Source organism: Homo sapiens, chromosome 6, assembly GCF_000001405.40.
Source record: "Homo sapiens chromosome 6, GRCh38.p14 Primary Assembly".
NCBI lineage: Eukaryota > Metazoa > Chordata > Mammalia > Primates > Hominidae > Homo > Homo sapiens.
This window is the reverse complement of record NC_000006.12, coordinates 113,066,982-113,120,255: the sequence shown is the minus strand read 5'-3', so window position 1 is coordinate 113,120,255 and position 53,274 is coordinate 113,066,982. Positions and strand designations below refer to the sequence as shown.

Here is a 53,274-nt window from a genome sequence, read left to right as displayed (position 1 = left end):
TATGGGCAATTAAGTCATAGTTAACAATAATTAAATGCTTAATATGTGAGGGCACTATTTTGAGTCTTTTACTTGCATTAATGCATTTAATTCTCACAATACTACTTTGTGGTTGCTATTTGCATTATGCCTATTATATCGATAAATACTAGCCTAGAAAAGTTAAATAACTTGCCCAAGATCTCATAGCTAGAAGGTAGAAGGACCAGAATTTATCTTTGATGTTATAATTTAAGCAATAGATGGAAGGTCATGTTTTCTACTGTGGAACTTACTGTGTCTTTTGGCTTCTCCTCCAAAATGTGTAGGGGGCTACCTACACAATAGGTGTCTGCCTATGAAATAATAGTACGATTGGATTTTTGGTGATGTGGCTTCTTCCATTAGTACAGTTTGTCACTTTTAGTAAGTCAAGTGCAGTGTTGATACTCTGGGTCAGTGTTTTCTTTGGACCACTGGGGTAGGAATTAGAAGCCCTCAGTAACAGATTCACCTCTGCCATCAACAAACTCTATATCCTTAACTAGTCTTTTAACCATTTTGAGCCTCTGTGTCTCCTCTCTACCTGAAGGTAATAAGTCTTGCCCTGTCCCGGCCAAAGAACAGAATCCCGGACATATCAGTGACAAGAAGTTTGTTAAAGTAATATGTCCATAAAAATATTATATGGATATATGTTGTTATTAATTTTTTATTAAATAAACACCAAGCAACCTTAAAGCCATGGGAGTGAGTTAAACAAAAAGTTTAAGTAGCTATTTCTTATACGGCAGGAAATTTTGCCAAATGTCATTGTGTTTAATTTTGTTGAAGTACTACTTATCTATTTTTGCTTTAGTGCTTTTGGTGCTGTATCTAAAAACTCATTACCAAACAAAAAGTAACCTAGATTTTCTCCTAGATTTTCTCCTAGAATTTTATAGTTTTGAATTGTACATTTAGGTCTATGATTTAGTTAGAGTAAATTTTTTTGAAAGGTGTACAATGTGTGTTTATTTACTTATTTTTTTTTTTTTGTTTAACTTTTATTGTAAGTTCAAAGGTACAGATGCAGGTTGGTTATATAGGTAAATTGTTTGTCCAGGTGTTTGGTGTACAGAAGGTTTCATTCCCCGGGTAATAAGCCTAGTACCTGATAGGTAATTTTTCAATCCTCTCCATCCTCTCATCCTCCACCCTCAAGTAGGGCCCAGTGTCTGTTGTTCCTTTCTTTGTGTCCATGTATACTCAATGTTCAGCTCCCACCTACAAGTGAGAACATTTGGAATTTGGTTTTCTGTTTCTGTGTTAGTTCACTTAAGATAATGGCCTCCAGCTTCATTCATGCTGCCGCAAAATACATGATTTCATTCTTTTTTATGGTTGTGTAGTATTTCATGGTGGATATGTACCACATTTTCTTTATCCAGTTCACTGTTGATGAGCATGTAGGTTAATTCCATGACTTTGCTATTGTGAATAGTGCTGTGATGAGCATATGCATACATGTGTTTCTGTGGTAGTACAATTTATATTCCTTTGAGTCTATACCCAATAAAAGTATTGCTAGGTCAAACGGTACTTGGTTTAAGTTCTTTGAGAAATCATCACACTGGTTTTACACTAGCTGAACAAATTAACATTCACATCAGCAGTGTGTAAGCATTGTCTTTTCTCCATAACCTTGCCAGAATCTCTTATTTTTTGAATTTTTGATAATAGCCATTCTGACTGGTGTGAGATAGTATCTCATTGCAGTTTTGATTTGCATTTCTCTACTGATCAATGATGTTGAGCTTTTCTTTATTTGCTTGTTGGCCATGTGTGTGTCTTCTTTTCAAAAGTATCTGTCATGTTCTTTGCCCACTTTTTATTGGGGTTCCTTATAAATTTGTTTAAGTCCTTTACAGACTCTGGATATTATTTTTTTGTTGGCAGGATAGTTTGAAAATATTTTCTCCCATTCTGTGGCTTGTCTGTTTACTCTGCTGATAGTTTCTTTTGCTGTGCAGAAGCTCTTGAATTTAAGTAGGTCTCATTTGTCAGTTTTTGTTTTTGTTGCAATTACTTTTGGCATCATCGTCATGAAATCTTTGTCAGGGCCAATGTCGAGAATGATATTTCCTAAATTATCTTCCTGTGTTTTTATAGTTTTAGGTTTTCCATTCAAGTCTTTCATCCATCTAGATATGACATTTGTATATGGTATAAGGAAGGGGTCCAGCTCTAATCTTCTGTATGTGGCCAATACATATAGTACCCCGGGACTATTTATTGAATAGGGAGTCCTTCTCCCATTGCTTGTTCTTGTTTACTTTGTCAAATATCAGATGGTTGTAAGTGTATGGCTTAATTTATGGGCTCTCTATTCTTTTCTATTGATATATCTGTCTATTTTGTACCACTACCATACTGTTTTGTTTGTTGCAGCCTTGTAGTATAGTCTGACATCATATAACATGATGCCCTCCAGCTTTGTTATTTTGCTTAGAATTGCCTTGCCTATTTGAGCTCTTTTTTGGTTCCATATGAATTTTAAAATAGGTTTTCCTAATTCTGTGAAGAATGTCATTGGTAGTTTGGTAGGAATAGCATTGAATCTGTAAATTGCTTTGGGCAGTATGGCCATTAAAATGATATTGACTCTTCCTATCCATGAGCATGGAATGTTTTTCCATTGTATGTGTCATCTCTTGATTTCTTTTAAAAGTGTTTTGTAACTCTCTTTGTAGAGATCTTTCATCTCTCTGGTTAGCTGCATTCCTAAGTATTTTATTCTTTTTGTGGCTATTGTGAATGGAATTGCTTTCTTGATTTGGCTCTCAGTTTGGATGTTCTTGGTATATAGAAATGCTACTGATTTTTATGCATTGATTTTGTATCCTCAAACTGCTGAGGATATTCATCTGCTTAAGGAGCTTTTGGGTAGAGGCTATGGGATTTTCTAGGTATAGAATTGTATCATCTGTGAAGAAATAAAATTTGACTTCCTCTCTTCCCATCTGGATGCCTTTTCTTTCTTTCTCTTGCCTGATTGCTCTGTCTATAACTTCCAGTATTATGTCGGAAGTGGTGTCATTGTGGTGTAGGAGTGGTGAGAGTGGGCATTCTCATCTTGTTCTGGTTCTCAAAGGGAATGTTTCCAACTTTTGCCCACTCATTTTGATGTTAGCTGTGGGTTTGTCATAATAGCTTTTATTATTTTGAGGTATGCTCCTTTAATGCCTAGTTTGTTGAGGGTTTTTCACATGAAGGAATGTTGAATTTTATTAAAAGTCTTTTCTGCATTTATTGAGATATAATGTGGTTTTTGTTTTTAGTTCTGTTTACATAGTGAATCACATTTATTGACTTGTGTATGTTGAACCAACCTTGCATCCCAGTAATAAAGCCTCCTTGATCATGGTGGATTAGCTTTTTGATGTGCTGCTGGATATGATTTGCTCATATTTTGTGGAGGATTTTTGCATCTATGTTCATCAATAATATTGGCCTAGAGTTTTCTTTTTTGTTGTTGTTGTGCCTCTGTCAAGCTTTGGTTTCAGGACAATACTGGCCTCACAGAATGAGTTAGGAAGAACTTTTTCCCCCTCATTTTTTTTTTTTGGAATAATTTCAGTAGGAATGGTACCAGCTCTTTACGCATCTGGTAGAATTTGGCTGTGAATCCATCTGATCCTGGGCGTTTTCTGGTTGGTAGGCTTTTTATTAGTGATTCAATTTGAGGAATCATTATTGTTCTGTTCAGGGATTCAATTTCTTCCTGGTTCAACCTTGGGAAATTATATGTTTCCAGGAATCTATCCATTTCTTCTAGATTCTCTAGATTGTGTGCACGGGTGTGCATGGAGGTGTTCATAGTCTCAGAGTTTTTTTTTTATTATTTTTCTGTGGTCAGTGGTAATGTCTCCTTTGTAATTCTGAGTGTGTTTATTTGGATCCTCTCTTCTTTTTTGTTTTTAGTCTAGTTAACTGTCTATCAATTTTATTTATTTTTTCAAATAACCAACTCTTTGATCCATTGATCTTTTGTATGTTTTTTTTGCATCTCAATTTCCTTTAGTTCAGTCACGATTTTGGTTATTTTTTGTCTTCTGCTGGCTTTGTGGTTTGTTTGCTCTTTTTTCTCTAGTGCCTCAAGGTATGATGTTAGTTTGTCAATTTGACATCGTTGTAACATTTTGATGTGGGCATTTGGTGCTATATAAACTTCTCTCTTAACATTGTTTTAGCTATGTCCCAGAGATTCAGTTATAGTATATCTTTGTACTCATTAGTTTCAAATAATTTCTTGATTTCTGCCTTAATTTCATTGTTTACCCAAAAGTGATTCAAGAGCAGGTTGTTTAATTTCCATGTAATTGTATGATTATGAGCAATTTTCTTAGTAGTAATTTCTGTTTTTATTGTGCTGTGTTTTAAGAGTGTATTTGGTATGATTTCAGTTTTTTGTTTAATTTGCTAAGGAATGTTTTATGGCCAGTTGTGTGGTTTATTTTACAGTATGTGCCATGTGGTAAACAGAAGAATGTATATTCTGTTGTTTTTGGGTGGTGAGTTCTGTAGATATCTGTTAGGCCCATTTGGTCCAATTTTAAGTTCATTCCCCAATATCTTTGTTAGTTTTCTGCCTCAGTGGTGTGTCTAATACTGTCAATGAGGTGTTGAAATCTCCCACTATTCTTGTGAAGTTATCTAAGTCTTTTGTAGGTCTCTAAGCACTCGCTTTATGAATCTGAGTGCTCTTGTGTTGAGTGCATACATATTTAGGATAGTTAGATCTTCTTGTTAAATTGAACTCTTTACCATGATGTAACAATCTCCATTTTTTTCATCATTGGTGGTTTAAAGCCTGTTTTGTCTGAAATTAGAATAGCAACTTCTGCTTTTTTCTGTTTGCTTAGTAGATTTTTCTCAGTCCCTTTACTTTGAGTCTGTGGGTGTCATTGCATGTGAGATGAGTCTCTTATAAAAAGCACACACTTTGGTCTTACTTCTTTATACAACTTGCCTCTCTGTGTGTTTTAACTGAGGGCATTTAGCCCATTTAAATTCAAGGTTAATATTGATATTTGTAGGTCTGATCCTGTCATCATGTTGTTAGCTGGTTATAATGCAGACTGGATTGAATAATTGTTTTATAGCATCAATGGTCTATGTACTTAAGTGTGTTTATATGGTGCCTAGGAGAGTCTTTCCTTATTTCCATATTTAACACTCCCTTAAAGACCTCTTGTAAGGCAGGTCTGATAGTAATGAATTCCCTTAGCATTTGCTTGTCTGAAAAGGATCTGATTTCTCCTTTGCTTATGAGGCTTAATTTAGCTTGATACGAAACTCTTGGGTGGAATTTCTTTGAATATAAGGCATCCAATCTCTTCTGGCTTGTAGGGTTTCTGCTGAAAGGTCCAGTGTGAGTCTGATGGGGTTCCCTTTGTAGGTGACTTGCCCATTCTCTCTAGCTGCCTTTTATATTTTTTTCTTTCATTTTAACCTTGGAGAATCTGATGCCTATGTGTCCTGGGGATGGTTGTTTTGTGTAGTATATGGCAGGGGTTCTCTGCATATCCTGGATTTGAATTTTGGCATCTGAGAGAATTTGAGGAAATTTTTATGGATGATATCCTCAAATATGTTTTCCAAGTTGCTTGCTTTCTCTCTCTTGCAGGGGCACCAGTGAGCCATACATTTGATCTCTTTACCTAATCCTATATTTTTCTGAGTTTTTATTTATTCTTTATTGTTTTTTTTTCTTTATTTTTGCCAGACTGAGTTATTTCAGAGAGCTGGTCATCGAGCTCCGAGATTCTTCCCTTAGCCTGGTTGGTTCTACTAGCAATACTTATAATTAAGAAATTCTTGAGGTGTGTTTTTTAACTGTGTCAGTTTAGTTTAATTCTATTTAAGATGGCCATTTTATCTTTTATTTCCTATTTGCTTTTATTATATTCCTTAGATTCCTTGAATTGAGTTCTGACTTTTCCTTGAATGTTCGTGATGTTCATTCCTATCCATATTCTGAATTCTGTTTCTGACATTTCAGCCACTTCAGCCTGGTTAAGAACCATTGCTGGGGAACTAGTGTATTTGTTTAGAAGTAAGAAGACGCTCTGGCTTTTTGAGCTGTCAGAGTTCTTATGCTGGCTTTTTTCTCATCTGTGTGGGCTGATATTCTTTCAATCTTCAGAGTTCCCTGTCCTTTGGGTTGTTTTTTTTTAATTATTGTTGTTGTTTCTTTGCTTGCTTGCTTTTATGTTCTTTTATGCCCTTGAGTGTTTGTGGTATAAAGTGGGTTCATTCAACTGGCTTAAATTTTAGTACACTCCTCAGTTTTGAAGAAGCCCCCTCTGATTACCATCTTTGTGTACAAATTTCTTTTGTTGGATGTCCTGGTTCACAGGGCTCCCTTGGATAGAGGCTGCAGTTTGAAAACTGCCTTCCTTCCTCTTCCACTTGAAAGGAAGTGGTTTTACTGTGAGCTGATTAGCAACCTTAATTCCATGTACTTTTTTTTTTTGAGCTGGAGTCTTGGTCTCAGCTCACTGCAAGCTCCGCCTCCCGGGTTCACGCCATTCTCCTGCCTCAGCCTCCTGAGTAGCTGGGACTAAAGGTGCCCGCCACCACGCCCAGCTCATTTTTTTTTTTTGTATTTTTAGTAGAGATGGGGTTTCACCGTGTTAGCCAGGATGGTCTCGATCTCCTGAACTCGTGATCTGCCCACCTCAGCGTCCCAATTTTCCATGTACATTCTTTATTTCCCCTTGCTATGTTACATAACATATACATAGGATTCTGAAATTAGAAAACAAACATATTTGGAGAGGGCTGTTATTCTGCATACCCCACCTATTTTTGTGAATGACCAACCCATAAGCCAAAGCCTAATGTTATCCTAGACTCCTGCTCTTCCTTAACTCTGAACACAATATGTTACCAATACTTATTACTGCTATTCTCTGATTTTTCTTAAGGTATCTTATCTTTGCCTTCTCCAAAATCTCTTATGTCTTCTCAAACATAGAAGGTCATGTTTTCATCACACTTCTAGCTCAGGTAACAGAGGTAGCCCCCTAATTGTTCTTCCTGTGGTGTTGCACCATCTTTTCTTCCATAATCTCCATCCTCCTTGCACATTTCTACATCTGTCCTCTACTCTGCAGATACAGATAGATAGCTAGATAGCTAGATAGATAGATCCAGATCTGACCACTTCATTTTTATGTAACCATAGCAATGGCTCTTCACAACATCAGGCTGTGAAGGTCAAATAGCCAAGACTGCCACTCAAAGCCTTCAGGCCTGGCTCTTGCAAACCTATCCACCCTCCATTTCCAACACACTTTCATATGCCTTATGTCCTAGCCGCAACACATTCTGCTGAGTTCTTCTTTAAATGATGCTGCTTCTTGCTTTATTTGTTTTTGCAGTCGATACACGTATCATGTCAAATGCTTGCCTTCCTCCGTCATCTTATTTCTTGCTATCTACACACATCCTTCAAGACTCTGCACAGACAATTCTTCCTTCAGAAGACTCTCCCAGTTAGGGTGGAGAGCTAGCCTGTGTTCACAGAGTACTACATTTCTATGAGAATACTCACTCTGTCGTGTTATAATTATGGTTTACTTGTCAGTCTCCTTCATGATTTATTTGAAAAAAAGAACTATGACTTTCATTTTGTGCCATCAGAGCTACGAAGTGATTGGTAGAAAGTAGATATGCAGAACTTGCTTAAAGAATGAAAAAGTCTTGGGGATATAAATATATTCTGAGAGTTAAAGGAATATTTCATCTGGAGATTGCTGAGAACAGTACTGGAGCTAATCTAGTCTGCTAAGCTTTCCCCAAGTAGAAGCAGAAATTTGAATCCCCGACTTCCTAAGAACTGGACAAGAATTCAGATGCTTTCTATAAGAGGAAGCCAGGAAAACATTTCCTCTGGCTCCAGTTTGACCCATAAACCAAGAAACAAGCTTATGAAAGGCAGCAAGGATGTGTCTACTACATAAATTTTACAAGAGTTAAAATGACGTTTCTCTCTTGTCTCAACTCTTAATTGACTGCTGATGGTCACTGGGGTGCTTATACAGCCTCAAGGCTGGCTCCATTCTGCTGCCATATGTCTCAGTTGTAAGCTCACTACAAGTTCCATATGGCTGCTTAATTCCAAAGAATCTAAAGTGTCCTCATGTTCCATAGGGCCAGTTGAGACAAATGACTTACCTTATATGGTTCGGGTTTGGACTAACTGAGAAATGAAATAAATAGCTGTACCCCAAATCTCTCAAAAATGCTTTTCCTTTAATAGAGAGGCTGCTATGGGCAACTGGCATCTCTGTCGCACTTTACATGTTTATCTACTCTCTAAATAGAGAAGACATATTTACTCTTAAAATAATGGAAAGGTCACATTTTATTTGTACTGAATAAAAACACTAACATAATTTCTACCAAGTTAATGCTCAATTCACTATTTCTCTCCCAGTATAAATAATTATCCTTTTTATTTGATGATGATGATGATGATGATGATGATGATGATGATGGAGCTATGCTGCTGTACTTGGACACCTTATGGTAAGAAATTACTTATATATTTATTCAATCAAAGATTTTTTTAATTCAATTTAAAGATTTGACAGTTAATCACCTGATTTATTCTTTCAAGCGGACCCTTTAAATCTTCATTTCCTTTGCTCTTCTTTCCATTTTATAACTGTCCTGCAGTGTCCTAGTCCTCGATCTTTGCAACAATCTGCCTTCTCCATTGTAAACAGTGCTGGAGAATTTGCAAAACCATGCAACTTGGCCTCTTTACAAATTCACTGCCTCTCAGTTCTGATGGGTTCTCTATCTATTTCAGTCTCTTTGTTGTCTTCTAAATGCTCCTATCTTGTTGCCGTCAACAAAAACTCCAAAGTCTTGCCATTCTCTTCATGATTGAAACTCTTTTCCTTTTCCTCCACACTCTCACTCAACTTCCTGCTTTTTATATCCACAGACAAATCAGTGGGGCCACCGCATCCTTATTCTCTTCAATCTAGTCTGGAAGGATTAATTATTCCATTGAAGACTAATTCATTCAACTGTGCTGCTGAAAACCTCCTTATCTTCTCAAGGGACTTTGCTTTATCTGTTGACTGCTTTGCCTTGAATTATGATCCGCTCCTTCTCTACTTGATCTTTTTCTTACTGAATGAAAAATTCAGGTCAACATACCCTCCTATCCATACTCTCTTTATATTCTACCAATCTCTTTAACTCTTTTGTCATCAGAAGATCTTGAGCCCTTTCTCTGTACTTGCTGTCTTCACTTCTTTTTTCTTTCCCTGTCCCCACTTCCACCTCCATTTACTACCTTAGAGAATGCACTGTTATCTTTCATGAAAATTCATGTTTTCCTTTTATATCTCTGTCATCAATGTGGGCTTCCTTTTCTCTGGCTGTCTGTTACATTATCATTATTTCTCAGATATTGCAAAATGACCAAAGCTAATTAGGCAATTCATAATCCTAGGTTTCATTTTTTGATAGGTAATGGTGGTCATTCTACAGTAGGAATTTGCTAATTCCTCAGCCCTGCTACTCGTTATAAAAAAGCAGGGCAGGCATAGGACAAATTCTGCACAAATACAGCCTACAGACATTTATTCAACAAATGTTCACTAGCAAAACAGGCACTATACTGTTCTCTATAAGACTGATTTGATCTTTAATTTTTATACTGAAATCTATCTGCTTCTTTAGTTTCATTGGACACTGTGATTTGAGTGATTTTACATGCATGTATGTATGGGGTGGGTAAATGGTATGTGAGCCCTTATGTGTTTATGTTGGCATGTCATGAAACAGGTGGAAAATTCAGTGACAAAAATATCAAACACATTTCCACATTCTTCTGTGCTAACTGCAAGAGGAAAGGGAGGGAGGGGAGACAGAAATATCTCATTTTATTGAATTCTATTCATTTGAAAGTGCACTAGCATTTAGAGCTATTTGTGAATAAGTTGCAAGAACATCTGCTGATGTTTGTTCGTGAAAATTATTGGGCATCTAGGAATTAATTATGATACCTTTTTATTTCTTTTTATTAAACTTCCTCTAGATCATATTTATATTTTTTCATTTGAGCAGAATTAAGTCTTATTTAACCATATGTCACATTTATAGTGATTTGAAATTGTTAAATGGGATGTCATTAATTTCTGAAAAGAATTATTTATGATATACATAACATTCCAATGTAATTAACTGAAATGATTATGAAATCACTTATAATCTTTCAGCTTACAAAATGAAATGGTTTTCATTGTTTATATTTCTCTTAGTACATGTAAAACAGCATATCATTCTTTATAGTTGTAACCATAGCATATATAAAATATCTTTTGTAACATTAATATTTATTTATCTTTGTTACTATTCTGCTTTTATAACTACTATTTCTAGTTGTAACAAATTATGTCATATAGTAGACAAATATCTTCTTCTTTACTTACTTATACCCCTATTTCTTGTCATTTGCTAATGCTCATTATTTGCTATTATGAATGTGTTGTGCTAAACATCTCTATAGATAACATTTTCTTTCCTGTTGGATTATTACTCAAAATAAATTTCCAGAAATTATATTACTAGATCAAAATATGGACATTTTTATGATTCTTGCTGCATACTGTACATTATTTCCAGAAAATTCAAAAATATTTTAATAGTTATTTATTGATTATATAGTAAATTTCAGGAAACATATTGCTACTAGACATACAGAAATGAAAAACAGAGTTCTTTTCCTAGGGGAACTCATTCTATATTTTCTGCTTGGGTGCTTTGACTTCTGCTATGGGTGAGCAAACCATTTATCAACCATTAGTGGGCTTAACAACTTTAAACTATACTACAGGGCTACAGTAGCCAAAACAGCATGGTACTGGTACAAGATCAGAAACATAAACAAATGGAACAGAATAAATAACCCAGAAATAAGACTGCATGCCTGCAACCATCTGACCTTTGACAAACTTGACAAAAACAATCAATGGGTAAAGGATTTCCTACTTAATAAATGGTGCTGGGAGAACTGGCTAGCCATATGCAGAAAATTGAAACTGGACCCCATCCTCACACCATATACAAAAATCTGCTTAAGATGAGTTAAAGACTTAAATGTAAAACCCAAAACTATAAAACTCTAAAAGAGAATTTAGGCAATACCATTGAAGACATGGGCACAGACAAAGATTTCATGACAAAGACACCAAAAGCAATTGCAACAAAAGCAAAAATGGACAACTGGAATCTAATTAAACTAATGAGCTTCTGCACAGCAAAAGAAACTATCAACAGAATAAAGAGACCACCTACAGAATGGGTGAAAATTCTTGCAATCTATTCGTCTGACAAATGTCTAATATCTAGCATCTATAAGGAACTTAAACAAATTTACAAGAAAAAAAATCCGCATTAAAAAGTGAGCAAAGAACATGAACAGACAGACACTTCTCAAAAGAAGACACAGATGTGGCCAACATACACATGAAAAAAAGCTCAACATCACTGATCATTAGAGAAATGCAAATGAAAACCACAATGAGATATTATCTCACACCAGTCAGAATGGCTATTACTAAAAAGTCAAAAAACAACAGATGCTGGCGAGATTGTGGAGAAAAATAAATGCTTATACACTGTTGATGGGAGTGTAAATTAGTTCAACCATTGTGGAAGACAGTGTGGCAATTCCTCAAAGACCTAGAGGCAGAAATAACCATTTGACCCAGCAATCCAATTACTGGGTATATACCCGAAGAAATATAAATTGTTCTATCATAAAGACACATGCATCCGTATGTTTATTGCAGCCCTATTCACAATAACAAAGACATGTAATCAACCAAAATGCCCATCAATAGTAGACTGGGTAAAGAATATGTGGTACATATACACCATGGAATGCTATACAGCCATAAAAAGGAACAAGATCATGTTCTTTATAGGGACATGAATGGAGTTGGAGGCTATTATCCTTATCAAACTAATGCAGGAACAGAAAACCAAATACTATATGTTCTCACTTATAACTGGGAGCTAAATATGAGAATACATGGACACATGTGGGGTAACAACACATGCTGGGGTCTGTTGGAGGGCAAAAGGCAAGAGGAGGGAGAGGATCAAAAAGAATAGCTAGTGGATGCTGGGCTTAACACCTGGGTGATGGGATGACCTGTGTGGCAAACCACCAAGGCAAATGTTTACTTATGTAACAAACCTGCACATCCTGCACATGTACCCCTGAACTTAAAAGTTGAAAAGAAAAATAAAATAAAATAAAATAAATACACCACCACCACACACACAAAAAGAAAACCTTTAGTGGGCTTAAGTATTATATGAGGTGTTTCAATTAAAATGAAGATTCTTAGGGCCACTCTTGCACATATTCAAATTAAGAAGCCTTGATTATTTCAAATTAATGGCACCTAGGTTACCTTGACTTTTCGCAATCATCTCCAGGTGATTCTGATACTAGTGGTCCATAGACCATGATTTGAGAAACACTGAGTTATATGCCAATGACATCCAAACCTGTATCTCTTGACCTGCCCTGCCCTAAAAGCTTCAGCTCAACTGACTTTAGAGATAAACATATCCCCAAAAAAACTCACCATCCTTCTTTTTAAACATTGCCCTCTTTCTGCATACAGGAAAATCAATAGCTTCTCCATATTGCTGCACTTGGATTTTATCATACAATGCCTACTTGTGGGGGGTGTTACTTATAAATAAAATTTTATATGCAGATCATTTAATTAATTAAGTCCTTAAAGTAGTCCCTGAAAATGGAAGACAATCTTCAAAATGTCTTGTTTTAGATTAATGACCCTTCAGTTACCTATTAAATTTTACTCTTGAAAATTTTCCATAAATAACAATTCTGTAGTAAAGGTTCAAATGTATTTTGGGAAAGTATATTTGTCCACATATTATATATTGTAAATATATATGTGTATCTGTATACATATACAGATACGTATAGACATACATGTAATGAAGACCATTCTTATTAGAATAAAAATGAATAATCTGAAGATTTCAGATAAGAAACCATACTACTTACATATTTATTTTAAAAATTAAAATAGGAAGAGGCTATTTGAAACTTGTTAGAAATGTCCTGCATCTATAGATTAAACTAAAACAAAATAAATAATGTTATTTTTGTCTTTCACAATAACTTGTATTACTATTTTAAAAAAATATTTTAATTTATAGGATATATGTGCACAACGTGCAGGTTTGTTACGTATGTATACATATGCCATGTTAGATTGCTGCACCCATTAATTCGTCATTTATATTAGGTATTTCTCCTAATGCTATCCCTCCCCCATCCCCCGACCCCACGACAGGCCCCAGTGTGTGATGTTCCGCATGCTGTGTCCAAGTGTTCTCATTGTTCAATTCCCACCCATTAATTCTCTCCTCTTTCATAATTCTAGTTTTCTACTGAGTATCTCTCTCTCTCTCCCACTCTCTCTCTCTCTCTCTCTCGCATACACACACACACACACACTCTCTCTCTCTCTCTCTCTCTCACACAGCTATTTCTTCTCTGTTCTGGTTTCTTTAATTTGTACATTAAAAAATAACATATAGCAACACCATATACCTTTTAATCCTCTGTGCACCTTTACATACCATTCTACCTTGCTACATTTATCTTCACCAGTTCAATGAAATAGCTCCCGTAACTATCACAAAAAGTACTTATTTCTTGATTTATTTGACCTCTATGTGTAGTGGAAAATTTAATCCACTTGACATAGATTTGCCAGAGTTTATTCATGTTATCAAAAAGTGCATCTAGTCATTGCCCATTTAATGAAATATTTTAAGAAAGTTTCCTTTCTATTGATTTCTAGAACATGACTCTCTTCTGGTTTTTCAACTCCTTTTTCCATTTCTCCTTATCCTTTTGTCTACTTTTCCTCGGCTGTAAAGGCACTTCTTTATTCAGCTATATAAAGACCATTCCTGTTTTTCAGAGCTCTGTCTTCAATCTCCATTTCACTCTGATCCTCCTGGGTTAATCTTATATACTTCAATGGTAGTAAACATTATTTATGTATGTTATCATCTACCTATTCTATTATCTGCTACTGAACACAGATTTATGTATGTCTGTGTTTATTAAGTGTACACAATTTTATTTCCCAAAGATACCTCCAGAAAAGCTAAACCAATTATCTAATCATTACCCTACCACCTAAATAGGTCTTCTGTATTCATCTTTCAAGGAATACTATTTCTAGACCAAAATAAAACTGAACAAGAGCAACAACAGGAGCTAGATCGTTTTCCTAACTCCCCACATACAAAGTGAGCAAATGAGCAGCTCGAAGGACATACTCATGAAAAGGGTATTGGTTTGGTGTTTAGCAATAGCCCACATGAGTGAGAAGGCTATGAAGCAGAAAAGAAGGCTTGCTTCTTTTTACTGCAGGCCTGTTGCTTTGTATATCATTAGGTTAGAATAGGTGTTCTTTGGCATTCAAGAGTATACCTATTCCCTTGAATACACAAGTGCTTCTCTATGCCATTTCTGATGGCCTTATCAGAACTGTACCAGCTTGGCAGTAGACTTTCAAACATGCCTTGCCATTTGTGGCCTATCCTAGCCTACTTTTGCAAGTAATCAATGATATCTCATTCTTCTTCCATTGCCACCTACCCATCATGCAGTTTCCTGAGCAAATCATGTTCCAGGTTTCATCCATACCATTCTATGCTACATTTTCTATCTAGATACATTTCCTCCATCTTTTCTTCTTCTTTAACTGGCTCCATGTGTTTCTCAATCTTCACTTCTAGGAAGCCTTCCTCTCCTTCCCCATTGTCTCTAGTCGTGGTTGGATACTATTTCTATGTAACTTTCTTTGCCATACCTTTTGTTATATCATTATCTAATTTCCCTTCTGGCCGTATACACTACCAACTTCTTGAGGGAAGTGATGGTGTCTTTTTTGTCTAAGTCTTCAGTGCTAAATAGAGTAATTTTTGAGGTAGTTGTCCTAATATAGAATATTTTACTCCATACGTTAACGTTATTGTGAAATGTAAGCTCAAGAGTTTAATGACTCATGGAATTTTCTGCCCCATTCATAAAGCATCTCTTTCAAGTTCTAATTCCCAAGCCAAGAACTGAGGTGAGTCCATGTCAATATATTTAAACAAAATTTACTTTGGTTACCACCAATTCTAAGTGGTCAGTGGCATTTTTAGAAGATGTTTGCATTTTGGTTACACAAATAGATAACAGAATTTACACTTAAAATATTGCACTTTGTGGAACATAATGGTCAGAGAGATGGCATCGAGGCTTCCGTGGGCTCATTACAGATGCCTGTGGACATCTAATGGTGGTTAGACTACAATTCTGCATTTGACACACACACAGGGTTTTCATGTCCGCTTAAATAATTATAAACAGAAATGTTAGCAAGAAGCTAAAGTGGAACTCATGACACTGAGGTCTTGGAATAATGTTATGCTGGTGAAACATTAGCAGCATGGCTTGGTTTAAGGTTTTGAATACTTGCTACTGCATTCCTCTGATTAAACTAGTTTCACTCATGATATTTATCTTTAGAAGTAGCTACAGCTCTTGCTCTTATATTTCCTTTGGTCTTACAATATTCTAAATCAACAGTATAAATATCATCTTTATTCTCGACCCATAACCAATTTAAACTTTACAGTCATAATAACTTACTCTTTAGATTGGCACTTTTTAACTTTATGGCTTACTATGATAACAATGATTACATTTTTGCCTTCTTTCCAGGTAAAACAATAAGAATTCCAAACGGTATTTGATAAATTATTTACGATACCCTCCATGCACAAGAAATCAATACGAATCATGGGTTCCCTTTTTTACAAAAGCATGTAAGTCCTGGTGATGTTTTATGACTTACTCGTGGTACATGCTCTACAGATCAGTAACAACCAGTAAAGCAACTTGGCAGCTGTATAACTACTTGCAGATTCCTAAACATACCAAACCCAGTGGCAGGCATGGTAATAAATCATTGAGAGTTAAGAACATTTTTTTCTTAAAACATTCCCAAATGGAATTTTCCTTAAATGTAAACTTTTTTAAAAAAGAAAAAGAAACAGTTATAAAGAAGAAAGTCTAATCTCAAACAATAGTTTTATTTATTTCAGTATATTTTTCAAATAATCTATATATATGTGCAGTCGTTTAAATAATATATACCCACACACAACAAAACAAATCATAAGTTCAAGCTGTAGACAGTGAAAACATGTCTTAGTCATATCCCTTCCCTGTCTCTCTTTTTATTCCAAAGTGAACCAGTTACTGGTTTCTTGACTGATAGTTAAGACCTGTGTTTGTGCATTTACACATTTTTCCATGTTTAAAAGATTGAAATTCTTTCTAGTTTCAACTCAAGATTTCCAGCTACTGAAAGAAGGTTGCTATTAGAATAATATCTATTTTCTTTTTAAAGAAAACCACAAATTCTGAGTCACTATCGGTCCTAACCAGTTATTTCCCCTTAAAAGAGAAACAAATTTGTTTTAGTCAAAACTGGCAATACATGTGAGAAACACATAAATATTTAAAGAAACAGCAAATCTGCAAAGTAAAAATACTGATATTGGCTGAACTCTCAAGTATATCTTATGTACAACATTTGATGCCTTTTTAAAAGTTATTCTGGAAAGTCTCTTATAGAGGCCTATTTATGAAGTAAATTTTAATGCTTCATTTTGGAAATACCTAATGTGCTCAACTTCTATGAAAAAGGAAACTATTGTTAACAGTGTTGGAATATTATTTGAAGGATAAAATAAAGTAAAATACAAAGATAATTTCATCTTTCACTTCAGGAAGTGCTCTGATTACTTGTGAACTGTTTTAGTTTTCAAATCTAATGTAAATCCGCAGGCAAAATAGAATATTTATAGAAAATAACAAAGAGGGAGTCATGTTTGTTTTTATTATCTGCTAATGATAAATATTTAGGATCAAGAATTTATTCAGTGAATAACTTGCTTAGGCATATAACTGCATTTTGGAAAATATAGGGCTTAGGAAACTCCTAGAAAAGTACAAATAATTAATTGAAAATCGCGTCTACATCCAATCACAGGGATAAATGGATCTTAGGAAAATTGTAGTTCCCGTGGTCAGGATGTTTTTCATGATGGTGGCAGTTGGCCTCTTGGGAATCTGAGAGATTGTCCAAAAGCTGACTAACAGGAAGACAGAAGTGTAACTGCAGCACAAACAGACAGGAAACAGCTATGTTAAGAAAACATTTGGTAAGGGCTACCACATAGACTTTGTTCAATGCGCTTCCAGGTCATTATTCACAGAAGTTTTCCAAATTTTTATTCTATTTCTCCTATTGTAATTACCATTTCCCCTTGTAAATAATGTTCCTCTTATTATTTTTAACAGCCATATCATTTCAATGGTGTGGGCTGTAACACATTTCTTTCACCATTTTCTTAGTGTTGTTTTCTTCTTATTGAAAACTGCAGTGATATTTTGAATGCAGCTATGTCATGCCAAGAGTAAAAAAGTAAGTGAAATTACTGGATTAAAATGTACAAACTTTTAAATGGTTCTTAATGCATAATTAGATTTTCTTTCCATGCAGGTTTTTTCTACTTACCTTACCACCAGCAGTGTACCAGGTTTACCATCAACTCCCTAATATTGACTGTAATCAAATACAGTTAGTTTTGGCCAGGTGCAGTGGCTTGTGCCTGTAATCCCAGCACTTTGGGAGGTTAAGATGGGTGGATCACCTGAGGTTGGGAGTTCAAGACCAGCCTGGCCAACATGGAGAAACCCCATCTCTACTAAAAATATTTTTATTGGCCCGCACCTGTAATCCCAGCTACTCAGGAGGCTGAGGCTGGAGAATTGCTTGAACCCAGGAGAAAGAGGTTGCAGTGAGCCGAGATTGCGCCACTGTACACATGTATGTCCAGTTACTTTTTGACATATATGCCAATAGAATTCAATGGGGTAGGAAAAAACTTTTCAACAAATGATCGTGTAACCACTGGTTATCCTTATGTTTAAAAAAAAAAAAAAATCCAATACCACTGCCCTCCAGCCTGGGCCACAGAGCTAGACTCCTTCTGAAACAAAACAAAACAAAACAAAACAAAACAAAACAAAACAAAACAAAAAAAACGAAAACAAAACAAAAGCAAAAACAACAAAAAAAATACATTCGGCTTTTACCTTGATGGAAAAATGATGCATCTTTTTAATATAAGTTTTTTTCCCTATGGAAATTATCAACTTTGTAAACAATTTTTTTAAAAATCTGTGTGTTAACAACTAAGATCTTAATTATTTTCTAATAAATTCTTTATAAAATGTAACTATTGACATTTGTGTTCATGGTAGTTTATGAACACATTTTTCTCATGCCTTTTTAAATTATATTTTTCCCTGATAGAAGTTTGACATTTTTATTTATTATAATTGAATAACCTTTTAGTTTGTAATTTTCTTTATCATTTTAGGCCCAGAAAGATTTTTATTGCTAGAGATTAACTAAATATTCAATCAGATTATTTTGAGTAGGTTTTTAAAATTAGTTTTATACACTTTGGGAGGCCGAGGCAGGCAGATCACCAGGTCAGGAGATCGAGACCATCCTGGCTAACACAGTGAAACCTCGTCTCTACTAAAAATGCAAAAAATAAGCCAGGCGTGGTGGTGGGCGCCTGTAGTCCCAGCTACTCGGGAGGCTGAGGCAAGAGAAGGGCATGAACCTGGGAGGCAGAGCTTGCAGTGAGCCAAGATCTTGCCACTGCACTCCAGCCTGGGCGACAGAGCGAGACTCCGTCTCAAAAAATAATAATACTAATGATAATTTTATATAATAAATTGTTAAAAATTGCTAATATTAATTTTGTTTTGGTGTAATCTGTGAATCAATCTTCCTCAAAATTTACGCAATTATAATTAAATTAAAAGTTAGTAAATAACTTTTTGTTGCCCATTGTTTAGAATGCTTACTTTATCATAAATCAAATAACACATAATAAAATTATTTTCATAATTATTTCCTAAAATTTTTTGTGACTCATTGGTACCTATGTGTGATAATATTCTGAAGTTTTAATTATTTTGCTTTATAATCAGTTGTAACATGTGCAAAATCTTTTCATCCTAAGAAGGTTTTCACAGAGCAAGGTTTTAATTTTGATGAAATCCAATTTATCAAAATTTTCTTTTATGGTTTGTGATGTTAGCATCAAGTCTGAGAACTCTGTCTAATCTTAGATCCTAAATATTTTCTCCTACATTTTTCCAAAAAATTTGGTTTTACATTTTGTGCTTAAGTCTGTGATCCATGTTGAGTTAATTTGTGTACTGGGTGTGAGACTTAAGTTTATTTTTTGCAAATCAATGTTCAATTACTGCAATCTTTTTTTGCTGAAAAGACTTTCCTTCATTGAATTGCATTTTCGCCTTTTTCAAAATGTAGTTAGAAATATTTGTGTGGATCTATTTTTGAGTCTCTACTTTGTTACATCAGTGTGTCTGTCCCTCACTCAACATGACAGTTTCAATTACTGTAGCTATGTTTCCAAATTGTTTTAGCAATTCTTGTTTCTTAGCTTTTCTATATAAATTTTATAGTAACTTTGTCTACATCTAAGAAAATTCTTTTTTGATTCGGATAGGAATTTTGTTAAATTTGTGGAAGACATACATTCTGTACATATTTTCTTAAATTTAAGCCTAAGTATCACATTCTTTGAGCCTTTGTAAAAGGTATTGTATTTTTTATTTTGGTTTTCACATGAACATTGCTAGAATATTAAATTATGATTGATTTTTGCATTTCAATCTTATAGCCTCTGACCTACTAAACTCACTTATTAGTTCTAAAAGATTTTATGTAGATTCCTTGGTGTGTTCTATATAGACAATATGTCATTTGCAAATATACGGATTTATTCCTTCCTTTCTGACCTGTATGTCTTTTATTTCCTTTTCTTTCCTTATTACTGTAGCTAGAACCTGCAGCACTATATTAAGTAAAAGTGGTAAGAATACAAATCCTTGCTTTGTCTTCAACCTTAGAGTAAAGCAGTCTTTCACCAAGAAGCATAATATTAGCTATAAGTATTATATACATGACTTCATCACATTAAGGAAGTTTCCCTCTATTCTTAACTTGCTGAGCATTTTTCTCATGAGTATGTTTTGAATTTTTTTAGTTTTTTTACATAAATTGAAATGATCATGTGAGTTTTCTTCTTTAGTTTGTTAATATGGCAGAGTACAGTGATTTTTTAATTTAAACCAGCTTTGCATTCCTGGGATACAAATCAATTGGTCAAGGTGTATAATATTTTACATACTGCTGAATTCTATTTGGTAATATTTTGTTAAGAATTTTTGTGTCTATATTCAGGAGGGATATTGGTCTGTAGTGTTCTTTGTTTTACTGTGTTTGTCTGATTTTGGTAGTAGGGAAATACTAGTTTCATAAAATGAACTGGAAAGTATTCCCTCTTCTTTTATTTTCTAAAAGAGATTGGGTAGAATAGGCATTAACTCTTCTTTGAAAGTTTTGTAGCATTCTCTGGTAAAATTATCTGGGACTAGAGATTTCTTTTTGGTGATTTTTTTTATTACAAGTTAAATTCTGGGTGACTTGTGGTACTGCATATATTTGAATGCTATTCCATTTCATCTACATTGTCAAGTGTATGTGTGAATTCAAATTATTCATGGTATTCCTTTATTATTAATTTGATGTCTAAAGAGTGTGTGGTGGTAATCTCCTGTGTTACTTCTGATAGTGGTAATTGTATCTTCTCCTTTTTTATTTGTTAGTCTTATTAAAAGTTTGTCAATTTTATTGATCTTTCCAAAGAACCAGCTCTTTCCGTGTTCTTTTAATAGAGATTTCTTTTATTGAGTCTATTGTGTTTCTATTTTCAACTTTTTTGATTCTTGCTCTTATATTTCCTTGCTTCTGTTTGTTTGGGTTTATTTTGCTCATCTTTTTCTAAGTTCTTGAAGTAGGGCCTTAAATTATTGAGACATTTTCCCATTTCTAATGTAGTCCCTTAGAAGTTTGACATTTTTATTTATTATAATTGGATAACCTTTTAGTTTGTAATTTTCTTTATCATTTTAGGCCCAGAAAGATTTTTATTGTTAGAGATTAACTAAATATTCAATCAGATTATTTTGAGTAGGTTTTTAAAATTAATTTTATATAATAAATTGTTTTAAATTGCTAATATTAATTTTATTTTGGTGTAATTTGTGAATCTATCTTCCTCAAAATTTAACTAACCAATTATAATTAAATTAAAATTTAGTAAATAACATTTTGTTGTACACTGTTTAGAATCCTTACTTTATCATAAATCAAATACTTAACACATGATAAATTATTTTCATGAATTTTTTTGTGGCTCATTGGTACGTATGTGTGATAATATTCTGAAGTTTTAATTTTAATTTTAATAAGTTTACCTTTCAGCATTCCTTTAGCTACCTATTTAATCCATGGACTATTTAGAAGTGTGGTTGTTTCCAAGTGTTTGGAGATTTTTTTTTAATCTTCCTGTTATTGATTTTTCATTTGATTCCATTGTTCTCAAGAATACTTTGTATATGAATTTTCATTATTTTAAATTTTTTGTTTTATGGCCCAGGATATGAGTTATCTTGGTATACATTTCATGGTCACTTAGAAAGAATATATACTCTGCTGCTATTTGTTTTGGTGTTCTGGAAATGTTGATTATACACTGCTAGTTAATGATGCTGTATTTTTGTATATCCTTGTTGATTTTTTGGCCTAGTTCTAACAACTGCTTAGAGAGAGATATTGAAGTCTCCAAATATAATTTTGTATTTGTCCATTCATCTTTTCATTTCTGTAAGTGTGGGTTTCATATATTTTTCAGCTCTGTTTTTTTTTGTGTGTGTGTGCATACAGCTTAGAATTGCTATGTATTTGTTGGTGGAATGACCTCTTTCTTAAATTATATAATGTCCTCCCTACCTTTGGTAATTTTCTGCAGTTTGTATGGTTTGGCTGTGTCCTCACCCAAATCTGAGCTTGAATTGTAATAATCCCCATGTGTCAAGGGCAGGGCCAGGTAGAGATAATTGAGTCATGGGGGCAGTTTTCCCCATACTGTTCTTGTGGTAGTAAATAAGTCTCAAAAGACCTGATGGTTTTACAAATGGAAGTTCCCCTGCAGAATCTCTCTCTTGCCTACTGCCATGTAAGATGTGACTTGCTCCTCCTCACCTTCCACCATGGTTGTGAGGCCTCCCCAGCCATGTAGAACTGTGAGTCAATTAAGCCTCTTTCCTTTATAAGTTACTCAGTCTTGTGCATGTCTTTATTAACAGCATGAGAGAAGACTAATACAGTGGTTTAAAGTCTACTTTATCCAATATTAATACTCTAGTTTCTTTTCATTAATGTTTACAGGATGGATCTCTTTGTTTCCTGCCTATATTGTATATTTTAAGTGAGTTTCCTTTAGACAGCATATAGTTAGGTCATGTTTTTTAATCCACTGAGCTTCTACTCTGTTTTATAATTTGTGTATTTGGACCACTTACATTTAATGTAATTATTGATATGTTAGAGCTGGAGATCCAAGGAACAACACAGTAGTGAGTTCCCAGGGTTTTATTTTTGCCTCATATATACCAGACTTGGAACTAAAGAAGCCAACAACTGAAAATACTACAGGAGATTTTAAAAAGAAAGGTGGGGAGTGAAGAAAAGAAAAGAAAATAGCAAGAGCAAAAAACTCTCTCTCTAGTCAACAAGGAAAGGGCAAGCTCTTATTTTTGCTGGTTTTGTCTAACATCTGGCAGGTGAAGAAGGGAAGTTTATTTCTTGTAGCTATCAGGTGGGGTTAGAAGTTGGAGTTCCACTAGTGGGAGTAGGGTTTAGGTCCCCACTCAGCCTCTGCTGATAACAAGGGGAAAGAGCTTATTCTTGCTGTGAGGTAGGGGTAAGATTTCTGACTCCATGTAGGACCTTCATTGATCTCTCCCTGGCTAAGAGGGGTAGAAATGCCTCATTATTATCCCCATGTGACTACCAGCCATATCACTACTGCTGGGGGGGTGATGAGAATCCTGACTCCTTCATATGTTTTCTCCTACAGCACCTCAATAAAGAGGAGTAAGGATGGCTCATTACTGCTGACTGGGACTGAAAGTCCAGGCTCCCCTTCCCATGGTCCCCACTGACACTACTGGGGGACAGCTACATTGGTTACTATCAAATACGATTAAAATTCTGGTTTCCTACTTGGCCTTTCTGATACCAATTTGGTGGTGATGGTGGAGGGAGTGGTAAATTGGAATGCCCCATTATAGCTAGGCAAGGATGGATATCTATGTTTACCATGCAGCCGTTGCTATCATGAGTGGGGATGGGGAAACATTTTTGTTTTTCTCTTTGTTTTCCTTTTTTTTTTTTCCTCTATGATGTTAAGCTGAAGTAGTGTTTATTTTCTAAAAGTTCTCTATCTTGTTAGGTTGCCTTTTCCTTGTCCTTTGATTAGAGAGTAGTTTTTGTTGTTTTTCTCTTTTCTCTTCTCTATCTCTCTCTTTCTCTTTCTTTTTATCTTCTCCTGTGGTGTTTTTAAGCTGTTGACTTCTTAAGCACCAAGTCCGGTATTTATGAGGCAAAAAGAAAACCCAGGGAACTCACTATTCTGTTGTTCCTTTGATCCTCAGTCTCAGATGGCCTGGCTTCTTCCCTTCACCTTTCATAGTTTTCTTATGTTTGTTTTATGTATAATGTACAGGGTTTTTAGTTGTACCTAGAAAAGAAACAGGAAAAATATATCTACTCCATCTTCTTAGAAACAGAAGCCTGAAAGTACCTAAGACTTTTTAGAATCTATAAAGTATAACATTTTAATATAAAATTTTTAAACTTTTAGGAAAGAGCTAAATGCATATTTTATTAGTGTATTAATTCAATGTTACTTAAGAAGACAAATCTGCCACAGAATTACCTAATCACTGATGAAATAACCATGGATCTTATTCAGTAATGTCTTCTTTACTTTGATTTGGAAATGACCCAATGAAAAATTAACATCAGGTCCGCCATAGAAATTGTCCAAAGGCTGCAAAGTTGGCTGATTGAAGAATCTCTAGGGGTATCATGTTTTTTCCATTTCTCCACTTTCTTAAAATTACACTAACATTCCTAACTTGGTCCAATATGATTTCATTTGGGAGGAGTATAACTGTAAAGATAAAAATTCCAGAGCTTTATATCTGGAGTTTTCATGTTCTATTTGCTAACATGTTTTACATTATCTTTCTTTTTCCTTTTTTTCCTTACGTCCTAATTGGACTCATGTAAAAGTGAAAATTCACTCAGCATTGCTTACATGAAGCCTCTAACTTGATGAGAGAGCAAGTTGGTTAAAAAAATAGAAGCTTATTTGAGAAATGAGGAGTTAGCATTGTGCCTGTCGAGGCCTTCCTCCTGTCTAGCACATGGACCATCGTAAATGGCCTTGCGCCTGGGTGAGTATGCGGACATTGGGCTAGAAGGAGCCCATGAAAAGCAAATTTTCCTCAGGTATGAATGCTACCTGTGAATGTTTGTTCTTGGAAGGAGGCCTTTCTTTCTGCTCGGAGGCCAGTGCCCAACTTTCGGCCTGTGGGAAGGGCTACTTCCAAGGCCACACTCAGCCCTACTGAGATAGTTCCACTTCATCAGCAGTGGAACAATGATATCTAATTATCTGCCCATTTGTACGCCTATTTCCACTCACTTACCATAAAGAAACTACATTTAGTAATAAAATAGCTCATTCTTAACCAGGGCAAAGAAGATATTTCAATAACTCCTTTAGGAAAATAAATAGTAGTTCAAGGTAAGTTCAATCTTAGTAAGTTTTAGATGGGTCAGAAGATAAAATAGTTTGGGTATATCATATATATATATATAGAGAGAGAGCAATTATATATTTTATACATATAGTGATTTTATATATATATATATATAATAGTTTGAAGATATACATACACACACACACACACTCACACACACAAATAAACATCCTTCAGTCTGCCATATCACATATATGCAATATCATCCGATAAGCAACCTAACCATCTAAATATTTTTTAAGGGCACTTTCCTGAAGATAGCTAACCACTGTCTATGTTAATTTTCCTTCTTGCACAATGCTTCAAATGTTTGTTTAAGTTGCAGCCACTTTAGTATGCACAGCAGATTTTTCAAAACAGTGAGCTCTTACAGTTTTTTTCGATGTGCTCAGTATGCTTGTGGGAATCATTCATATTTAAATATTCCCCATTGAGAAATCAGCTCCTATGGACGTAAACTTTGGGACATCATTTTGATTTCTTTACCTTCTGTGTTGCTCTGTGAAGAACTACAATAGGAAACAGAAGAAAACACAATATTGGTATAGGTTATACAAGTTATTATTTAAACTCCTTTGACTTCTAACTAGAATGCCTTAGTTTCTAGTCATGTGACATTACCAGATATTACTTTTGTGTGAAGTTTATTTGCAAAAGTATCACAACAGAGAGAAGACAGGAAATTTGGATTTTGCTTTAGATATTTTAGTTCTGTACATATTTCAAAAAAGCTGTACATGAAATATATGCTATTAAAATGGGAATATGTGAGTAAGTAAGGATTGACAACTTTTGAAAAACTATAAAGGAAGAGAGAGGGGAGGAAAAAGACTAATCAAAAACAACTCTTTCCTTTTCCCCAAACTACCTTTCTAAGAAGAAACCATTATGCCAGGTTAATTGGTCATTGGGTGTGAGAATTCAATGACTCTCTCTCTCTCTCTCTCTTCTTTTTTTTTTTTACTCTGTCTCCCAGGCTGGAGTGCAGTGGTGCAATCTCGGCTGACTGCAACCTCCACCTCCCTGGTTCAAGCAATTCTTCTGCCTCAGCCTCCCGAGTAGCTGGGACTACAGGCGCCTGCCCAAGAGTGATGAACTGTGCATCAGGAACTCAGCATGAGTATAAACATCACCCTCTTTTTTATGCAGTTTTTACTCAGGTTTTATTTAATGCACTGTTTCAACTTTGTAGCTATCACTTTAGTCAGGCACTTAGATTCTCTGTTATGTGAGTATTTATATTGCTGGACTGCAACTCAGAGAAATTGATATCTGTTCTTGTCAGTGGACATTTTGGAAAATAAGTGCATGACCAATGGTGGTGATTATTATTACAGTATATAACTAATTGAATTGTTGTTGATCATTTTTCTTGATACAAGTTATAAAATGTTAACATCCACTTAACAAAACATTTCTTCACTCCTGGGAAGGAAAATAGAAATGTGCTCTCCTTGCACGTAAAGATAACAGAGTCCATTGCCCATTACAAGTTCAAATTCACATCTAGTTCCAGTGTCTCGCCAGGAAAAGGCAGGTGGAGATGAAAGACTTGAATGAAACAAACAAAAAAAAGCCAGCCTGTTATGTGGCACATTGAAGCAAGCCTCTGGTTTCCTTGCCTTAAAATAATTTCTCACTTTGCAGAATTGAATATCACATTATAATTAACCATCAGGCGATTTACAACTGCTTGTAGATAATGAAATAGCATATTAATGTAATCAAATTATACAAAACTTTTTTCTTTTTCAAAACTGCTTTCATATGCATAATCTCATTTGTTCCTTACAGTATCATAAAATATAGGGAAATGTTATTTTTCTCATTTTTCAAAGGAACTTGATGTTCTCAGAATTGATTGATCAGATAAGAAAACACAGTGTCAGTCTGGAAACCAGGCCTTCTGATTCCTATACCTTGTCTAGTCTCCTAATCAACAGATTAACTCTCATTAATTCCAAAATAAAATCGCTTAAGGCTGAGTTCCTGAAAATAGAGCAGAAGACAGAAATTATTTTGCAAATGATTTACTGAGGGAGTGATCTCAGTAGAAACATCTAGGATTGTGAAGAATGCAAGACAGAGTAGAGGATGAAATCAGCCAAAGAAGAGGGCTCAAGAGAAGTTTGGCCTCAACCTGATCACACAGGAGGCTCCAGAATATGAATTGCTCCAGAGATTTTCCCACCCAGAAGTGAGAGAGCTGTTGTAAGGACTCTCTCCCCTTCACTTAGTCATTAGTTCTGAACACCCCTGAGAGTGGAGTGGGGTGCGCCTCCCAGGCAGAGACAGATGAGGTGGCTCCCAGAGTCAGGTAAGGACAACACTCGAAGAGGGGTGCAGCTGAGAACAGCAGCTGGGACAGGTGCTTCATATCGCTAAAGGCACCTCAACAGAATCTGCTACTGATAAATAATTTTAATTTTCTTTTGAGCTGTTTAATTTTTAATCTTATTGTGAATAATTTCAAGTACATACCAAAGTAGAAAGAATAGCACAGAGAACTCTAGTACACACACGCCTATTATCAGTAAGAATCAACACGTGGCCAACTTTGTTCTGTCTGTGAGTGTTGAGTTCTTAGATAACAGAGCTTGTCATTCTCTGTATGATAGGAACACCAACATACATAGCATAATTTAAATAATTATTTTAATTGAAATATTCTAGTTAAGAAACAGTTTAGAATACTAGAGAGAGACTTGGATTTATGATATAATGCTATGATCCTTTGTAGCTTAAAACACATTGTAATTTTCTACTAAATGTAATATAGAATAAACAGTTTATGTTATCAAATGCATTCAGCAGTTTTGTACTAGTTCTCTAGCGATTGTTTACCCCAGACAGATCCCAAAGTGCAATTTTTATAAGAGCGGTCTTCAGACCATTACAAAACAAATGGATAAGCCAGTTGGAATCCTAAGGCAAAAGAACTTGATGGATTCCTGTTACTCATAAGGTTTTTTTATTTTATTTGAGTCTTGCTTTGTCACCCAGGCTGGAATGCAATGGCACAATCTCGGCTTACTGCAACCTCAGCCTCCTGGGTTCAAGCGATTCTCCTTCCTCAGCCTCCCAAGTAGCTGGGATTACAGGCACCTGCCACGACACCTGGCTAATTTTTGTAGTTTTAATAGAGACGGGGTTTTACCATGTTGGCCAGGCTGGTCTCAAACTTCTGACCTCAGGTGATCAGCCCGCCCCAGCCTCCCAAAGTGCTAGGATTACAGGTGTGAGCCACCACACCTGGCCACTGTTACTCATAAGATTAAGTCCACATATTCAGATATCATGCAAGGGTCTACATAATCCTGCTCCAACATCCTGTTGTATTTCACTTTTCTCAAGTCTCCCATATACATGCTGTGTTCTCGCCACCCTGAACTGTTGTTCCTAAGTCAGTGTACCTTTTGGTGTGGCTCTGGGCCTTTCAATTTTCTAGTTCTCTGCCTAGATTTTTAGCCTCCATATTTTTGAATGGAAAAGTTAGTCCTAGTTCAAAATACAACTCAAACATCATGTACCTTCAAAAACATTTTCAGCCTTCATTTTTCCTCTTTCCAGTCATTTTTTTTTTGTCTTCATCCCCTTTGGTTTTCATCCCACACCCCCATCCCCATCTTTCCATAGGCAGAGTAATTTCTTTGCCTCCAGTTAATGGCCTACATTCCCAGAAATACCCAGGACTGTGTCTTTGTGCCTCATTTACATTTGCACCAATTGGGGACCTAGAAAATGGTGCCCAATAAATGCTTGTTAAATGAACAAAGGAATAGCTCCTCCTTTGAGTCCCTTGACATTTGTTATATATATTTACTATGTCTCATACCACATTTTATTGTGAATATTTGTTTCCATGCCTGCTTTGCCTATTGTCTAACTCTGAGTTTCTCAGAAGCAGACTATAAGATAAGGATTCTAGAACAAGTAGCTTGTTTGCGACTTGATATCAGGAAACGTGATTAAGGTGGTGGAGAAACAAGATGAGAAAAGAAAAACCAGCACTGTGGGCAGCCGGAGCTTAAATCTGATGGGGAACTCTGGGAATTTTTAGAACATGGACTTTAGTGTTATCCCACCTTCGAGAGATTGATTTAGGGTTGCTTCAGGAAGGTATTAATTTCCAGGCCTTCAGCATACTCCACATAGGCAGAGTAGGATTTGGTGGCCAGAAAAAGCCCTCAGATAAAGAGATTTAGGTGCTGGCTGTTGGAAGTTAGTATAGTATGCACAAAAACGGAGGTGCCAATGGGGATATGAGTGTGGGACCAAGAGCACCTATTATACTTAAGGATTGCATGAGTCACTGGTTTTGATCTAGATCTAGTCTTCTTTTATTATATCATTTTAAGCTAATGATAATATAGCCCACTAATTAAATGCTATACAATGAATGAATAAATTGATAAATGAATGGTATAGTGAATGGCTCTATTAAGTTACAGGCATGCTAAGTTTAACCAGGCTTCTGGGTCTACTGAGCATACCCCAAGACCATACAACAAGCCTGTTCTGGAATGTGATATACTCTCCAAGACTGACAGATATTAAGACTCTCAAAGTGAGTCCCTTCCAACATATATGAACCACTGCAGTGCCACCGCAGCTATATATGGTAACTCTACTCTTCAATCGTGGCTTGTCAGTTGAACCTATAAAACGGAATCATGAAAGGTAACCTAACACATTCCAAACTTTTTCCCAAGCCCATTTTCCATTACGTTTCCAATGTGCGGTTATTTCAAGTGAAATGCAATCCATATGGCTCATTTACATTTATATCTCTAAATATTGCTTTATAAAAACACGTTTATGTCTTCAGGAACATTTTCAAACATATTGAGTATATTTATCTTTGCCTGAAGATAATCTGACCTAGAAAAATGAAGTGATTTATGTGTTTTGGGCTCGAGTTGGGTATACCGTTAACATAGCCCAGATTCCACCATTAATACTGTAAAAAGGAATGAGGAATTTTGATCACAGTTACCATATCTAGAAAATGACTGTGATTGTGATAATTTGGTGTCAAAAACTTTTGCTTATGAAAAAAGATTCATTGCAACAAATCTTTTTTATATTAATTGAAAGATATGTGAGCAGATTCTCTGAAATATTTGATATAAAATTATTTGTAAGCATATGCTGAGAATATTACCAAAAACAATGAAACTATCCATGGACCTTAAAAAAGCATGCAGCAAACATCAGCAAAAATTTGGAATAAAACTTACACTTTTATTCATATCATGTTGAGTTTTATGTATGTGTGTGTGCATGTGTGTATATACATTTATACAGTGTGCATGTGTGAGAGAGAGCATGTACACATATACACACACACACACAATGGTGAACTTGTATGTCATTTTACTTATAAATACAATGTTGTTGCTATAGCCAAAGCTATGTTGATATCATGTACCATGAAGTTGTTATGCTTAGTGACAAGGTAGGTCACCTTTTTTATTTTCTTGAAATCTATGAGAATTAAACATTTTATGTTAAAGTTTTTTCCAACACTTTCTTATGAAACTTATCACAAGTAGAGAAGAGTTAAAATAAATTTACAGTGAACACCTGTAAACCCATCACCTAGATGCTACCATGAACAATTTACTTTTCTTACCACATGGCTATGCATCTCTCCATCCTTTCCATCACTCTTCTCAGTTTGTTTATTTCAACATAAATCACAAACCTCAGTACTTAAATATTTCAGCACAATAGATTTTACTATACATTACCTTTGAACAAGACCATCTTTTAAGTTAAGTAATAGTAACAATTTTCATATTATTACATTTTGTAGTCTTTTATAGTTTACAAAATATCGCAAAACAACCTTATGAAACACATCATAAAGATTTTATGTTCCCATTTTGAGAAAAAGGAAAAGAATGTAGTTTTGTCCTAGTTTATTAAACTAATAAGTAATAGATTCTATATATAGATCGGGGTCCCCAACCCCTCAGGGCCACAGACAGGTACCAGTCCACCGCCTGTTAGGAACTGGGCTGCCCAGCAGGAGGCGAGCTTCCGGATAGAGATCAGCGTTTCACCTGTATTTGCAGCCGCTCTCCATCACTCACATTATGGCCTGAGCTCTGCCTCCTGTCAGATCAGCAGTGGCACTAGATTCTCATAGGAGTGGGAACCCTATTGTGAGCTGGCATCCGGGGGATCTAGGTTGTGCACTCCTTATGAGAATCTAATGCCTGATGATCCGAGGTGGAACAGTTTCATCCATCTCCCAACCCTGGCCCATGGAAAAATTGTCCTCCATGATACCAGTCCCTGGTGCCAAAGTGGTTGGAGACCACTGCTACAGATCACCAACAGAGGTCTTATGTTTTCCAGTTCAATTTACAATCAAGCATACTGAAAGGCTGAGGTGTTTACACTAAAGATATATGGGTAGTTTTGTTAAATTTTATAGTTATTTTTTAGACAATATTATACATTTTGCTTCAACCATCAAACACTTTAGAAAACTCAAAAGGAGAAATTCTGTAATATTTACCCATATTTTCACTCTTCCAGATAGGTTAAGATTCCTTCCTTTTATTGTTTCCTTTCTGTTTTAAGAACTTCTGTTAGCCATTCTTTTAGGGTAGGTGTACTGGTGACAAATTCTCTTAGTTTTCTTTTCTTTGAGAATTTATTGATTTCCCCTTCATTTCTGAAGGAAATTTTTGCAGGATATAGAATTCCTTTTTCACAGTTCTCTCGGCACTTGCAAATGTGCCACTTCCTTCTGGACTTTGTGGTTTCTGATCAGAAATATGTTGCTATTCTAATTTTTTTTTCCTTCCAGGCAGTTTTTAAGATTTTTGTCCTTTAGTTTTTAGAAGTTTGATTATGATGTTTCTTGGCATGGCTTCCTTGGGTTTATCCTGTTTAGAGTTTGCTAAGTTTCTTGGATTTTCAGGTATATGTCTTTTATAAATTTGGGAAATTTTCAGTCATTTTCTTTAAATAGTTTTTCATTCCCATCCCCTTTTTTCTTCCTATGTGGGGCTCCAATGACATGGATGTTAGGTCTTTTCTTGTAGTCCTATGGGAGTAGTCCTGTTTACGATTTTCAGTTTACTTTACTGTTTATTGTTCAAACTGGGTAATTTCTATTGTTCTGTAATCAAGTTCACTGAATGTTTCTTCTCTCTCCTCCATTCCACTGTTTAGTCCATTAATTTCTTGTTTTTAAATGTTTGATTTTTTTTAGTTCTAAAATTTTCGTTAGGACTTTGAGGGGAGTTGAGGCTCCCCACTAGGTTTTCAGTGATACCAACATGCTTGCAAGGGAGAGTGCCTAGTTACCACTCTCCACATGACCTTCATTAATACCTTGGTTAGAGGTAGACCTCATTACTTCTGGAAGGTACTAAGAGTTCTGTGTCCCACCTGGCTTCATCTGATAGTAATCTAGTAGGGAGAGGAAATGATGCCTTGTTACTTCTGGTTGAGTGTAGAAGTGGAGACCTTGAGCTTTCCACTGACACCATCTGTACAGACCTGGGAACTGAAATACCAGCTCCTCACTGACTTTCTCTGATATCACACTCTGACATCACTTTCATCTGAGAAAGATATGCTTTGTTAAAGTCAGGACAAGGGTAGAATTCTAGTCTCCCCATTTGGTCTTTGTTAACATGGGTATACAGTCAAGTATGTGTGCGTGTGTGTATGTGTGTGTATTATGCATCTTCCATTAGATTTATCCATAGAAACATGATTTTTATAGTATTGTAAATATCATTTTAAAAATAAAATTTTTTGATTAATTTTTTGCTGGCTTGTAGAAACAGAATCAAACTTTACTTGTTGACCTTGTACTCAACACCTTACTGACTTCACTTATTAATTTGTATATTGCTTTTAGATTTTTTGAACTTTCTAAGTGCTAAAAATGCCACTATAAGCAATAACTGTTTTACGTCTTCTTCTTCAATATTTATGACTTTTATTTATGTTGTCTTTGCATATTGCACTGGCAAAACCCTTCAGTATAATATTGATATAAGGCATCATTGTCTCTTTTTTTATTTCACAGGATGCATTCAATAAGTTACTATTAAGTATAATATAGGCTGTAGTATATTTTCTTTATATATATATATATACTTTATGAGATGAAGGAGGGTCTTTTTATTCTTGGTTATTAGTTTTTAACATGAATAAATATTGCTTCTTATTAAATACAACTTCTGCATTTCTGAAAAAATATCACTTTTATCATTTTTTTTGTCTTGGAAGAAATATATTTGCTTATTGAAAAGCACAGAGGATTTCTTTAGTGTCATTGCTGATTTTGACTATAGCAGTGTCTTTCTAGCTATAATAAAATAAAACAAAATCTTGACTGCTTGCTCATTTGATTTTAGATATATTTTCTCTAGCTTACTTTTGTTTTCTTATACTTGTTTATTTATTTCCTTTTATTATACTTTAAGTTCTGGGATACATGTGCAGCTTGGTTACATAGGTATACACGTGCCATAGTGGTTTGCTGCACCTATCAAACTGTCATCTACATTAGGTATTTCTGCTAATGCTACTCCTACCCTAGCCCCCTCAACCCCCCACAGGCCCTGTGTGTGATGTTCCCCTCCCTGTGTCCATGTGTTCTCATTATTCAGCTCCCACTTATGAGTGAGAACATGCAGTGTTTGGTTTTCTGTTCCTGTGTTAGTTTGCTGAGAATGATGGTTTCCAGCTTCATCCATGTCCCAGCAAAGGACATGGACTCATCCTTTTTTATGGCTGTATAGTATTCCATGGTGTATATATGCCACATTTTCTTTATCCAGTCTATCAATGATGGGCATTTGGGTTGGTTCCAAGTCTTTGATATTTTGAATAGCGCCACAGTAAACATACGTGAGCATGTGTCTCTATAGTAGAGTGATTTATAATCCTTTGGATATATACCTGGTAGTGGGATTGCTGGGTCAAATGGTATTTCTGGTTCTAGGTCCTTGAGGAATCGCCACACTGTCTTCCACAATGGTTGAACTAATTTACATGCCCACTAACAGTGTAAAAGCGTTCCTATTTCTCCACATCCTCTCCAGCATCTGTTGTTTCCTGACTTTTTAATGATCATCATTCTGGCATGAGATGCTATCTCATTGTGGTTTTGATTTGCATTTCTCTAATGACCAGTGATGATGAGCTTTTTTTCATATGTTTGTTGGCTGCATATTATGATCAGGGCAAATTTCACTGATTTCTAAGTCACCCTTGCATTCATGGACTAATATTCTTTACAGGTAATGCTTTTTTATATGTGGATATCAAGGTTACATTGACTTCTAAAATGAGTTGGGAAGTGTTTCTTCATTTTCCATAAGGAACATACGAAAACATTTATAAGTGAAGTCATTTAGAGCTAAAGTTTTCTTTTTAGAACAGATCGTATAATGGACTTGATTATTTTAGATGTATAGAACCATTCATATTTTCTATTTTTATTGTCTCAGCTATTTTAAATTTTATTTTTCAAGGAATTTATTCATTTCACCTAAATTTTCATGTTGATTGTTGTAAAATTGTTTATACTATTCCATTGTATTTTTTACTCAGTAGGCTCTCCAGTGATGTCTCTTTTCATGGTGGAAAATATTTTATCTATTAGTGCAGTCTAATGTTACGTGTCATAGACAGGACTATCTCTATTTGTAACATAGAATTCCTAAGAATAGGTTTTGGGGGCGTGGGGTTGGCCATTTTTGTCATTAGCTGGTTGAACTTAAACTTCCTAAAATATTCAGATATTAAACTAGCTTTTTCATAATGAAAGTCTCCTTTATACCCATTCATGATAATTGAATTTTAATAAAAATCTATTACTTGTTGCATAACATATAAATAGGTATGACTGAAGCAAAAATTATTTTTTTTCCTGATTTGTTGTTTTGCTTCCAAAAATATCATAGAAAATACTATGTTCATACATTGCATAACTTCATGGTAAAATACAACTTCCTGTGTGTTTTTTTTTTCTTTTTGATACGGAGTTTCGCTATTTTTGCCCAGGCTGGAATGCAACGGTGTGATCTCAGCTCACTGCAACCTCCGCCTCCCGGGTTCAAGCGATTCTCCTGCCTCAGCCTCCCGAGTAGCTGGGATTACAGGCATCAGCCACCACGCCTGGCTAATTTTGTATTTTTAGTAGAGATGGGGTTTCTCTGTGTTGGTCAGGCTGGTCTCGAACTCCCAACTTCATGTGATCCACCTGCCTCAGCCTCCCAAAGTGCAGGGATTATGGTCGTGAGCCACCGCACCTGGCCTCAACTTCCCATTAAAAAAAAAAGTTTATTATTAAAATTTTAATAAAGACTCAAAATAGATTTGCTGTGAAAAAAATCAACCTTGCATCTGTTTTACTTACTCTCTACTGTTCGCTTTTAAAAGTACTTTCTTCATCCTTCTAGCTACTGTTCTAAGCATAAATGTCTTTCTATGACTTTTCAGAGAAATATTACTGATTATAAATATATTCTGTAATACACTATGTAAGAAAGGCAGAAGAAGGCTTCCTCAATCAAATTTCTAGTCAATCAGGTATTATTTTAAAAGTTTCTATATTGTTAACATATTGCAGAAGAAGGCTTCCTCAATCAAATTTCTAGTCAATCAGGTATTATTTTAAAAGTTTCTATATTGTTAACATATTGCTGGAGTATAAGTGAGGGACAAAAGTTATTGGCTATCATGCTTGGCTTTAATGACTTATATTATTTTACTAATAGAAAATTAATATCTAAAACACCTCAAAAATAAGACAGAGTATAGTAAAGTATATTTTTTCATGGAAGTCATGTTATGATATAGGGTTGGCTAGTCTTGAAAAAAGACTTTAGAACCTTTCAATTAATCATTTAAGAAAGGCCATGAGCACATTCATGCCTACATGTTGCTGGAAAAATCTATTGAAATAGGTGCAAATTGGCAGCATACTCATAAAAGTGTTGTTGAAATTCCACGTCAATCACATAAGGTAATATGTCTAAAAGGATGTTGCTCACAACTGGTTAAAAAAATAATACAACTCTAGACAACTAACAAGGAAATTATTTTGTCTATATTGGGCTAGGAAATAATTGTTTTACTAAACTGAGTGATTTTTATGGAGCCGAGTCAGCATATCAGTAGCTCTTGTCTGGATCATCGTAATTCATTTTTCACTCTGGAGAAAAGTCTGAAGGCATAGCAGAATACTCAACAATTAAGGTAAATCCCAGATTATTAAAACAGATCATGAGTCCATGTACAGAGTCCAGTGGTGGCATGGAACCTGAAAAATAGACACAGATATTGCTCTCAGATTTAGAAACATGTAACCCTTTAAATAAAAATACAGAGTTTTTGGAACAATATCTAGAACTTTAAAAATCATTGCTCATTTTTATTTTTCTTGGTCTTTAGATAAAAGATACATAAGGGCTACCATAAGGCATTTAGTAGAGTTAACATAAGCATGATTCCTTATCATTTCACCTGAGAAGAAATGATTACGGCATATAATATGCTTGTGTAATCTCCAGGACAATATTACATAGCAATTTTATAAAAACTCTTTATTCTTAATATATAATATTCTGCTTCTTTGAAATTGAGATGGTGATATAAAATTTAAGAAAAATAATAGTCTTACCTCTTGTAGTTTCAAAGTAAATTTGGGATGATAAATATTTGAGGAAAATCAGCTGTGCTATCTTTTGAGGTTAAGAATCACCAAAAAAAATGAATTGTTGGTGCAAATATAAAATATTATCACTACTTTGGAAATCTGTCTGGCAATTTCTATCCTATCACCCAATTATTTCACTCTTAAGTATATACAGAAGTGAAAAGAACACAGTACACACACACACACACAAAATGTGTACAAAAATGTTTATAGAAGCTTTATTCAAAAATAGCCCCAAGCAGGATATAACTCAAATTTCTATCAACAGGAAAATGGATAAACAAATTGTGGCATATTCATTCAATGGAATATCACACACTGGTAAAGAAAGAACACAGTACTGATGCACAAAATAACACATACAATTTTTAAAAAATATTATGCTGCATGATGGAGCTTGCAACAAAAGAGTACATTACTGTATGATTCCATTTATACAAAGTTTAGGCACAGGCAAAAATTGGTCAATGGTGATAGAAATCCAAAGAGTAATAGTCAAGGGATTAACTTGAAAGAGGCATGAATTAATCACTCTGGCAATGAAAATGTCTATCTTGATCTGGTTGATGGTAATAACCAGCCGTGTCCTGGTAAACGTTTTAACAACTGCTCTCTGGGGGACAAAAAAAAAATGTCCTGCTTTCCAGCATTTGCAAATTTCTGTGTTTTAAATTCTGTTAGTGTGGTTGATCTCAAATTACCAACTTGACATCACTGAAACAAAGCCAGGAAGGAATGTGCACAATCAGCACTTATGAGCCGTCAGGAGTCAGCCTTAGTGCATCACTGGTTGCAAGGGTGTATACATTTGCCAACATTCAAGTTGCACATCTAAGATTTGTACACTTTACTGTACTGGATTTTTATTTCAAAATTTATTTTTATAAGTCAAAATTTATTTTATAAGTCAAGAAACTTATAAAAAGGAGAAAAACATGAGAAATTCCTCTGACCCATTTAGCAACCTGAAATCTCATATTGAAAGATTCGTTCACTAACATCACCTTCATTGCTTCACTAAGATATTTATGAAGTGTCTAAGTTTACTACATCATATAAAGTGGATTATAGAGATGAATATTCCTAATCCCTTAGTGAATTTAAGGTATAATTAGAGAAATATAAAAATACATTCAATAGTTGCAACATATTGTAGTAAATGTAAAAATGAAGTATGTACATACCAAGTATCAAGTGTTATAAGGTACATCTAGTAAAAGAATAATAGAAAAGAGAACTCTTCAAAGTATTTTCCCCAACTTCTTGCTTTAACTGAAACCTTATTCAAAGTTTATCTGTGTGCAAGTGTTTTGACATTTCCCTAGCCCTGTGATGCTGCTATGTGACCAATATTCTTATACCTTCATGAACCTGTGATTTTTCTTTATCATTCTATACTTCTTTTTTTTTTTCATTCTGTCAACCAGGCTGGAGTACAGTGGTGCAATCACAGCTTACTGCAGCCTCCATCTCTAGGGCTCAAGTGATCCTCTGACCCCAGCCTCTGGAGTAGCTGGGACTATACGCAAGTGCCATCACCCCAGGCTAATTTTTCTTTCTTATTTTTTTTAGAGATGGGGTCTCACCCTGTTGCCTAGGCAGGTCTGGAACTCCTGGACTCAAGCAATCCTCCCACCTCATCCTCTCAAAGTGCTGGGATTACAGGCATAAGCCACCACTCCTGGCCCATCATTCTATACTTCTAATAAGTACCCACCTTTAGGTCACATACTACATTCACTGGGAACTTTCCCCCTGCTTACAATGGTCTTCTAGACCCCAAATCCTCCCACCCTAGGAAGTGATTTCAGCATCCAGCAGTCCAAGTCAGGAGTCACTTAATCCTTATGCCCTTCACTTCTGTTCTACCTCAGCTCTTGTCTTTTAGGTGTATATTGCAGCATTGTTTGCTAGAATTTCTACAACTTCAAACTTGGTCAACTTTCTATCTCAAACTTCTATTTTTCCAACTTTCTCCACAACTTACTGCTCACACCAGTGAAAAGTTATCATAGGTTTCAAAACATGTTTCCAGTCCCCTGTACTTGCCCTCACACCTTCTCTGGAGTTAGTCATTCTATTTCAGACTTTCCTCCCAAGGTTGATCATTTTCTAATCATCTGCTACTGGTTTTAATAAATATTAATTGAGTGAATAAATGAGGGTCTTCAATGCGGATGCCAGAAATAAGCATACAGTAACTCTGCTAACACAGTGGTTTCAGGTAAAAGCCATGACCAGCTTAATTGTGAGTTGATATTAAATTGTATTTAGCACATCGTGATAAGGTGGGTAAATATATCTTTGCAGGAAAATTAAAACATGCCTATATGCTACTTATCTGGATGGTGACAATTTATTCAGCCTTAAATAATAGTCTTTAAAACTGGTGGTCTTTTTGTATTCTAAAAATTTACAAGTTACAGTAAAAAATCTTTTTCAAAAATTTGCAAGCTAAACTTATTTTTATTTCTTGATATCGCATGTTATCTTTATTTAAGTTGTCCATGCCTGATCAGGCTTCACAAATTCTCTGTTAACCATTCAAGAAAGGTGGTTATTTAAATATTACTGAGCGACAGCAGTGCCACATGCTTGGTAGGTACTTTGCCAACAATTTTATACTTAGTCTTTGTTTTTCTTGAGGACCCTGTGCTATAACATCAGATGTTATTAATTTTAATTTATAACACATTAACCTGCTTATCCTGCCTCTAAAGTGACACAGCGTTAAAAGTGCATTTCTGAGGCTATTCTTAAGAATTTGAATATAATTATTACAGCTATCTCACATTCTATAAGAGTTTCAATATCACCTATTTTCAAACTAAGTTACTATATTGTTTAAAAGATATAGATTATCCTCCAGCCCCTGACTTACATGAGAAGACATCTATAGATATATACAATGTGTTTGTTTATAAAGAAAAATTAACATTTTCACCTAAGAAATATTAAAAAAATAAAATCTATCTTATTTTTAATATTTAAAACTTTTTAGACCATCAAGTTATAATTATTCTATAAAAATCTGAGAAAGGTTTTGCTAGTAAAAGTATATTGGAGCATAACAACAGGAAATAAAATGATTCTACCTCACCTGCTGATAAAACTTTGCTTTGTGTATATTATTAATAGGAATAGGTCTTTTTCACTGTAAAGTGATGTAATTGGCGTACCCTGAGAGATCTGATCGAAAATCCTCAACCAAACCCACATTGTGCTTTCACAGAGGGTGTTCTGGAGGATCCATCACAGACATTTTAACAAATTCACAATATTTTTGTTTTATGTAATTGGTGACTTACATAAGTGATTATATTGTACCTTTTATTAATACATTGACCAATAAAATAATTAGAGGCTACTTTTAGCGCATCTTACCTGGCCGTGCTGAAGAATACATTGTCAGTCATTCCAATTTCTCTTCCTTCCTTCCTTCCTTCTTCTCTCTCTTCCCTCCCTTCCTTCCTTCCTTCTTCTCTCTCTCTTTCTGAATAAACATAACATATACATATATATATAAGCAAAAAAGATACTAAATCAACTATCTAAGAACATTCATGTTAATGGGATTTTTAAGTATAAATTTAAACTGAGATTCATTTTTTATATTAAAATAACACTCAATAATTTTTGTCTGTTCAAATTCTGGTTTAAGAAACAATCAAATATCTTTTCTGTATTGAGTCAGCATCCTACGAAGTTTTGAAGCAACACAGAGTTTATTTTGTATTCAGTGTACTTTATATTTGAAAATGAACTCCAAACTATGTTTATATGCATGTGGTAGGAAAGGATAATATTAAAAAATTGGATTAATCCATAATTTCTTAACAACCGATCTAACAGTATTGGTACCAGGAAAGGATTCTGCTGCTAGCAAAGCATCTAGTGAGTTGTTAGCACAATGAAGTGTGTCCACACTTAATAATGCCAAGGCATATTGATAGGAATATCTTCAGCAAAATATTAAAAGAGTGCATTTGGTTAATGAACAAGAAATTTATTTGTGCACACTCTCAAACTTAACCTTCATATTGTGCCCTTAAAGTGACACAAGCATTAAAAGTGCATTTCTGAGGTTATTCTTAATAATTTGAACATAATTGTTACAGCTATCTCACATTCTAAAAGAGTTTTCAATATCAATTATTTTCAAACTAAGGTACTATATTGTTTAAAAGATATAGATTATCCTCCATCCCCTGACTTACATGAAAAGACATATGTAGATATATGAAATGTGTTTCATATATCTACAAACTTTTTTTAAATTTTGTTTGTGGCATGTGGTTGGATATTTATGGAAAGAATTAATTCTAATCACCAAAAGGACTTTCAAACCTAATGACATTCAACTTAAAACAGAATAATGACAAAGTTTCTCATGTAAACTCAAGAAAAGTTTGTCCTGTCATCCCGAAATTATCATAATGGAATTTCATTTTACCTTTTAAAATCTCACTCTGTAACTCACGGGTTAATGCCAAAAAGTTTTCGCTTTGTTTTGTTTTGAATTTTCATTTATGTGAATTGCTGAAGTTTGCGAAATTCAGAAGGAAATCTCTGCAGTACAGATTTTGTTAAAAGATTTCCAGTATTTCCTGCATCTGTTGGGTGGAAATGGTACCCAATGTCACTTTTACAACTACTTCAGTGAAAAACAGAGGTGGAGAGAATCTAAGTTTAAAACAATGGAGAAAAAATGTTGGTTATTTTTAAAGTTAACAAATGTGTTTCAAGCCTAGTTCCTGCAAAAGTTGAAATATTGGTTATTTCTTATCCTATCTGAATTCTTTTAGTCCCTTATCCCTAAGTTGAAAGTAACTTCAAGGAGGTAATTTTAATTTCTCATTACATGTGCATTCACATGCCCTCTCTTAGTTTCTAGCAATTTCAGCTTCCAGGTACTATTAATTTTTCTATTAGTCTATAAACCATAGTTAATTAAGAAAAAAATCCTGTTTTATTGTATTACATTACAAAGCCATTGTCATTTCAAATAATTTTTAAATGCAAATACTTGGAACTAGAAATTAATATGGATAGGTTCATAAATATTTTCTAAACCTTTTAAACATCGTAATAGCAATAGGAAGAACACTTGCAATAAGGAGTCTAACTTCATTTTTTATGTTTGACTCCGGACAGCTTTCAAGCCCCATTTTCTTCTTTTGTACCATCTGGGCAAGCTGATAAGAAAACTTAAATACACTCCCTCCCTCTTTTGACATTAGTGAAAATTTCAAATCTTGAAATCCCTCAGGTTCTGAATCTTTCCCCCAATTACTAGCCACTATAAAGACACAACCTACACTCTCTGTCTCATTTAACCCAGCCCAAACCTGCTTATACCTGACCTGTTCTCTCCAGGAGTCCCTCCTTAAATCGTCCTTCTGAACAGGCACAGTACATTTTACCTGATTACCTACCGATGGGGTGCTTCAAGAGCCCTGCCACGACACACAATATTTGTAGGTAAGATCTTAACCACACCCAACTTTCTCTAGGCACACAGGTATGATATTCCATTGATGACCTCAACCCCACAGCTGGATTCATCCCCTCCCACTCCTTGTTGACTTCATCCCTGCAGGTGTGTTTAGGTCTCATGATGACATCACTTCCACAGCTAGATTCATCTCTGATGATGACTTCAACCCAACAGTTGGACTTATTCTGGATGGAATAATCCACAACCTTAAGTCTCATTAAAAAACCTATAAAATGTATTTTCCAGCCCCAACCACTGTTAGCTTATTCTCTCCTCCCTTTGCTTCCTACTTCCAGACCACTACATTTCTAGCCCCACTCCATGATATAACATTATCCACCATGAAGGCATTACAAAATAATGTTAATGTAGGTGTCACTTATGGCCAATAGCTGGTATTTTAAAGCATACGAATTGTTGCATATCTCGATTACCTGGCTATAAGGCAATTTTTCTAGCTGTTCTTAAATAAATTTTACAAGAGTGAAGCCTGCGTCCTGTCTGTCTGTTCAGCTGGCCACATCTTCAAATTTAAATCTCACTTGCTCACTCTGCTGGTGTCTTTTTTTTTTTTTTTTTTTTTTTTTGAATACTAACTCCATCCATTCAGGATGGCCTCCTATGTATCCTAATCTAAATGCTTACTGGCAACATATTAATTCTTGGTTACTCATGCAAAATGCTAAGTTTAAGATCATTTAGACCCTTTTGTCCCTAAGGGTTGTTGCTTCACTGCCCTAAATACTCCTCATTTTAACGCTTGTTCTTTCCTTCACCTCAGACTTTTCTTCTTTAGTTCATTTATACTCTCTGCATTTTGGCTGTAAATATAACCTTACAATGTTGCTGAACGTATTCAGGCCCTGGCATTTTTGTGGTGTGAACACACTTAATTGTGCCATCAACTCACTAGAGAGGCCTGCTGGCAACAGAATCAAGTGCTGGTGCTGAAGCAGTTAAGTCACTGGTCAAAACACACTGGTTTGATCCAATTCTTTGATCTAATTCTATTCTACCGCATGCATGTAAACATATTTTGTTTTGTTGTACTTTGTCAGCTCCTTTGTTTTCAGATTCTTGAAACTGCTGATCATGCCTTTTTCTGCTGCTTACACAATATCAGAGAACACTGGTTGTCCCATTCCCTCCCTCAGTTTGTTGTTTGGCTTCCTGCTCATCTCCAGTCCTGTTGGACTGTCCACTTCCCTTGGATTTTGGTTTCACCTGCCCCTTCATCCCTCTGTAGATACCTGATCCCCTGCCTGCATGGATTTTTTCTATTATGTTGCCCTTTCCCCTCTACATCCATCATTTACACAGGGCCTTGTTGACTTAACACTTTCTACCCCCAGTTCTTTTTTTTCTCCAAAAACCACATATTCCCTCAATAATCACTCAGATTGTCACCAGTCTCTTTAATGTCTTTCAAATGATTGCTCTGCCAGGATTTGGAAAGTGTGGATACCTCTGGTGACATCACGGTGTGCAGGGGGAGCCTGTTGCCCATGCAGCCCCACATCATGTGCTCTCCTTGTTAAAAGCTGCTACTTTCCTATTGCCTCTAATCCTTTGCCCATGTCGTTTGGGTGCTGTCGGCCATACCTCTGCATCTGGGACAACAACACATAAACCAGTGAAGCCCCTTGAAGCTAATAATACTGAAATAAAGAACTTTTGTTGGGATACTGGAAAATAAGTCATTTCTTTTCTGTTGGGCTTGCTGTAAGATTAGTTATAAGCTTGGAGATTCCTTGCAATTATCTGGTCCCTTGGGAGGGAGTGCTTCCATTGTCTCGTGTCATGGTGAGAAAGGAGATCCAGAATGGATTCCTAGATTTATAAATCATTGTCAGTTGTGCTGCAGTGGAAGCCAACAGCATGTGAGCTCACGGAGGGACTGTATGCAGAGTGAGAAAACTTTCAAAATAGAACTTTGGAGGAAAGTCCAATATTTTATGGTTAGGTTGAAGAAGAAAATCCACAGTAGAAAAGAAGAGAGTAGCCAAAATAAGTAAGAAGAAAATTGGGAGCCATAGCCGAAAAGAGGCAGAAAGAATGTGTTGAGAAACAGGATAAAATCAACAGGGTTAAAATCAGCTGAGAGGCCAAGTAAATTAGAAATGAAAACTGGGTTGTCTTTGGTGATTTTGGAAAAAGCTACTGAAGTAAACAGGTGGGAAAGAAATGAGAAAGTGGAGATAGCAAGTATATCTATTCTTTCACAAAGTTTGATTCTCAAGGGAGAAAAGTTTACTCGTTTTATCTGGTCTCAGGTACACATTAGGAACAAAGAATGGACCTCTACTAAAACTTTTTGACAGTAATTTCCATTGTTAAAAGAGGGTCTGGTTAAAAAAAAAAGGAATTTTGAGTTGTTGAAGTAATAGGAGAAGAAAAGGTAAGTGAGATATATGAGGGAAATACATTTTGAGTTGTACCTGCTTGTTTCATCATCCTCATAACTAGTCAGTATCTTCCCCAACTTTATCTTAAGCTCTGTGAGAGAATGTGCAGGAGCAGGAAGCAGAGTGAAGCAGTCACACATCCCACAATTGGGAGTTAGAGTGTCTGGGTTGAAATTTTGGCTCTACTGTTTTCTAGCTGTATGATGGTGGGAAGGTTATTCTACTCTGGATCTGAATTTTAGCCAAGTAATACCTTTTTCTAGTGCTATGACCACTAAGCAAGTCTGGAGTAGGCAGATATTTAGAACTGTATCAATCACAAATTATTATCATTATGGAGATGTAGCCTATTTTGCTTATAATCACATTCATGGTGTTTAGCACAACACCTGTATATAGCAGGCACTGAAAATATTTATGTATTAAATGGATGAAAGACCATTTGAATGAATGGATGATCATTTTTCTATATATTTGTGAGTACATCTGTATCGGCATTATATGTATATGTATGTGTGTATACATATATAGAGATAAAATTATCTTTTCTTTATGCAATAAGACATTGAGGCAAACACATTAAAAATGTAGAGGTGGTAAAAGACACATTTTTAAAGCTATACAATCATTAATTTTGCAAGATGTCAGAAATTTCAAGGAAATTCTTAATGAAAAGCCATGGAGATGTTTCTATGTAATGAGGGACAAAAGGAAAGATAAGTGGCATTTATTCCTCTGCCCTGTTACTTTGGCTTTATGTCAACAGCTTAAAAGGTAATCAGCAAGTGGCTGATTTCACAGGAGCCTTAAAAATGAAAATGATTCTTGCACATTAAAACAAAGATACTGAAGATTAAACATACTGAAAGAAAAAAATAAAGAACAAAAATAATCATATTGTATTATAGATGATAATATCTCTTCACTTTCCTGAAATCAACAACCAAGATGGCCATAGGGTATTAGGATATTGCTTTGTGTACTGATGATTCTCTGCATTCGATACATATTTCTAGTGTTAAGGAAATTTAGCAGTGGCAGCCAACTGGGAACTTCTGCCAAATAAAATCATAAAATGCAGAAATTAAAAGAAAATTCAGGTCACCTGACTCCAAGTTCAGTGTTCTTTCTTTGCCTGTATTACAGTTGCTCAGTTTGAACTAGTTTGTTCTGTGGAGCTTGTTAGGCAAAGAGAAGAAAGCATTTACTAAATGTGGTGAGCTGCATTCAGTAATGTATACATTACCATTTAAATTCAAAAGAATCTTTTACTTTTTTCATATTTAAGACAAGGTAATTGCAAAACTGAAACTCAGTGCCTTCCCAAACCAACATTACTCATTGAATAGCGATTACAGATTTATTTAATAAGTATTCAGTAAACTCATTTTATGACTGAATAACTGGGAAAAATGATGTTTATTTTTCACTTAAAAATGTATTGAAGTCTAATTTACATACAATAAAATGTTCCAATTTAAAGCGTAAGTTCAATGAGCTTCAGCAAACAAATACAACCATGTAGCCATCATGCAGAACAAATACAGGATATTTGCTTTACCCCAGAAAGTTCCCTCCTGTCCCTTTCCATTTGTCTCTTTCCTTCATCCCAAAGTCAACTGCTATTCTCACATCTAGTATCATGTGTCCTTTTTGCTTGTTTTTTATGGAACAAGCAAAATGGAATTCATTCAATTCCATTTTATGGAATTCCAATCATGCAGTATGAACTCGTGTTTTTGGCCTTTTTCACTCAACCTAACATTTCTGAGATTTTTTCCAAGTTGCTGCATGTATTAGTAATTCATTACTTTTAATTGCTGAGCAACATTATATTGTTAATGTATTATACAGTTTGTTTTTTTGAAATTTTCCCATTGATGGACATTTGATTGTTTTGTTTTTATTGTTTATTATGAATAAAGTTTCTATGAGCATTCTTGAGTTAGTTTTTTTGTAGAAGTACATGTTTCATTTCTCTTAGAAGTGTAAGTGATGAGTCAATGGGTAGGCATGTTTTTAACTTTATAAGAAATTGCCAAAACTTTTCTCAGACTGGTGGTATAATTATACACTCATACAAACAATGTATGCAAATTTTGGTTGCTCCACTTCCAACTTATGTTGATATTGCCAATCTTCTTAATTTTAACCATTGTAGTGGATGTGAAATAATATTTCATTATGCTTTTAATTAGCATTTCTCTGATGACTAATGATGTTGAGCATCTTTACAAATGCTTATGTTCAAGACTTTTGGCTTTTATGTATATGTCTGTAACACATCTTCAATTAACTTTTATATATGATGTGAGTTAAAGGTAAAGGTTTTTGGTTTGTTGGATTGTTTTTATTTTTAAATGTAAGGATATCCAGTGGTTACAGGATCATTTGTTGAAAAGTCTCTTCTTACCCCATTGAATTCTATTGGCATATATGTCAAAAAGTAACTTGACATACATGTGTGGATCCATTTCTGGACACACAATTCTATTTCATTTATCTATTTGTCTATTTGTATGAAAATACTACATTGTCTTGATTACTGTGACTTTATAGTGAGTTTTGAAATCAGGTGCTATAGTCCTCTAACTTTGTAATACTTTTTCAAGATGGTTTTGACTATTTTAAGTCCTTTGTATTTTGTATAAATTTGTATTAAACCAACATCTTAATGTTGAGTCTTCCAATCCATGAACATGGCATATGTCTTCATTTATTTAGGTCTTCTTTAACGTCTCTCTATAATGTTGGAGATTTTCAGTTTAGATATCTTCTATACTTTTGTTAAATTGTACTTTTGTAGAATTTTTAAGTTTTTAATATAAACAATAATGTTATACAATAAAAAGATTTTTACTTCTTTTTTTCAAATACACATACTTTTTATTTTTTTCTTGACTTCATGTACTAGGTAGGACTTTCTTTACAATATTGAGTAAAAGTAGTAATAGTGGACATATTTACCTTTTCCTGATCTTTAACCATTAAATATATTAACTAAAGTCTTTTTTATTGGTGTTCTGTTTTGTTTATCTTTACTTTTATGAAAAAAATTCTCATTTTTTTTGGTGGGAAATGTTATTACATATTGCTGTTGACTTATGGCAAATAATTTTTTTACATTTATTGAATGGTCTACTTTATTCTTTTAACAGCAAATCACATTGATTGATTTTCAAACTTGAATTTGTTTCATTCTTGATAACTATCTGGAAAACATGCTTGATCATTTATTATGTATTATTCTTTTTCATATTGCTGGATTTTAATTTGATAATATTTGGTTGAGAATTTTTGCATCTCTGTTCAATAGTGCTATTGTATCATAATTTTATTTTCACATGTTATCTTTTTATTTGAAATCAGTGTCATTTTGCCTCATATAACATGTTGGGAAATTTTTCCTCCTCTGTTTTTCGTTAGTGTCATATTGAAACTATTTCCTTTTTTTTTTTTTTTTTTTTTTTTTTTTTTTTTTTTGAGATAGAGTCTTGCTCTGTTACCCAGCAGGCTGGAGTGCAATGGCATGATCTCAGCTCACTGCTGCCTCCGCCTCCCAGGTTCAAGTGATTCCCCTGCCTCAGTCTCCAGAGTAGCTGAAATTACAGGTGCCTATCACCACGCCCGGCTAATTTTTGTATTTTTAGTAGAGATGGGGTTTCACCATGTTGACCAGGCTGGGTTTGAACTCTTGACCTCAGGTGATCCACCCGCCTTGGCCTCCTAAAGTGCTGGCATTACGGGCGTGAGCCACCATGCCTGGCCTGAAATTATTTCTTTTTAAAAACCTTTAACAGAATTCACCAGTAAAACCGCTGATGCCTGGAATTTTTTTTTCTGGAAATAAAGGTTTTAATCATAAAGTTTCACATCAACAGGCAAACTTTTTGCATGAACAAGTAAAGTAGAAAAATCATCTGATCATATAAATATATACAGAAAAAGCACTTGACAAAATTTAATGTCCATTTATGATTTTTTAAAAAAATCTCTCAATAAACTAGGAATAGAGGGAAACATCTTTAATTTGATAAAAACATCTACAAAAACCTACAGCTAACTTCATCCTTAATAGTGAAAAACTGGATGTCTTCCTCTTAAAGTCAAAAACAAAGCAAAACGCCTTTCTTGCAGTCTCCAGTGTCTTCGGAGAGCAAGATTTTGTACTTTTAAGAAAAACTTATAGTTATGATTATCAACGGCAGGCATGTTAGCTTGATCTTAAATATTCTGTCATTAATGGAAGATAGAACCCTCTTGATTTTTTTAAATGGTATATTCAAATAACCTGAGATTCACAGAAAATTTCAAAAATAGTACCAGGAAGTGTCATATACCCTTTATCCAGTTTTCCCCAACGGTTACATTTTACACAATTATGGTACAATATCAAAACAACAATGTTGTCATTGATGTGTGTCTGTGTGTGTGCATGCGTGTGTGCGTGTATAGTTCTGTGTGATTTTTTTTTTTTTTGAGATGGAGTCTAGCTCTGTCACCCAGGCTGGAGTGCCATAGTATGATCTCAGCTCACTGCAACCTCCGCCTCCCGGGTTCAAGAAATTCTCCTACCTCAGCCTCCCGAGTAGCTGGGATTACAGGTACATGCCACCACACCTAGCTAATTTTTGTATTTTTAGTAGAGATGGGATTTCACTGTGTTGGCCAGGCTGATCTCAAACTCCTGACCTCATGATCCGCCCACCTTGGCCTCCCAAAGTGCTAGGATTACAAGTGTGAGTCACCGTGCCCAACCAGTTCTCTGTGATTTTATCACATGTGAAGATTCTTGTAACCACCTGCAATCAAATATGTCATCAATTATGTGTGCAGTCAACTATGCCATCACCATCAATTCCTACCTCTTGCTTCCACTTTATTTTCATAGCCATCCACTGTCCTCTAACCATCCACGACTCCTGGCAACCACCAATCTGGTTTCTACACTTATAATTTTGTAATTTGAAGAAGATAATATAAATGAAACAATATAGTATATGACCTTTTGACCTTTTAAGTTTTTTTTTTCTTCTCAGCATAATGCCTTTAAAATCAAATTGTGGTATATGTCAATAGCTCGTTACTTTTTACTGTTGAACAGTATTTCATGGTGTGGATGTGACATTTTATTTAAGCACTTACCCAATGAGAGGCATTTTGATTGTTCCCAGTTTTTGTTTTTCTTTTCAAAATGCAGTTGCTAGGAACATTCCCATACAGATTTTTGTTTGAATGTAAATTTTTGTTAATCTGGGAGACTTGCTCAACAGTATGATTACCGAGTCTCGTGATAGGTGTGTGTTTAGTTATTCAAAGAAACTGCTAAATTATTTTTCAAAGTGGCTCTCCCATTTTATAGTCCCATCAGCAGTGTATGACATGAGAAGTCCACTTTTCCACTGAATCTTTTCCAGAATTTTATATAATCAGTATTTTGCTATTTTAGTTGTTTAGTGTATATTTTGTGATATCTCATCACTGTCTTAGTTTGCATTTTCCTAGTGGCTAATGATATTGAGTATATTTTCATGTCTTTTTCTCATCCACAAATAAATGTCTCTTTGTGTTCTTTGTCTATTTTCTAATTGGATTGTTTGTTTATTTGGTTGAGTTTTGAGGGTTCTTTATAAATACTAAATATGATTCCTTTGTCATATGTATCTCTTGCAAATATTTTTTCTCAATCTTTTCATCTTCTTAACAGGGTCTTTTGCAGAACAAAAGTTTTGAATTTTAGTTAACTTTAATTTTACAGGTTGATATGGTTTGGCTGTGTCCCCACCCAAATCTCATCTTGAATTGTAATTCCCATAATCCCCACGTGTTGGGAGAGGTGCCCGGTGCAAGATAATTAAATCATGGGGGCGGTCACCTCCATGCGGCTGTTCTTGTGATAGTGAGAGTTCTCACAAGATCTGATGGTTTTATAACGGGATTTTCCACCTTTTGCTTGGCATTCTTGCTGCCACCATGTGAAGAAGGACGTGTTTGCTTCCCCTTCTGCCATGATTGTAAGTTTTCTGAGGCCTCCCCAGCCATGCTGAACAGTGAGTCAGTTAAACCGCTTTCCTTTATAAATTACCCAGTCTCGGGAATGTTTTTATTAGCTGCGTGAGAATGGACGAATACCCGTTTAGGTTTTTTTTTTTCTTTTCACTTTATGGATTATGTCTTTGGTCATGTCTAAAAACTCTTTACCAAGCTTTAATTCTTAAAGATTTACCCTCTGTTTTCATATAAGAGTTTTACAGTTTTACATTTGAATTTATCACTCATTTTGATTTAAAATCGTCTGATGTGTGAAGTTTAAATTAAGGTTCTTTTTTTTTTTTTGACCTGTGATATACAAAGCAAAGACTATTCTTCATTGATAGGGATTTTTGATAGAGATTTTCTTAAACCTATATCAATTTAAAAAGATTTGACATTTTCACAATGTTGAATATTTCAGTTCATGAACGTGACGTGTCGCTACATTTATTTAGATATTCTTTGATTTTTTTAAATCAATGTTTTATAGTTTTCAGTATATAATTCCTTTGTTTTGTTGATTTATACTTAAGTGTTTAGTACTCATTTAGCTTACTTATTGTTTCTTTAGAAATAAATAAACATCTCATTGTTAATAATTGAAAATAGTATTATGTTTTACATTTTGTTTTTTGCTTTTCATATATTCATGGCTGTTTACAGAAATAAAATTGATTTTTGTATGCTGATCTAGTATCCTGTGACCTTAGTGAAATTAGATATTCGTTCTAACAGTAGCTTCATAGATTCTTTGGGATATTCTACATAGACAATCATTACTTCTGCAAACAGGGATAGTTGATTTCTTCTGTTATGACCCTAATGCCTTTTATTTCCTTTTTATGCTTTCTTACATGGGCTGGAACTTTTGGTTCTATTTTGAGTAAGGGCAGATGTGTTTGCCTTGTCCAAGATCTTAGGAGAAAAGCACTCAGTGTTTTTCCATTACATATGATATTAGATGCAGGTTTTTTGTATTTGAAGAGTTTTTCTCTGAACTGTAATTTTCTGAATTATTCTCTCATGAATAGACGTTGAATTTTATCAAATGTTTTTTGTATCAATTGTTACAATTATGTGATTTTTCTTTTTCAGCCTGTTAATATGATAAATTATATTGGTTGTTTTTCAAATATTCAACCAGCCCTGTTTTCACCCAGTTATACACTACTCGGTCAGGGTGCATAATTCTTTTTATATATTGCCAAATTTTATTTGCTATTATTTGTTCAAAAATTTTTACAGCTATACTCAAGGAATATTAGTCTGTGATTTCCCAGTTTGCTTTTCTTTTTTTGTACTGTCTTTGTCTCATTTTGGTATTAGGGTAATACTAGCTGCATAAAATAAATTTTGAAGTGTCATCTTTTCTATTTCTTATAAGAGATTGTAAAAATTCATGTTAATTCTTACTTAAACATTTGGTAGAATTCTTTAGTGAAACAGTTCTAGAGATAACTCTTTTGGGACTTTAAAATTCTGAATTAAATTTTGAAAATATTTTTAGAGTTACTCATTTCTGGGCCACCAGACACTGTGGTTTTTAAAGAATGTCATAATTTCTGGGAGCTATACTTTTCTTCCAGAAAGGACATGATAAGAAGAAATTTCTGACTTTGCTATTACTTTTCTTTCCTCACTTCATATTTATAATTGTGTTTTTCTCCTACAGCAGCAGTTTCCAAGCTTTATTTTTTTAAATAAGATGGGGTCTTGGAAGACCAATGTAAAAAACAGATAAAAGAAGTGGTGAGGGTTACCAGGGCTCTGTCTGGTATTTGCTCCTGAGATCTCTCTTTGAAATGAACGAGGCTCCTCTTTAGGACACTCATCAGTGTCCCTGGTCTAGGGAAACAGAGCACCTGAGCGTGAGTTAGCAGAGGTACTCTAGAAACACCTCTGCCACAAACTTTCTGTGTGACTTCAATTCAGTCTCTTCATTTCTCTAAGTTTCATTATCCACTCTGTAGAAGAAAGCATTGAAACTGATCAGACATTCACACACACAATACACCAAACACACAAAAAAGTATATGCAATATTTCGTGCCTGTGAATATGTGTGTGTACTTTTCTGATACAATGTTCAGAATTTATATTAAGTTCCCAATAAGGTCTGTGACCTAAAAACGGTTAGGAAACAAGAAACTAGCAAATGCTCTCTATTCCATTCTAATTTAAAAAATTCGTGATTCTAAGTTATTATGTTATAAATGTGATAAAGCCGTAGACTACTATGGTTTGTATTTCCTAGAATTTTATTATTTTTCTTTCTTTTATTCACATTTTTATTTGATTCTGATAATAGTCCAATAACATGGCAGGGCAATTATTTTTGTATCTATTCTATTGGAGAGAAAGAGTATACATGGCTTGCTCAAGGTAGATGTATAGATATTGGTAGTGAAGCTTGCAAATGACCCCAAGCCTCTGGCTTTAGATCCACAATTCCTTTTTCTTACCTCATGCTGCTGCCCCCACATACACCAAATAAGAATAGTTTAAGAGTCACTCTGAGGGTAATTTTCTGCTAACATGACCTGTGGTCATTTAATTCACTTAGTGTAAGGTAAAGTCAACTTAAATTCTAAGAAGGTAGAAGACAGTTCATTAAATTTACTTCCAAGTTACAGCTGAAGCCACTCTACCATCTATAGAGGGTAGGTAAACCAGAACACAGG

General features: G+C 34.8%; 1 long non-coding RNA gene across 2 annotated transcripts; it reads left to right on the top strand.

Moving 5' to 3' along the window:
• The first annotated feature begins 8,500 nt into the window (after positions 1-8,500).
• On the top strand, positions 8,501-25,974 carry LOC105377952 (uncharacterized). 2 transcript variants are annotated; one of them, XR_942888.1, is made up of 5 exons: positions 8,501-8,556; positions 15,827-15,930; positions 17,163-17,334; positions 24,426-24,589; positions 25,935-25,974. It is a non-coding gene; the product is annotated as an uncharacterized LOC105377952 (long non-coding RNA). The 2 variants fall into 2 exon arrangements; XR_942889.1 differs by lacking the exon at positions 17,163-17,334.
• The last annotated feature ends 27,300 nt before the right edge of the window (positions 25,975-53,274 follow it).